Here is a 72,089-nt window from a genome sequence, read left to right as displayed (position 1 = left end):
GGCCAGCAATTGCATCAACACATTTATGAATAATAAACGGATTTACCGTAGCAAAGGACTGGTCATATTCAATACATGAAACCATGAGGAACCATCATGCAGCTGGGAGGGAATCATTCACCTCATTGTGTTTACATTTAATGGATGTTGACAGTAAAGGTGGTGATTGGCTCATAGCGAGAAAATCCCCCATGGTTGCCAGTGTCTCTGATGGTGCGCTCCTTCCAACTAGTGGTCCCCCTCCAAAGGGGGAGCACCTGTCTTAGATGATTGCTCACACCTCCCAAACACCTGACAGAGGGACCGATCGGCAGTTTGGGAAGGTAGCAACTCAGGTAATCACCTCTCCCTGGGCCTGGCCTGTATGAGGGTGTACATGCGAGCCTACCTGTCAACCCAGGGCCAGGGAATATGTGTTACCCAATCATCTGTTGTGTGTCAGGCGCATGGCCTGGCCTTCAGGAGTGCACAGGAAGAAAGAAGAAAAAGAGGAACTTCAAACACCAAAGTGGAGGAAAGACAGGAACAGGGGAATGAAGAAAGAAAAAGGAATGAAAACAGTGGAGAGACTGTTCTGGTATTGGCTACTGAAAATGCGGAACGCCTTTCCAAAAACATCCCAGACATGTTCCTCAATGGATAGGAAAAGGAATAGCAAGTGGACAGACATGCAGCACAGAATGGAAAAGATGCTGCAGATGCTGGGGCCAAGCATGAATCCCCCAAAGAGTGGCAAGCTGCCTGGAGGTAGACTAAACAGTGTTGGGACTGGATAAATCGACCAAGGCCTCAATGTTATCATCCCACCATCCACCTTAAGCGATGTAGGAAAACCTAAATAAGGATGAGTATAGAGGGATTTGAAATACCCTCCTTTCAAATCTAGGCCTGTGCCCTCAGCATGTATGGAATGTATAGAAGTGCTGAATAAATTACGTTGACAGCTACAATGAAACACATATTTCACCTTCAATAACTACAACCACTACTTACACTCAACTTTGTTCACAAATATCACGTTTTGCATCTCACTTCAGGAAGAAGCTGCATATCTGATGTACCTGAAACAGAAAAACAGCAGAAGTAATCTTGATAGAACCACAGAAAGCTTTTCACAATGTTGATTGGAATACTCTCTGAAATTCTGAAGGTAGCATGTGTAAAATATAGGGAGCAAAAGGCTATATACAACTCTTAAAGAAACCAGAGGGCAATTGAAAGTGTCTAAGGGCATGAAAGGAAAGCAATGGCTGAGAAGGGTGAGACAAGATTGTAGCCTACCCCTAATGTTATTCAATCTGTGCATTGAGCAAGCTGTTAAGGAAACCAAAGAAAAGTTTGGAGTAGGTATTAAAGTTAAGGGAGGAGAAATAAAAAGTTGGGTTTTCTGATGACATTGTAATTTTGTCATTGACACAAAGGGCCTTGAAGATCAGCAGAATGGAATGGCCAGAGTCTTGTAAGGAGTATATGAAATGAACATCAACAAAAGCAAAACAATGGTAATGGAATGTAATTGAATTAAACCAAGCAAGGGGATTAGATTAGGACAAGAGACACAAAAAGTAGTAGATGAGTTCACAATGTGGACAGTAAAGGAATTAATGATGGCCAAAGTATAGAGGTTATAAAATACAGACTAGCAATGGCAGGAAAACCATTTCCGAGGAAGAGAAATTTGTTAACTTCAAATACAGATTTAAATGTTAGGAAGTCTTTTCCAAAGGTCTTTATCTGTAGTGTAGCCACGTAATGAAGTGAAACATGGACATAAACAATTTAGACAAGAAAAGAATAGCTTTTGAAATGTGACACTACAGAAAAATGTGAAAGATTAGATGGGTAGATTGCCTAACTAATGAGGAGTTACTGTGTAGAAATGGAGAGAAAAGAAATTTATGGCACAGCTTGACTAAAAGAAGTACCATCATGAGACATCAAGGGATTACCAGTTTAGTATGGAAGGGACGGTTTGGTGGTAAAAAGTGTTTACAGAAACCAAAAGATGTATACAGTAAGCAGATTCAAAAGGATGTAGGTTGCAGTATTGTTATTCAGAGATGAGGCTTTCATAGAATATAGTAACATGGAGAACTGTATCAAACCAGTATTCAGACTGTAGACCACAACAAAAAAAAAAAGCACTCAGCAAATAGTTCAAGGAACTGAAAATAGCATGAACCGACATACATACTTAATGTGTGTAAATGGAAACATTCCTCAAGTAGAAATATTGACAAAACCTAAGCACAAGTTCAGGAGCAGTTTCAAAAGTGAGACATGTGATACTACACTGTAGACAAGTGCATTTGTTAGCCGAGACTGTGCTACAGATGAGTGTGCCACAACAATGCACAAAAAAGTAAAATTAAAAAAAATTGTGTTTCATTTTATCTGTGTTCTCTTTTGGATATCTTCTCACAGCGAGAGAAAAGTGTATTGCAAGTAGACTATATATGCTAGTCCATTCATTTTCCAGGAGAGGCACTGTTTCTGTTCCTAGAGTCAGTTACCAATTTTCCTTCATCCTAGACTCATATTGAAGTTTAGGTTTTTTATATGGTGACACAAACATCTGATTGTTCTATTTAAACACTCTACACTGGTCAGATTCGCACAGTATCTCAGGCACTGAAGCTCCAGAAGGAAATTGTTAGATAATATGGGCACTGCACTGCACTGCACAAAGTGGCCAGTTGTTTTAATAACAGTCTTATTGGTTCTGTCACTATATATTTACAAATGTATAATGATCTCTGAGGAAACATTATTTAAGGAGAACCATTTTTGCCAAACACTACTAGACCCACAAATAATTTCATTCTTTTCATGACAGACACACTAAATGACATATTCTCAGACAACACACTTTTTTAACAGATTAATACAAAAAAGAATCAGTATGGGTATACATCCTTCAAAATAAAGGCTACAGGACATTCAATGGGAGAAATGCTATTCTGCGGAAGATTAATACTTTCAGGATCAACTGATGATTTGAGAAGGTGTGAGTAACAGAATATGTGCTAGATTGAGCTGATAGCATGCATGTCTCCCCCTTGAAATCTTGTTTGTGGTGACATATTTACAGTAGCCTGAGGTCTAAGTTTGAATGAAACACGACTTTGATCTGTGGCATGGTTCAAGGTCTATCTTTGTCACTGCAAAGTTTCCTTTGCATTTTCCGTGTCCTTATGAATTTGAACACTGTTTTGTGGTTGAGCTATTTCCAATTTTGGTATAAATCCTCAGGTAACATTCACTCCATATCTAATGCGTACTTCTTTATAAATAACAAATGACAAGGTATGCTCAAACATTAGAAATATTACATAAATCTTGATAAGTCTATGGGGGGAGGGGCAGGCAAAATACAGTAGGAGGCCACCAAGTAAAGGAAGTCATTTAGCTCTCAAACCCCCCCTCCCCCCTGCACACACCCCCACCCCAAAAAAACTTTCTTGTGGTGACAGACTGATCTGCAGTGCAGCTAAAATCTAGGCTAGGGTGAACGGTGATAGTTTGGCAAAGCCAATAAATGTGAATGCCAAATAAAGGTTTGGTAAGAGAGTGATCTATAGTGTACCCTTGTGTTCTCCCCATATTTAAATGCAATTTTCATCCAAAAAGTAAATTCAGAAAATGTACAACAGATAATGAACAAGTCTCTGACAAGTATTTTGGTGCACGCTGTGTACATACACAAGGAAAACTCAATGAAATCCACAATGTAACTTTTACCAAAAAAACTAAATTCTTGCAGCTGAATTGCTCACCTTTTGATGTGATTTTCTGCATAATTTCATTAGCCAAGGGCACTTAGTGAAACCCGTGTAAATAGTTTCAAAGCCGTGAATACAGCAAGTGTAACCAGTCTAAGACAAATCACATTTGCATATAGCTTGTAGACTCACTCACAACATAGTTTCAAATACTTTCCCATAGAAAAAATTTTACAGCAGTGTATGCAAAGAGTACTTCTTATGTTTACAAAAGAGGAAGGGAACTTTCGCATATAAATGTCTAAAACTGTTGGCTAAAACATTTCCTAATGATTCAATATAACTATTTTATAAGTTTTCTTAAATGCAATTGGTAGATGATAACCTCAATACTAATATAATTGGGCTCATGTAAAATGTGTAATCTTTAAACTATTGCTTACTTGCAAAACACTGAACTGTAACATCTCTTTGTTAGCCAACACTCATGGCGAAAAACCACAAATGATTTCACAGCTGCAAATGCTGCCTAAATGTTTACATGCACTCAGAAATGGAACAAATCAAACTACCAGAAGTTCCTGAGTCCACCCCATGAACATGCTTCAAATGCAGTATCAAATACTTTAGCTTTGAGAAAGTTCTGTCATTGCACACAAGACTACCCGAGTTTGCGTCCATGTCACTTCTGCCTGGCTCCTTTTTCGGAGGTGTGGGACAGTAAAGTTCTTGTTTGCTGCTTGGCTGTAAAGGACAGTAAAGTCCTTGTTTGCTGATTGGTTGAAAAGGTTCATTTGAGCAGTTGCCAGTGGGCTGATGAATATGCACAGAGCTGAATATGCATCTACATCTACATTTACATCTGAGCAGTGCCTTCTCCTGCATCTGGCTATCTGAAGTGTGGCTGTTAGCCGTATGAGCAGGAGCAGTAGCAGCAAGCAGCCAGATGTTACCTGGAAAAAATTTTCTGGAACGCCCAAGCTGCTACATTCGAGCATGAGCAGAGCAGTTTGAGTTGTAGTGGGGGTCATTCTTCACGTGATCCGTGTATACGTTTTGTGATATTGCTGTTTCGTCTTCGGTTACAGCTCCCACATCAAATTCTGTGGCTGGGAGCCATCAAGTGAATTAATATACATTTCCATCATCGTTTTCCACATTATTGGGAATCAATCATTAATCATCTTCCAGACTAATAAAGTATTTTTGCCGGTTAGCTAAAAAAATTAGCTTCTATTAATCTTTTCCACCCAGCCAGTTAGTTTATTTTGAAATGAAGTGTTTCATTCCACACTATTGGCTAATTTCAACTGTTATCTCAATTTTAAGTGCACACTTTAATTTTCTGGCACATATGGCATTATACCATAATGAAGAACCAAACATGAGATAATACAGCACTGGTACTCCAAGAAAACTGGCATCCCAAAAACTACACAGAAGAGATTAATGTCAGGTGTCTCAGTGTGTATCTAGGTGCACAAATGTGCTCTTTAAGCTGGCTTATGCCATTTTAGTATGGTTTATGAAATTCTGATGCTCTTGGAGTACATTCTGATATCCAGTTTCTTTTATGACATTGTAAGATCTCTTAATGCTACATACATATGAACATATGTAAATATTCACTTGAAGCTGACTAAGCAGGCAAATATGCTCAGTAGTACTGAATTAAATATTTTGTTTCAAATATACTGACAGCTTTAGCAGAATTTTACAAATCTGCCTTCCATGAAAAACAGTGTTTTTTGATCTCAAGGCTTCATCTAGTACTTCCTCTAGGCTTGATGTTATTTACTAATTTACATTGTTTACCTCATAAATTTATGGAATGCCATTCTACGGTTAATTGTAGACTGGAAACACACTGTTGTTTCATTTTTACTCTAAACATGGCTTTATGTTTATTTCTAGAGTAGAAAATAAACTTCCAGATTACATATAACCTTGTTCATTTATATACAGTTTGGAATAGTCATGAAATAATTCATTGTTTTGGTGTAGGCTACACAAGGAACTGTTTTTTTTTAATCAAGAAATTTGCATTTCTTCTTACTAGCTTTTTGCAGCGATGTGTAGGTGTAAACCTGTTTGCAAATGCTACATAACAGATAACAGTATTGCAGTGTGTGGATAAAAAAAAATCTATGTTAAAATCACCATACAGCAAAATATTAGGGTGCTGTGACATGTAGAGTCTAGTTTTGAAATGAATATTAGTCCAAGAACTGCTTCCTTTCTTTGCATTCCTTATCTGGGTAGGATGTAATAAAACAATTGCTCTAAATACAACTCCATATCACTCCTCTCTAACAACATGCTGCAGTGCTGAACGTGGCTGTGAGATGCCCTACCATGCACAAAATCCCAAACAGAAACGCAACAAAAAGCGTATGAGCAGAGCAAACACCAAACACAGGCTTCGTATGTGATTGCAGTTGCATGTGCGCATTAATGCCTGTTTTCTGGCAACTGCTCAAATGAACCTTAACAATGACATAATATCTGTCAGCCAATCAGGCAACAAGGACTTTACTGAAACTTCCTGGCAGATTAAAACTGTGTGCCCACCAAGACTCGAACTCGGGACCTTTGCCTTTTGCGGGCAAGTGCTCTACCATCTGAGCTACCGAAGCACGACTCACACCTGGTCCTCACAGCTTTACTTCTGCCAGTATCTCATCTCCTACCTTCCAAACTTTACAGAAGCTCTCCTGCGAAACTTGCAGAACTAGCACTCCTGAAAGAAAGGATATTGCGGAGACATGGCTTAGCCACAGCCTGGGGGATGTTTCCAGAATGAAAGGTAGGAGACGAGATTCTGGCAGAAGTAAAGCTGTGCGGTCCGGGCATGAGTCGTGCTTCAGTAGCTCAGATGGTAGAGCACTTACCGGCAAAAGGCAAAGGTCCCGAGTTCGAGTCTCGGTCGGGCACACAGTTTTAATCTGCCACGAAGTTTCATATCAGTGCACACTCCACTGTAGAGTGAAAATTTCATTCTGGAAGGACTTTACTGTACACAATGCTACCTGGTGGACCAGGGTTCCAAGGGATTCCTACAATCGCAAGCAATCATGACAGTGTGACCATAACGATATCTGTCGGTTTGCTCAGTAGTTGAAGGTCACTTACATTACGATGTCTGCAGACGTGTCTGTGCACTGAGTTCCTCATGGATAAACAAGATGTAAAAGACAAGCTTGGTGCAAAGTGAGGGGAACAGGACTTGCATCTTGTGGGCCCCGAGGAATTGCTTCATGATGTTATCAGAAAGGCTGAAAGCAAGACATCGCTGCCTGGTGACTAGACCTATAAGTAGCTCTGTTGACAGAAATGACGTCAGTCACTTCTTTACGAAAGCTTTTATACAGACCTGTCCACAGGTGTCATTTTGGAACGTCAAATCAATATAGATTACATGAATGAAGGTTCTGTTATGAGAATTAAATGTAGAAACAAGGTTCGAATGCAAATAATCTCGATTATGGTGATATACTAATCTGTAATGTAGTCAGAGTTACACATTAGAGTGTTACGTGATTGATTGAAGCCAACTGATGATGAATTATTTGTTGAATGGCAGAGTGATTTATAGCATAACACAATATTATACCTTCAGCACAGTGTCTCTAAATGTTTTGGCACATATTAAGTTCAGCTTACTAATGTAACTATAATTCAGATGTTTGCAATACTTAACTATGAATTTGTCTTTGCATCTGTACCAGCAGTAAGTAGAAAATGCAGAAAAATGGATCAAATATAGGTAAAAGTTACACAGTGGAACGCCCTTTGCATTTTTCAGTTTGTGTACGATATATGTATGTAATATGCATCAAAATACATGTCAGATGCTTGTTCATTGTCTAGTATATGTTTTTGGGCATGACCCAGTTATTTTTATTATAAAAGAGTGTAAAATACAGGAAAGTGCATTTAAATATGGCATAAACAAAATATTAGGCAATGTCACACATCTGTTTGTACCTTTATTTCACATTCGCTTAGTTCACGAGTGTCAACGAAATTATCATCTTTCAACCTACTGTAGACCTCAAATGAGCTGTTTACTCCATCCAAGGTTTCTCGGGAAGGGAGGGGGGAATTCGTATAGTACTTTATCCCAGATAATGTGTTCTTGCTCAATCTGTTACCAATATGCTTAAATTTTGATTGTTGTTGGTCTCTAAACAAACAGCTATAATTCTATCACATCTTGCTGTGTGTGGTTTCTCAAAATCCAGTTCATTTTTATGTGGTATTTTGATAAACAGAGCTGAATCAGGAATTATCAATAGATCTAAGCAATACCCAGATCTCCAAATTTTGAGACTGTTATAGACGCAAATCACCGATTATCAGAGTGCTTCAGGTACTCTTAAATGTGTACCAAAACATTTTAAATATATCACGAAGCTTTAGGTTAGTTTCAACTAATATTTTTAAATGCAGTAGGCAACCACAATTTTCTTCTGTGTTTTAATGTACATACATAATACGTATATCTAAAAACAAAGATGATGTAACTTACCAAACGGAAGCGTTGGTATGTTGATAGACACACAAATAAACACAAACACACACACAAATTTCAAGCTTTCGCAACCCACGGTCGCTTCATCAGGAAAGAGGGAAGGAGAGGGAAAGACGAAAGGATGTGGGTTTTAAGGGAGAGGGTATGGAGTCATTCCAATCCTGGGAGTGGAAAGACTTACCTTAGGGGGAAAAAAGGACAGGTATACACTCGCACGTGGGCGCGCGCGCGCGCGCGCACACACGCACACACACACACACACACACACACACACACACACACACACACACACACACACACATTTTTTTTTTTTTTTTAATTATGAATTTGGCCAGCTATGGACCGCATACAACTTAAGACTTATGGTGTTTCTTTTTCTTCCGTTCTTCCCAGTACTTCTTCATTTTCTCGCCAACTGCTCGTCTCTGCTCATCTGTCCACACTCTCTTGGGTCGAGGTTTTGGCACATCTTCTTCATAGTTTGCGTTTTCTATAAGTAGCCTAAAGTTATTCCTCTCACGTATTATTTCTTCTGTAACACCTATTTTGTTGGCGTCTTTCTTTACTGCTTCTATCCATCCTACGGTGTTTTTCAGCTTACTAACGTAATTAAAAATTTTCTTTGTAATTCGTGTTTCTTCCATTCTTTTTAAATATATATATATATATATATATATATATATATATATATATATATATATATATATATATATATATATATATATATATATATATAAAAAAAGAAAGATGATGAAACTTACCAAACAAAAGCGCTGGCAGGTCGATAGACACACAAACTAACACAAACATACATACAAAATTCAAGCTTTCGCAACCAATGGTTGCCTCGTCAGGAAAGAGGGAAGGAGAAGGAAAGACAAAAGGATATGGGTTTTAAGGGAGAGGGTAAGGAGTCATTCCAATCCCGGGAGCGGAAAGACTTACCTTAGGGGGAAAAAAGGACAGGTATACACTCGCACACACACACATATCCATCCCCACATACACAGACACAAGCAGACATTTGTAAAGGCAAAGAGTTTGGGCAGAGATGTCAGTCGGGGCGGATGTACAGAGGCAAAGATGAAGTTGAAAGACAGGTGAGGTATGAGCGGCGGCAAATTGAAATTAGAAATTAGCGGAGATTGAGGCCTGGCGGATAGCGAGAAGAAAGGATATGCTGAAGGGCAAGTTCCCATCTCCGGAGTTCTGACAGGTTGGTGTTAGTGGGAAGTATCCAGATAACCCGGACAGTGTAACACTGTGCCAAGATGTGCTGGCCGTGCACCAAGGCATGTTTAGCCACAGGGTGATCCTCATTACCAACAAACACTGTCTGCCTGTGTCCATTCATGCGAATGGACAGTTTGTTGCTGGTCATTCCCACATAGAACGCTTCACAGTGTAGGCAGGTCAGTTGGTAAATCACGTGGGTGCTTTCACACGTGGCTCTGCCTTTGATCGTGTACACCTTCCGGGTTACAGGACTGGAATAGGTGGTGGTGGGAGGGTGCATGGGACAGGTTTTACACCGGGGGCGGTTACAGGGGTAGGAGCCAGAGGGTAGGGAAGGTGGTTTGGGGATTTCATAGGGATGAACTAAGAGGTTGCGAAGGTTAGGTGGACGGCGGAAAGACACTCTTGGTGGAGTGGGGAGGATTTCATGAAGGATGGATCTCATTTCAGGGCAGGATTTGAGGAAGTCGTATCCCTGCTGGAGAGCCACATTCAGAATCTGATCCAGTCCCGGAAAGTATCCTGTCACAAGTGGGGCGCTTTTGGGGTTCTTCTGTGGAAGGTTCCGGGTTTGAGGAGATGAGGATGTGGCTCTGGTTATTTGCTTCTGTACCAGGTCGGGAGGGTAGTTACGGGATGCAAAAGCTGTTTTCAGGTTGTTGGTGTAATGGTTCAAGGATTCCGGACTGGAGCAGATTCGTTTGCAACGAAGACCTAGGCTGTAGGGAAGGGACCGTTTGATGTGGAATGGGTGGCAGCTGTCATAATGGAGGTACTGTTGCTTGTTGGTGGGTTTAATGTGGACGGACGTGTGAAGCTGGCCATTGGACAGGTGGAGGTCAACGTCAAGGAAAGTGGCATGGGATTTGGAGTAGGACCAGGTGAATCTGATGGAACCAAAGGAGTTAAGGTTGGAGAGGAAATTCTGGAGTTCTTCTTCACTGTGAGTCCAGATCACGAAAATGTTATCAATAAATCTGTACCAAACTTCGGGTTGGCAGGCCTGGGTAACCAGGAAGGCTTCCTCTAAGCGACCCATGAATAGGTTGGCATACGAGGGGGCCATCCTGGTACCCATGGCTGTTCCCTTTAATTGTTGGTATGTCTGGCCTTCAAAAGTGAAGAAGTTGTGGGTCAGGATGAAGCTGGCTAAGGTAATGAGGAAAGAGGTTTTAGGTAGGGCGGCAGGTGATCGGCGTGAAAGGAAGTGCTCCATCGCAGCGAGGCCCTGGACATGCGGAATATTTGTGTATAAGGAAGTGGCATCAATGGTTACAAGGATGGTTTCCGCGGGTAACAGACTGGGTAGGGATTCCAGGCGTTTGAGAAAGTGGTTGGTGTCTTTGATGAAGGATGGGAGACTGCATGTAATGGGTTGAAGGTGTTGATCTACGTAGGCAGAGATGCGTTCGGTGGGGGCTTGGTAACCAGCTACAATGGGACGGCCGGGATGATTGGGTTTGTGAATTTTGGGAAGAAGGTAGAAGGTAGGGGTGCGGGATGTTGGTGGGGTCAGGAGGTTGATGGAGTCGGGTGAAAGGTTTTGTAGGGGGCCTAAGGTTCTGAGGATTCCTTGAAGCTCCGCCTGGACATCAGGAATGGGATTGCCTTGGCAAACTTTGTAAGTAGTGTTGTCTGAAAGCTGACGCAGTCCCTCAGCCACATACTCCCGACGATCAAGTACCACAGTTGTGGAACCCTTGTCCGCCGGAAGAATGACGATGGATCGGTCAGCCTTCAGATCACGGATAGCCTGGGCTTCAGCAGTGGTGATGTTGGGAGTAGGATTAAGGTTTTTTAAGAAGGATTGAGAGGCAAGGCTGGAAGTCAGAAATTCCTGGAAGGTTAGGAGAGGGTGATTTTGAGGAAGAGGAGGTGGGTCCCGCTGTGACGGAGGACGGAACTGTTCCAGGCATGGTTCAATTTGGATAGTGTCTTGGGGAGTTGGATCATTAGGAGTAGGATTAGGATCATTTTTCTTCGTGGCAAAGTGATATTTCCAGCAGAGAGTACGGGTGTAGGACAGTAAATCTTCGACGAGGGCTGTTTGGTTAAATCTGGGAGTGGGGCTGAAGGTGAGGCCTTTGGATAGGACAGAGGTTTCGGATTGGGAGAGAGGTTTGGAGGAAAGGTTAACTACTGAATTGGGGTGTTGTGGTTCCAGATTGCGTTGATTGGAATTTTGAGGTTTTGGAGGGAGTGGAGCTGGAAGTGGGAGATTGAGTAGATGGGAGAGACTGGGTTTGTGAGCAATGAGAGGAGGTTGAGGTTTGCTGGAAAGGTTGTGAAGGGTGAGTGAGTTGCCTTTCTGGAGGTGGGAAACCAGGAGATTGGATAGTTTTTTAAGGTGGAGGGTGGCATGCTGTTCTAATTTGCGGTTGGCCTGTAGGAGGATGCTCTGAACAACAGGTGTGGATGTGGGAGAGGAATCCTCACCTGTCTTTCAACTTCATCTTTGCCTCTGTACATCCGCCCCGACTGACATCTCTGCCCAAACTCTTTGCCTTTACAAATGTCTGCTTGTGTCTGTGTATGTGTGGATGGATATGTGTGTGTGTGCGAGTGTATACCTGTCCTTTTTTCCCCCTAAGGTAAGTCTTTCCGCTCCCGGGATTGGAATGACTCCTTACCCTCTCCCTTAAAACCCATATCCTTTTGTCTTTCCTTCTCCTTCCCTCTTTCCCGACGAGGCAACCATTGGTTGCGAAAGCTTGAATTTTGTGTGTATGTTTGTGTTTGTTTGTGTGTCTATCGACCTGCCAGCGCTTTTGTTTGGTAAGTTTCATCATCTTTCTTTTTAGATATATTTTTCCCACGTGGAATGTTTCCCTCTATTATATATATATATATATATATATATATATATATATATATATATATATATATATAAAAACAAAGATGAGGTGACTTACCGAACAAAAACGCTGGCAGGTCGATAGACACACAAACAAACACAAACATACACACAAAATTCAAGCTTTCGCAACAAATTGTTGCCTCATCAGGAAAGAGGGAAGGAGAGGGGAAGACGAAAGGAAGTGGGTTTTAAAGGAGAGGGTAAGGAGTCATTCCAATCCCGGGAGCGGAAAGACTTACCTTAGGGGGAAAAAAGGACAGGTATACACTCGCACACGCGAGTTTTTGTTCGGTAAGTCACCTCATCTTTGTTTTTATATATAATTTTTCCCACGTGGAATGTTTCCTTCCATTATATATATATATATATATATATATATATATATATATATATATATATATATATATATATATATACCTTGAATTTTGTGTGTATGTTTGTGTTCGTTTGTGTGTCTGTCGACCTGCCAGCACTTTCATTTATATATATATATATATATATACCTAAAAACAAAGATGATGTGACTTACCAAATGAAAGTGCTGGCAGGTCGACAGACACACAAACGAACACAAACATACACACAAAATTCAAGCTTTCGCAACAAACTGTTGCCTCATCAGGAAAGAGGGAAGGAGAGGGAAAGACGAAAGGATGTGGGTTTTAAGGGAGAGGGTAAGGAGTCATTCCAGTCCCAGGAGCAGAAAGACTTACCTTAGGGGGAAAAAAGGACGGGTATACACTAGCACACACACACATATCCATCCACACATATACAGACACAAGCAGACATATTTAAAGACAAAGAGTTTGGGCAAACTCTTTGTCTTTAAATATGTCTGCTTGTGTCTGTATATGTGTGGATGGATATGTGTGTGTGTGACAGTTTGTTGCGAAAGCTTGAATTTTGTGTGTATGTTTGTGTTTGTTTGTGTGTCTATCGACCTGCCAGCACTTTTATTTGGTAAGTCACATCATCTTTGTTTTTAGGTGTATATATATATATATATATATATATATATATATATATATATATATATATATATATATATATATATATACACACACACAAGCAGACAATGTCTGTTGTTTTTAGATATATTTTTCCTACGTGGAATGTTTCCCTCTATTATATACATACATACATACTACACAAGCAACCAAAAGGTGCATTGTGGAGGTTACCTTGTGCCACTAGAAATCTTTTCTTTCCTGCTTCACTCAAAAATACCTTCATGGTCCTTAAGCGAAATATACATTGGTGGTGGTAGAATTGTTCCGCAATCAGCTTCCAATGGCAGTTTCCTAAAATTTCTCAATCGTGTTCCACAAAATGAATATTGTTTTCCCTCCAGGGATTCTCATATAAGTTTGCCAAGCATATTGATAATGCTCACACATTGTTTGAACCTACTGGTAACCCATCTAGCAGCCCACTTGTGAGTCAATTAAATGTGTTGCTTTAATCTGACATGGTGGGTATCCAAACATTGGAGCAGTACTCATGAATAGGTCACATAAGTGTTCTACACAGGTGGTCTAAGTGATCTCCCCCTCATTCCCAATCTTGCAAAACATATCCATCTTCCCAGAGGAAGGAACTAATGGTCCTGAAAACTAGAAGTAGTTTTTTATTCAAGTGCTGCTTTTCTCTCAAACTTCATACAGAGCATTTCATAATTTTACGAAGAGTACTGTCAGCCACTTAGTACAAACCGTAGTGTTAACCAGAAAATGCATCCTTGAGTCCAAACATTATGCTTAATTACAATTAATTATAGAAGGAGAGACTAATAAAATAATCTTTTACTTTGTATTTTTTTTAATATCTTGGGATTTCCAGTTTTCTGCGTGACATCTAGCAGCAACCTGTTAACTTTTGTATCAGAATGTAAAACTCCCATTCTGAAGCGTAGGCAGTGATGCACAGAATACATAGACATTATTTTTACTACCAGTATTTTGTAACTTCACTTCACTGAATACAGGGTGGTCCATTGATAGTGACCAGGCCAAATATCTCACAAAATAAGCATCAAACGAAAAAAAACTACAAAGAACGAAACTCGCCTAGCTTGAAGGGGGAAACCAGATGGCGCTATGGTTGGCCCGCTAGATGGTGCTGCCTTAGGTCAAATGTATATCAACTGCTTTTTTTTAAATAGGAATCCCCATTTTTTATTACATATTCATGTAGTACGTAAATAAATTTGAATGTTTTAGTTGGACAACTTTTTTTGCTTTGTGATAAAATGGCACTGTAATAGTCACAAATGTATAAGTACGTGATATCACGTAACATTCTGCCAGTATTTGGTTCGTGATACATTACCTATGTTAAAATGGACCGTTTACCAATTACAGAAAAGGTCAATATCGTGTTGATGTATGGCTGTTGTGATCAAAATGTCCAACGGGTGTGTGCTATGTATGCTGCTGGGTATCCTGGATGACATCATCCACATGTCCGGACCGTTTGCCGGATAGTTACATTATTTAAGGAAACATGAAGTGTTCAGCCACATGTGAAACATCAACCACAACCTGCAACAAATGATGATGCCCAAGTAGGTGTTTTAGCTGCTGTCATGGCTAATCCGCACATCAGTGGTGGACAAATTGAGTGAGAATCGGGAATCTCAAAAACGTTGGTGCTGAGAATGCTACATCAATGTCACTTGCACCCGTACCATATTTCTATGCACCAAGAATTGCATGGCGATGACTTTGAACGTAATGTACAGTTCTGCCACTGTGCACAAGAGAAATTACGGGTTGATGACAGATTTTTTTGCACGTATTCTATTTAGTGATGAAGTGTCATTCACCAACAGCGGTAACGTAAACCAGCATAATATGTACTATTGGGCAATGGAAAATCCACAATGGCTAAGTGGAACATCAGCGACCTTGGCGGGTTAATGTATGGTGCGGCATTATGGGAGGAAGGATAATTGGCCCCCATTTTATAGATGGCGATCTAAATGGTGCAATGTATGCTGATTTCCTACGTAATGTTCTACTGATGTTACTACAAGATCCTTCACTGCATGACAGAATGGCGATGTACTTCCAACATGATGGATGTCTGGCACATAGCACGCGTGCAGTTGAAGCGGTATTGAATAGTATATTTCATGACAGGTGGATTGGTCGTCAAAGCGCCATACCATGGCCTGCACATTCACAGATCTGACGTCCCTGGATTTCTTTCTGTGGGGAAAGTTTTGCTATTGTGATCCACCAATTTTCCCCCACAACATGCATCAGTGCTTTGTCAATGTATGTGCGAACATTACAGAAGGTGAACTACTCGCTGTTGAGAGGAATGTTGGTATACATTTTGCCAATTGCATTGAGGTTGAAGGACATCATTTTGAGCATTTTTTGCATTAATATGATTTTTACAGGTAATCACGCTGTAACAGCATGTGTTCTCAGAAATGATTATTTCACAAAGGTGCATGTATCACATTGGAACAACCGAAATAAAATGTTCAAACGTAGCTACGTTTTGTATTTTAATTTAATTTAAAAAACCTACATGTTACCAACTGTTTGTCTAAAACTGTGGGCCATATGTTTGTGACTATTACATCGCCATCATTTTGAAAATGTCTGCTTGTGCCTGTATATGTGTGGATGGATATGTGTGTGTGTGCGAGTGTATACCTGTCCTTTTTTCCCCCTAAGGTAAGTCTTTCCCCTCCCGGGATTGGAATGACTCCTGACCCTCTCCCTTAAAACCCAAATCCTTTCGTCTTTCCCTCTCCTTCCCTCTTTCCTGATGAGGCAACCGTTGGTTGCGAAAGCTAGAATTTTGTGCAGAAGAAAAATAAAAAATAGAAGGAAACATTCCACGTGGGAAAAATATATCTAAAAACAAAGATGATTAGACTTACCAAACGAAAGCGCTGGCACGTCGATAGACACACAAGCATACACACAAAATTCTAGCTTTCGCAACCAACGGTTGCCTCGTCAGGAAAGAGGGATGGAGAGGGAAAGATGAAAGGATGTGGGTTTTAAGGGAGAGGGTAATGAGTCATTCCAGTCCCGGGAGCGGAAAGACTTACCTTAGGGGGAAAAAGGGAGCGGTATACACTCGCACACACACACACATATCCATCCACACATATACAGACACAAGCAGACATATTTAAAGAGAAAGAGTTTGGGCAGAGATGTCAGTCGAGGCAGAAGTGCAGAGGCAAAGATGTTGTTGAATGACAGGTGAGGTATGAGTGGCGGCAACTTGAAATTAGCGGAGATTGAGGCCTGGTGGGTAACGGGAAGAGAGGATATATTGAAGAGCAAGTTCCCATCTCCGGAGTTCGGATAGGTTGGTGTTAGTGGGAAGTATCCAGATAACCCGGACGGTGTAACACTGCGCCAAGATGTGCTGGCCATGCACCAAGGCATGTTTAGCCACAGGGTGATCCTCGTTACCAACAAACACTGTCTGCCTGTGTCCATTCATGCGAATGGACAGTTTGTTGCTGGTCATTCCCACATAGAATGCATCACAGTGTAGGCAGGTCAGTTGGTAGATCACGTGGGTGCTTTCACACGTGGCTCTGCCTTTGATTGTGTACACCTTCCGGGTTACAGGACTGGAGTAGGTGGTGGTTGGAGGGTGCATGGGACAGGTTTTACACCAGGGGCAGTTACAAGGGTAGGAGCCAGAGGGTAGGGAAGGTGGTTTGGGGATTTCATAGGGATGAACTAAGAGGTTACGAAGGTTAGGTGGATGGCGGAAAGACACTCTTGGTGGAGTGGGGAGGATTTCGTGAAGGATGGATCTCATTTCAGGGCAGGATTTGAGGAAGTCGTATCCCTGCTGGAGAGCCACATTCAGAATCTGATCCAGTCCCGGAAAGTATCCTGTCACAAGTGGGGCACTTTTGTGGTTCTTCTGTGGGAGGTTCTCCTTCCCTCTTTCCTGATGAGGCAACAGTTTGTTGCGAAAGCTTGAATTTTGTGTGTATGTTTGTGTTCGTTTGTGTGTCTGTCGACCTGCCAGCACTTTCATTTGGTAAGTCACATCATCTTTGTTTTTAGGTGTGTGTGTGTATATATATATATATATATATATATATATATATATATATATATATATATATATATATATATATATATATATATATATATATGGTTACAATGTTACAATAGAGGGAAACATTCCACGTAGGAAAAATATATCTAAAAACAAAGATGATGTGACTTACCAAATGAAAGTGCTGGCAGGTCGACAGACACACAAACGAACACAAACATACACACAAAATTCAAGCTTTCGCAACAAACTGTTGCCTCATCAGGAAAGAGGGAAGGAGAGGGAAAGACGAAAGGATGTGGGTTTTAAGGCAGAGGGTAAGGAGTTCCCTTAAAACCCACATCCTTTCGTCTTTCCCTCTCCTTCCCTCTTTCCTGATGAGGCAACAGTTTGTTGCGAAAGCTTGAATTTTGTGTGTATGTTTGTGGTCGTTTGTGTGTTGTCTGTTGACCTGCCAGCACTTTCATTTGGTAAGTCACATCATCTTGAGGGAAACACTCCACGTGGGAAAAATATATTTAAAAAGAAAGATGATGAGACTTACCAAACAAAAGCGCTGGCAGGTCGATAGACACACAAACAAACACAAACATACACACAAAATTCTAGCTTTCGCAACCAACGGTTGCCTCGTCAGGAAAGAGGGAAGGAGAAGGAAAGACAAAAGGATATATATATATAAAAACAAAGATGATGTGACTTACCAAATGAAAGTGCTGGCAGGTCAACAGACAACACACAAAAGGATATGGGTTTTAAGGGAGAGGGTAAGGAGTCATTCCAATCCCGGGAGCGGAAAGACTTACCTTAGGGGTAACCTCTGCCCTATCCAAAGGCCTCACCTTCAGCCCCACTCCCAGATTTAACCAAACAGCCCCTGTCAAAGATTTACTGTCCTACACCCGTACTCTCTGCTGGAAATATCACTTTGCCACGAAGAAAAATGATCCTAATCCTACTCCTAATGATCCAACTCCCCAAGATACTATCCAAATTGAACCATGACTGGAACAGTTCCGTCCTCCGTCACAGCGGGACCCACCTCCTCTTCCTCAAAATCACCCTCTCCTAACCTTCCAGGAATTTCTGACTTCCAGCCTTGCCTCTCAATCCTTCTTAAAAAACCTTAATCCTACTCCCAACATCACCACTGCTGAAGCCCAGGCTATCCGTGATCTGAAGGCTGACCAATCCATCGTCATTCTTCCGGCGGACAAGGGTTCCACGACTGTGGTACTTGATCGTCGGGAGTATGTGGCTGAGGGACTGCGTCAGCTTTCAGACAACACTACTTACAAAGTTTGCCATGGTAATCCCATTCCTGATGTCCAGGCGGAGCTTCGAGGAATCCTCAGAACCTTAGGCCCCCTACAAAACCTTTCACCTGACTCCATCAACCTCCTGACCCCACCAACACCCCACACCCCTACCTTCTACCTTCTTCCCAAAATTCACAAACCCCCTCATCCCGGCCGTCCCATTGTAGCTGGTTACCAAGCCCCCACAGAACGCATCTCTGCCTACATAGATCAACACCTTCAACCCATTACATGCAGTCTCCCATCCTTCATCAAAGACACCAACCACTTTCTCGAACGCCTGGAATCCCTACCTAGTCTGTTACCCCCGGAAACCATCCTTGTAACCATTGATGCCACTTCCTTATACACAAATATTCCGCATGTCCAGGGCCTCGCTGCGATGGAGCACTTCCTTTCACGCCGATCACCTGCTGCCCTACCTAAAACCTCTTTCCTCATTACCTTAGCCAGCTTCATCCTGACCCACAACTTCTTCACTTTTGAAGGCCAGACATACCAACAATTAAAGGGAACAGCCATGGGTACCAGGATGGCCCCCTCGTACGCCAACCTATTCATGGGTCGCTTAGAGGAAGCCTTCTTGGTTACCCAGGCCTGCCAACCCAAAGTTTGGTACAGATTTATTGATGACATTTTCATGATCTGGACTCACAGTGAAGAAGAACTCCAGAATTTCCTCTCCAACCTCAACTCCTTTGGTTCCATCAGATTCACCTGGTCCTACTCTAAATCCCATGCCACTTTCCTTGACGTTGACCTCCACCTGTCCAATGGCCAGCTTCACACGTCCGTCCACATCAAACCCACCAACAAGCAACAGTACCTCCATTATGACAGCTGCCACCCATTCCACATCAAACGGTCCCTTCCCTACAGCCTAGGTCTTCGTGGCAAACGAATCTGCTCCAGTTCGGAATCCTTGAACCATTACACCAACAACCTGAAAACAGCTTTTGCATCCCGTAACTACCCTCCCGACCTGGTACAGAAGCAAATAACCAGAGCCACTTCCTCATCTCCTCAAACCCGGAACCTTCCACAGAAGAACCCCAAAAGTGTCCCACTTGTGACAGGATACTTTCCGGGACTGGATCAGATTCTGAATGTGGCTCTCCAGCAGGGATACGACTTCCTCAAATCCTGCCCTGAAATGGGATCCATCCTTCATGAAATCCTCCCCACTCCACCAAGAGTGTCTTTCCGCCGTCCACCTAACCTTCGTAACCTCTTAGTTCATCCCTATGAAATCCCCAAACCACCTTCCCTACCCTCTGGCTCCTACCCCTGTAACCGCCCCCGGTGTAAAACCTGTCCCATGCACCCTCCCACCACCACCTTTTCCAGTCCTGTAACCCGGAAGGTGTACACGATCAAAGGCAGAGCCACGTGTGAAAGCACCCACGTGATTTACCAACTGACCTGCCTACACTGTGAAGCGTTCTATGTGGGAATGACCAGCAACAAACTGTCCATTCGCATGAATGGACACAGGCAGACAGTGTTTGTTGGTAATGAGGATCACCCAGTGGCTAAACATGCCTTGGTGCACGGCCAGCACATCTTGGCACAGTGTTACACCGTCCGGGTTATCTGGATACTTCCCACTAACACCAACCTGTCAGAACTCTGGAGATGGGAACTTGCCCTTCAGCATATCCTCTGTTCTCGCTATCCGCCAAGCCTCAATTTCCGCTAATTTCTAATTTCAATCTGCCACCGCTCTTACCTCACCTGTCTTTCAACATCATCTTTGCCTCTGTACTTCCGTCCCGACTGACATCTCTGCCCAAACTCTTTGCCTTTACAAATGTCTGCTTATGTCTGTGTATATGCGGATGGATATGTGTGTGTGTGCGAGTGTATACCTGTCCTTTTTTCCCCCTAAGGTAAGTCTTTCTGCTCCCGGGATTGGAATGACTCCTTAGCCTCTGCCTTAAAACCCATATCCTTTTGTCTTTCCTTCTCCTTCCCTCTTTCCTGACGAGGCAACCGTTGGTTGCGAAAGCTAGAATTTTGTGTGTATGTTTGTGTTTGTTTGTGTGTCTATCGACCTGCCAGCACTTTTGTTTGGTAAGTCTCATCATCTTTCTTTTTATATATATATATTAAATATGTCTGCTTGTGTCTGTATATGTGTGGATGGATATGTGTGTGTGTGTGCGAGTGTATACCCGTCCTTTTTTCCCCCTAAGGTAAGTCTTTCCGCTCCTGGGACTGGAATGACTCCTTACCCTCTCCCTTAAAACCCACATCCTTTCGTCTTTCCCCTCTCCTTCCCTCTTTCCTGATGAGGCAACAGTTTGTTGCGAAAGCTTGAATTTTGTGTGTATGTTTGTGTTAGTTTGTGTGTCTGTCGACCTGCCAGCACTTTCATTTGGTAAGTCACATCATCTTTGTTTTTAGGTATATTTTTCCTTCGTGGAATGTTTCCTTCTATTATAACCATATCATTAATTTGAACCCAACAATTACGTTTGTTATTGTCGCCTTTGCATTTCGAAATCTTTCCTGTCGTCTTATTTCTCTTTTTTCTCTGGTCTTTAAATATGTCTCCTTGTGTCTGTATATGTGTGGATGGATATGTGTGTGTGTGCGAGTGTATACCCGTCCTTTTTTCCCCCTGAGGTAAGTCTTTCCGCTCCCGGGACTGGAATGACTCCTTACCCTCTCCCTTAAAACCCACATACTTTCGTCTTTCCCTCTCCTTCCCTCTTTCCTGATGAGGCAACAGTTTGTTGCGAAAGCTTGAATTTTGTGTGTATGTTTGTGTTAGTTTGTGTGTCTGTCGACCTGCCAGCACTTTCATTTGGTAAGTCACATCATCTTTGTTTTTAGGTATATTTTTCCTTCATGGAATGTTTCCTTCTATTATAACTATATATATATATTTGTTTATTTCATTACATCAGCTGGCCTTTTAAAGCTGCAACTTTGTTTTCTCACCATTTCTTACTGTTCTGGTGTGAGACTACTTAGTTACTACAAACAGGTGTTCACACATTTTAAAAACTCAGGGAAATAAAAGATAGTCCAGTTATTATGTGCTATTCAGTACTCTACAGTTTCTTAACATTTTTTGTCAGAAGCATGTATGTAACGTACCAAGTATAATACAGCTATTTACTAACTAAGGAAATTAAGAAAATTTAGAGAACTGGCTTTTGAAGCTGACTGCTGAAGATTCTACTGCCACCAATGTGCATTGTGCGTAATGTCATTTTTTCCCTTGCTCTGGCTCTGAGCACTATGGGACGTAACTTCTGATATCATCAGTCCCCTTTCCCTTGCTCTGTTTGTGAGCAGAACAGGAAAGGAAATGACAAGTAGTGTTGCAGGGTACCCTCCACCAAGCACTGGATGTAGATGTAGATGTAGATGCAGGTTCAACGAAATACTTGGGGACTACCACTATGAACAGATTCAAGTAGTACCACCATGTAGAAGATCTTGTGGGGTAGGCAAATCATTCACTGCATTTTTCTGGAAGAAAATTTAGAAGATGCAACAAATCTACTAAAGGTACTGTGTACACTATGCATGTCCATCTTGTTCTGGTGAATTACTGTGCTGTACAGGATCCTTACCAGATACAATTGACAAAGAAGTGCTGGCCATTCTGTAATATTGTTAAATAGGGGAGAGGATGTCATGGCTATAACAAGGAAGCTGAGGTGGCAGTCATTGAAAACAAAAATATTTTTTATTGAAATGTGATATTTTCCTTTCCTCTGACTGCCAAAACAGAGAGAATACGGAGAAATTACCATTGTGAGCAGAATGGTCGATAAACAGACTGAAAGTGATTCTATGAACCTGCCGCAAAACTCTGAAGTATGAACAGCTGAGTAATTGTATAGACATAGAGAAGCAATCTTATTTTGATAGAGAGGACACCAAACACAGCTTCACAGCTTTTGGGAGTAAGGTCCTGATGTCTTATGAAATGAATCAAAGTACTTCTGAGTTAGAAGCCTTGGCCACTATGTTTTTTAATTTGAGTCATGCTTGCAAGCACATAAGGCAGTAGTGTTCACAGAGTATAATGTTTCAGGCATCTTTGATAAGCTGTAAATCAGCTACCTAGTAAGGTATTCACATATTTACAACTGAATATGGAATTTTATATTTGTACATCTACATCAACACAGATACTCCACAAGCAACCATACAGTGCTTGGCAGAGGGTACCTCATGTCACTACTACTCATTTTCTTTCCCTGTTCCACATGCAAATAGATCGAGGGAAAAAATGGACTGTTTATATGCCTCTGTATTAGTGCTAATTTCTCATATCTTATTTTCGCAGTCCTTACACACAATTTATATTGGCAACAGTAGAATCATTCAGTAGCCAGCTTCAAATGCCACTTTTTTAAATTTTCTAAAAAAGAACATCACTTTCCTTTCAGGGATTCTCATTTGAATTTCCAGTGCATCTCTGTAACACTTACATGTTGTTCAAACCTGCCGGTAACAAATCTAGCAGCCCGCCTCTGAATTGCTTTGATGTCTTCCTTCAATCTGACTTGGTACAGATCCCAAACACTCAAACACTACTCAAGAACAGATCACACTACAAAAAATTCGTAAATCATTTCCTAAGGCCATTTTCATACCAGCTGACAGCTCTGTTATGAGAGAATATTACACCTCACAGTTTGCACTGAAATAACAAGGGTAAAGAAGCCATGGGAGCTGAAATAATAAAAACATAAATGATTTACCTTTAAGCATTGATGTTCACTTCATTTTATTCGCAGATGATATCTCGGTTTTAATTGAAAATGACAATTTAGAACAAATGCATGATACTGTGAAAAATCTAGAATTATGGTTTCAGCAAAATGGATTAAAACTCACTGTCACAAAAGCACAATTAGTGCAGTTCAGTGTTAAAACATCAGCATCTCCCACAAAAACAGAGCATGGTGATCAGGAAATGACTGAAGCAAGTTATGTAAAATTTCTTGGTCTAAATCTTGATAAAAATTTAAATTGAAGGCACATGTAGACTTCTTATCAAACAAACTAAACAGCCTAGCTTATGCGATGAATGTCATCTGGTTCCACCCGTATCGACACCAGGAAGATAGCCTACCACAGCTACTTTGAAACTATAATTCAATATGGAATAATTTTCTGGGGAAACTCTACAAACAGCCCAAGATTACTTACACTTCCAAAGAAAATCATAAGAAACATGTGTCTAGTCCAAAAAAGAACATCATTTCGCCCATTATTTAAAAAAGTAAAAATACTAACCATTCTTCTCTCTACTTATACAAAATTTTTGATTTTCATAAATAAAAATCAAAACTCACTTGACAATTTTCATTTGAACAACAATTACAGTACTCGTCACAGACACAGTTTCAAACTTCCCTCTCATAATTTAAAACTTTACATTCAAACACCATTGTTGCTTGAGATTAAATATTTACAATAAATTACATAATGCATATCTGTTAAATATGGAGCTTGACCCACTAAAAAGGCTGTTACTTAATACACTAGTGAAAAAAAGTTATTATTCAATTGAAGAATTCATGCAGGACAGTTTGGCAATTTGAAAAGAAAACAAACAATAAAGATTATGTATTGTATAATAAATTGTTAATACAAAGGATGTTCCAAAAGTTTTTCACAGTCGTCTCTAATTTTTTTTATTTTTTGCAGGAGGAGAATGAAATTTTTTGTGAACATGCTTGGAACATTTAGCTATACATTCAGCCTTTTCAATGTAGCATCCATCAGCTGTGATGCATCTGGCCCAACGTTCTTTCCAATTTTGGTAAAATTCTGGGGATTGACTTTTACACAATCGCTTGACACAGGAAATAAAGTCTTTCTTGCTATCAAATGTTTTAGCATACAGGTGGGCCTTCAGATGACCAAAGAGGTAAAAATCAGATGGAGCCAAGTCAGGACTGTAGGGAAGATGAGGAACAATTTTCCAACCTATTTTCCTGATTTTCTCCTGCGTCATAAAGGCTGTATGGGGTTTGGCATAGTCATGGTGTAGACTGATGAACTTAATTGTGGGAACCATGTTCCAAAAAGTCAATGACACTGACACCACACTGATCCCAGAATAAGAAGGCCTTCACCTTTTGGCCTGCTGTTCATAAAAGTCTTGGCTGCTTCTTCCGAGAGGAACCCAGATGACACCTCTCTGTGGATTGGGTTTTGCTTTCAGGTTTGTATAAAAACAACCATGTTTCATCCTAGGTAATGATGCCATCAAAACACTGTCTTCATGAGACCCTCGCACACATTCTTCCTCATTGTTTTCATTTCTCTTGTCAATAATCTAGGCACCCAACGTGCACATATTTTTCTGTACCCTAGTGACTGTACCAGTGATACCACACTAACCGATGACAAATGAGTCATTTCAGCAAGCTGTCATCTCATCACACATATGTCATTTTGGATGATTTGATCAATTGTCTCCTTATTCACATCACTCACTGCCGTCGATGTTCTACTGCATCGTGGATTGTCCGATAGAGAGAAATCACCTTCTTTAAACCTCTGCAACTACCGCTGGGTACAGCTGCAATCCACTGTGTCCTCCCCATAAACAGGGAGCAACTTCCTGTGAACTGATGTGGCAGAGTCATTGCTGGTCTTGAAGAGGAACTCCATCACCAATTGCTGTCGCAACCTGACATCTACTTCACAGTCCATTATGACTCACCTGTACATAAAAGAAAATACTTTTATATACGAACTTATAGCTAAATGTTCCAAGTGTGTTCACAAAAAATTTCATTCTCTTCCTGCAAAAAATAAAAAAATTAGAGACGACTGTGCAAAACTTTCTGAACGCCCTTTGTATATTGGATAAACTTATTGCAAACTACAAAATGACCATAAGTGTTATATACGTTCTTGTTAAATTGTTCATGTTTAAAAATTCAGAAATGCCTGCTTAGACATGTTAATTATAATAACCTCATTTTTTAAAAGTAATTTGACTTGTCTCCAGCACAAAAATCTTTGATTTGTTACTATATGTTATGAGACGAATAAACTACATGCTACATTCTACATTCTGTTCTTTCAATGAGTAATGTAAACAACATCCCAATTCCCCTGCCAGCAGTGGCAAGCTTAGAAGACCAAACCATGACTGTGCAGACAGTAGAAGTATCACCAGATTCACTACCACAAACTTCAGGTGCAGCAACAGTTATCTTGGAATCTCAAAACATAGCCGTCAAACCTACAACTGCTGTTTCTCTGTGTTCACCAGCAGCAGTGGTAGAAATTTCAACTACTGTTGACCCTCCATCAGTGGCTCAAGACGCTTCATCAGTCTTAATCCCTCCACAATCTACAGCAGTGCAAGACCCTGCTCCAGCTGATGTGTCTCCACCATCATCAGCAGTAACAGAGGCAAGCAGAAGAAGCACAATAACCAGGAAATGCACAACTCTACATGATTTTTGGTGCCTAGCCTCAGTTCCAGGGGCAACTTCAGTCAAAAATCTGCAGGTACACTGCCTATAATCTCTGATTTCAATTTACAACTAAATAGTGACATCAGAACAGAGAGTTTAGATAATGACAATCTGTATTTTTTCACCAGAATAAAGTGGGTCTAAGAAACAAAGTGGGCCAACTGTCTGTTTTGCATTAATGACACTGATGCAATAAACAATGCACATAAATACATTTTACTGAACATCATTTGGTGGAAAGGATTGAAATGGTGCAGCTATATAAGTACAACATAGCAGCTTATTATACTAGAAATACAATGGATAAAGGTGGAGTAATAATGCATGTTAAAAATAATATAGTGTACAAGTCTGTATATGTAAAAAATTATTGTGTTGATCAACATTTTGGGGCATGTTGCGTTGAACTCCACATTAATACTCTGCCTGATTATGTGATTACTGTTGACAGAGCACCCTCATGAAAGCTTAGTATGTTCTCAGACAAATAGAATCACTTTTAACTCGCCTGTTCTCAAAAAACAAAGAAATAATCATGCTTGTTGATTTTAATGTAAATTTTCTTACTTGTAATAATGAAAGAACAGTTTTTGAGAATGTAATGAGCTCTTTTAATCAGAGTGTAGTTGTTGACTTTCCCACAAGGGTGACTAAGAACTCCACAAGTCTGATTGACAATATTTTTGTAGACACTAACAGAATTGATAATATATGTGTAAAACCAATTTCAAATGGCCTTTCAGACTATGATGGGCAGTTGTTAAAAATGCATGATGTAAGCCTGGGTAACAAGAGTAGTTTCATTGAGAGGTCATTTAGACTAATCAACAGCGAGACTCTAGAAATCTTCAGCAGACATTTTCAACAGTTAGAATGGCCCACAGTATATAAAGCTAAAAATGCCAATAATGAATTTAACCTATTCCTGAATGAATTTGTTACTCCTTTTGAAGCTGTATTTCCTAAGAGAATTTCAAAAAGTACCAAGTGATTACAGGAAACAGTGGCTCACTAAGGGAATCAAGACGTTCTGTAAAACAAAGCAAATGCTTTATGTTTCACTCAGATATTCTAACAAACCTAAGGATATGGAGGACTACAAATTATACTATATGATCCTAAAGAATGTAATTAAAAAATCGTGAAAGAGAAAGCTCAAATAATAAAATAAAAACTATTTGGAATGAAATGGGAAGCAGGAGACAGGAAAAATTTCAGAAGATACAATATAGAAGATAGTATAATGGAAGTATGGTAAAGGAAGGTGATATAATTGCCAGATCTTCAACAACTGTTTCTGAAAGCAGCTGATCAAGTTAGTTGTAAAGGGTCTAGAATTAAAGCCATGAGTCCTCTGCAAAAGGCAGTGGGTTGTTATTGAAGCCACGAACCTTCTTTAAAAAGCAGCACAGAACAAAATTAATCAGATGCATGTACCCTATATAACAACCGAAGAGACTGAGAAGGTAATACGACAATAGAAAAATAAAAATTCCATTGGCGTAGATAATATATCCATCAAAGTACTGAAGCACTGCTGCAGATTTATTCTTGAAGTTCTCCATCACATACTTAATGAGTCCACAAATCAAGGCACTGTCCCTAATTGAATCTAATATTCAATTGTGAAACCACTGTTCAAAAAAAGTGATAAAGCTGATGTTTCCAATTACCAGCATACTTCATTGTTAAAAAGCCTCTCTAAAATCTTAGCGATATTAATGTTCAACAGAATCATGGATCATCTTAATAAAAATAAAATCCTTAATAATAATCAGTTTGGATTGCAAAAGAGAACTTAACCTGAACACACCATTTTCTCATTTTTCAACCAACTCTTTGAATCCATAAACAATAAAAAATCACCATTATACAATGTGAGCTTTCATGGTCGGTACTGTCTTCACTTAAAACTTCCGGGCTGATAGGCCGTGGTCGAAGTATAAAAGTGTCTCCTGACGTTTCGTCTCCAACTGCGGGAGACATCCTCGGAGGTAAAATGGCGAACTGCGAAAAGAACTCGAGGAAGCGCTGATTATATAAGCTGTACAGAGGGCGCCACAGTTGATCACGTGGTGTCGGCTATGAGATTGTCTCTGGTGATACCAACATTCTCGATTGAAAGTAATCGATCGTCACGCTTGCGTTGCAATGCTGACATCCAAATTTTATCCAGTTTAACACCTTTGTCTTTCCTGTTAAAATTATTACGATGTTCATCAATCTCGATAGCCTCTCTATACAAGCGTGCATAATAATGCGAGGTTTTTGATATGACGTTCGTCTCGCTGAATTTTATTTCGTGATCACCTTCCTGGTAAACATGTTCCGCTACGGCCGATTTATCTGTGTGACCCAGGCGGCAATTCCTCTTATGTTCAACAAGACGGGTGTTCACACTTCTCTTTGTGGTACCGATGTAAACCTGTCCACAACTACAAGGAATTTTATATACCCCCGGTGTAGCCAAAGGGTGTCGTGCATCTTTTGCCGACCTTAAAAATTCTTTTATTTTCCTAGTGGGTCTGAAAGTAGTTTCCACCCCATACTTGCCTAAAACTTTCCCAATGTGATCTGTGACTTTACTAATGAATGGAAGAAAAACTTTGCCCTTGGGCGACTGTTGCTCATCGTTGCTCCTGATTCTCTGCCTCGAGCGAAGTGTTCGATCTATATCCTTGCTGGAATAGCCATTCTTCACGAAAGTTGACCGTAGATGTTCAATCTCATCTTTTAAATAAACAGGTTCACAAAGTTTGTACGTCCTGTCTATCAAAGTTTTCATTACACCTCTTTTTTGTCTAGGTTGGTGATTTGAATCTTTATGTAGGTAACGATCAGTATGTGTGGGCTTTCTATACACCTTATGGCCCAACATTCCGTCCCGTCGTTTAATCACAGACACATCCAGGAAATTCAATTGCCCATTCCTTTCCGTCTCCATAGTGAACTGGATTTTTGGGTTAATGCTATTTAAATGTGTCAGGAAGGCATCCAACTCCACTGCTCCGTGTGTCCATACTACGAACGTGTCATCGACATAGCAATACCATCTGGCTGGTCTCTTACTGGCACTCTGCAACGCCCGTTGTTCAAAAGTCTCCATAAATAAATTAGCCACAGCAGGACTGCGAGGACTGCCCATAGCCACCCTGTCAATCTCTTCATAAAAGTCATTATTGTATTGAAAGTAAGTTGTGGTGAGGCAGTGTCGGAATAATGCCACAATATCGGTAGGAAAAATATCCGCTAAGCGTAAGATAGCTTCGTTTACCGGAATCATGGTAAATAACGACACAACATTGAAACTGACGAGGATATCATCCGGGCCCACGCTCGTTTCCTTTAACTTGTCAATGAAATGAGCTGAATTTTTAATATGACTGTCCGTCCTACCGACATAAGGCTGAAGCATTGAGGCATAATAATGCACGCTTGTATTGAGAGGCTATCGAGATTGATAAACATCGTAATAATTTTAACAGGAAAGACGAAGGTGTCAAACTGGATAAAATTTGGATGTCAGCGTTGCACCGCAAGCGTGACGATCGATTACTTTCAATCGAGAATGTTGGCATCACCAGAGACAATCTCATAGCCGACGCCATGTGATCGACTGTGGCGCCCTCTGTACTGCTTATATAATCAGCGCTTCCTCGAGTTCTCTTCGCAGTTCGCCGTTTTACCTCCGAGGATGTCTCCCGCAGTTGGAGACGAAATGTCAGGAGACAGTTTTATACTTCGACCACGGCCTATCAGCCTGCAAGTTTTAAGTGAAGAAAATGTCACCAGTTGGAATCTTCTGTAATCTGTCTAAAGCATTTGACTGTGTAGATCACAAAATTCTACTTATGAAGGCTGAGCAGTATGGGTTAAATGGTAAAGTAAGGGTGTGGCTCAGGTCATATCTAGACAACAGAAGGCAGAAGATAGTATTGACCAACTCTGCAATGGCACCTGCTGACTCTGACTGGGGCACAGAAAAATGTGAACAGCCACAGGACTCGAATGCTTTGGTCCCTTACTTCTCCTCATCTTTATCAATGATCTGCCATGCTGTATAACTCAAAATGCACACTTCACCCTGTTTGCCCATGACACAACGATTATCGTTGACAAAACTCCCAACTGCTCCCTAGAAAACACTGCAACCACTGTACTCAAAGAACGTCTACATTCATTCACTTCCAATGGTCTGTCAGTCGATGTCAACAAGACTCAATTCATTCCGTTTCAAACAGCAAGTAAAAAAAAAGAAAAATTATTGGTATAAAATATGGTGACAAAGAAATATTGAGAGTCCAGTCTTCCAAATTCCTATGATTACGCATTAACAACATTCTAAACTGGTCAGTTCACATCGATGACCTGCGTAAAAGACAAATTCAGCAGCATCTGCCATTTGCTCAGTTTCATCAGTTTGTGACTTGGAAACAATTAAAACTGCATGTTGTTGTTGTTGTGGTCTTCAGTCCTGAGACTGGTTTGATGCAGCTCTCCATGCTACTCTATCCTGTGCAAGCTTCTTCATCTCCCAGTACCTACTGCAACCTACATCCTTCTGAATCTGCTTAGTGTATTCATCTCTTGGTCTCCCCCTATGATTTTTACCCTCCACACTGCCCTCCAATATTAAATTGGTGATCCCTTGATGCCTCAGAACATGTCCTACCAACCGATCCCTTCTTCTGGTCAAGTTGTGCCACAAACTTCTCTTCTCCCCAATCCTATTCAAACTGCATATCTAGGATATTTCCATTCACTTGTGACATATGGCATTATATTTTGGGGTAACCAGTCATAAGCAAACAGTCTTTATTGCAAAGAAAAGTCATCTGAATCACAGCTAGAGTGCACCCATATGCTCTTGCAGAAACTTATTTCAAACAGCTCAGGATCCTAACCATGCCATTTCAGTACGTCTTTTACCTAATGTGCTTTGTGAATAATGATCATACAATTTACAAAACAAGCAGTGAATATCATGATCATGATACAAGAACTAAAAATGATCTTCACAAAGATATTAAAAAAATCTCAGGATGGTGCAGAAAGAGTACATTATTCAAGCATAAAAGTAGACAATCAACTTCCATTTCATGTTAAATCAATCATTCGGGATATGACTAAATTTAAAAACCAGCTGAAACGTTGTCTTTTGAATAGTTCTTTCTATTCTTTACAGGAATTTTTTTGACAGTGTGTAACAATTAGCACAATGTGTTTAATTTTAAGCATTCCTATAAGAACTGACTATGTAGCACTGGCATATCAATTGTTGACAGAATGCTTTTTATATGTATTAGAATGTAATCAATATAATGGAAGGAAATATTCCACGTGGGAAAAATTATATATAAAACCAAAGATGAGGTGACTTACCGAACAAAAGCGCTGGCAGGTCGATAAACACACAAACAAACACAAACATACACACAAAATTCAAGCTTTCGCAACAAACTGTTGCCTCATCAGGAAAGAGGGAAGGAGAGGGGAAGACGAAAGGAAGTGGGTTTTAAGGGAGAGGGTAAGGAGTCATTCCAATCCCGGGAGCGGAAAGACTTACCTTAGGGGGAAAAAAGGACAGGTATACACTCGCACACACGCACATATCCATCCACACATACAGACACAAGCAGACATATTTAAAGACAAAGAGTTTGGGCAGAGATGTCAAGGCAGAAGTGTAGAGGCAAAGAAGTTGTTGAAAGACAGGTGAGGTATGAGTGACGGCAACTTGAAATTAGCGGAGATTGAGGCCTGGCGACTTGAAATTAGCGGAGATTGAGGCCTGGCGCCAGGCCTCAATCTCCGCTAATTTCAAGTTGCCGCCACTCATACCTCACCTGTCTTTCAACAACTTCTTTGCCTCTACACTTCTGCCTTGACTGACATCTCTGCCCAAACTCTTTGTCTTTAAATATGTCTGCTTGTGTCTGTATGTGTGGATGGATATGTGCGTGTGTGCGAGTGTATACCTGTCCTTTTTTCCCCCTAAGGTAAGTCTTTCCGCTCCCGGGATTGGAATGACTCCTTACCCTCTCCCTTAAAACCCACTTCCTTTCGTCTTCCCCTCTCCTTCCCTCTTTCCTGATGAGGCAACAGTTTGTTGCGAAAGCTTGAATTTTGTGTGTATGTTTGTGTTTGTTTGTGTGTCTATCGACCTGCCAGCGCTTTTGTTCGGTAAGTCACCTCATCTTTGGTTTTATATATAGTATTAGAATGTAAGACTTATAATTTGTGTGTGTAATAATTACTACTACTTTAATATGCATTGATGCTTAAACACTTAAACTTCATGTATCTGTTTATATATAATTTAGTTCGTAAGCCTGAAGACCATTTAGATATGGTTATTACTATAATAATCTGACACGTTGTAAATCCTAGTGATACACTCACATCAAGCATCTATGGAGCACCAAAATAAATTTAAAAAAATAATAAAATAAAAATAAGACCACATCTCATCTGCTTCGATTCTCTTGTTTCAGTTTTTGCACAGTCCATGTTTCATTACCATATGACACTGTGCTCCAAATGTTCGTTCTCAGGAATTTCTTCCTCAAATTAAGGCCTATATTTGATACTAGTAGACTTCTCTTGGCCAGGAATGCCCTTTTTGCCAGTGCCTGTCTACTTTTGATGTCCTTCTTGCTCCATCTGTAACTGGCTGTTTTGCTGCCTAGGTAGTAGGATTCCTTAACTTCATCTACTTCATGACCATTAATCTGATGTTTGACCATTAATCTGATGTTAAGTTTCTTGCTGTTCTCATTTCTTCTATTTCTCATTACTTTCATGTTTATTTGATTCGCTCTCAACCCATATTCTCTAGTCATTAGAGCGTTCATTCCATTCAGCAGATCCTGTAGTTATTCTTCACTCTCAATGAGGATAGCAATGCCTTCATCCAATCATATCATTGATAGCCTTTCACCTTTAATTATAGTTCCACTACTGGACCTTTCTTTTATTTTCACCATTGATTCTTCAACGTACAGACTGAACAGCTGGGGGGAAAGACTACATCCATGTCTTGCACCATTTTTAATCTGAGCACTTCATACTTGGTCCTCCACTCTTACATATTATTCCATCTTGGCTCTTGTACATGTATATTGCCTGTCTCTCCCTATAGCTTACACCTACTTTCCTCAGAATTTCGAACATCAAACATTTTTTCCAGGTCAACAAATCCTATGAACGTGTCTTGATTTTTCTTTAGTTTCACTTCCATTACCAGCCACAACATAAGAATTGCCTCTTTGGTGCTTTTACCTTTCCTAAAGCCAAACTGATTGTCACCAAACTGATTGTCAGTGTAGCGGCAGCTGCCAAGCCGAGACAACACACAGCAGAGCAGCAGCAGCACTTGTGTGATAAACTGTACATTAATATAGTCAACTTTTAGGGTTACTTTGTTCTCCTTTGGTATATTTTCAAACTCTGTAGTGCCACTTGAGACCTTACATCCATTATATACCGTATTTACTCAAATCCAAGCTGCACTTTTTTTCCGGCTTAGAATCGAGTGCAAAGTAAGCGGAAGTTCTGAAAAATGTAGATGCCGCCACAACTAACTTCTAGCATTGAATATGTGTAGCGCTAAACAGGCATGCTTTCCAGGCACAAAGATAAATACTGGCGCCAAAACTTCTGCGACAGTAAATGAATTTTAAAAAAAGGTGGAAGACGAGCTTTTTTCTCCGCCCCAAGTTTTGACCACTGCGTTTTCATACATTATCCAACGAAGTAAAAACAAATTTTGTTTTGTTCATCTTCGAATGTAGCAGCATTTCAATGTACTAAAAAATCCGACTGGCAAGACTGTTTGGGATGTTTGTCAATACGGCCAACTCTACGTTCTGAATTTTTTCCTACCTGTGAGAAGAGATGGTTGCTAATAGGAACTTTTATGAATTGTGAATCACGTGCAGTATTCTGTTCACCATAAGAATAATATGAATATAAACATTTTGTCATGTATTCTTTCATGTTTGCTGCTATCTCATTTAAATCGTCTACCTAATAAACCACGAAAATTGAGACAACAACAAATGCGGAAGAATATACATATCATGGCATGTTTATATTCGTGTTATTCTTATGCCTAATAGTGATACAGTCAGAAATGAAGTACGGCAATTGACTAGATTTTTTAATCTAAGATGAATCTAATTTCTGTGCAGAATGCAATGTACTGAAGAGGCATCTGCAAAGATTTTCAAACAGAGAAAGGTTTTCGCTAAAGTCTCGTTCAGAACATCTTCTATCATACGCAGTGTATTATTTGGTTCTTGTCGATCATTATCAAAAAAAAGCAGCAGTGTAAGTAACAACAAATAGGAGTCTCTTGCCATTGTTTCACTAATGAGACAATTCCCCCCCCCCCCCCCCCTCTCTCTCCCTCCCTCTCTCTCTCTCTCTCTCTCTCTCTCTCTCTCTCTCTCTCTCTCTCTCTCTTTTTTTTTTGTAAGCGGCGGTAGCATGCACAAAAGCAAGCCATGCCACGAGTGGCGACAGGCCGTAAGCACTCACTATCAGAATGCGACAAACAATGCATGACACAGTACAGTAATGCATTTTTAGCTTAGAGTGACGTAAGCACCTAGCAGTGACACTTAGCAGATCAAAGAAAAATAAGCAATCAATTCAAACCAGAAGAAGCACAAGAAAAAGGAAGGGTACCTGTATAAATATGGATGGAGTGCCTGATGCATAGCAATGGCTACCTGGTAAAACGTAACTGCTAAGCTTACGACTCGAACCAAACTACTGTAGCTGTATCATCATTCATTTGACCTAAATTGTGCCTCATATTACAATGGACAAACTTTGTTTCGATTTGGAGGTGTGGCCTAAAACTTTTCTCTCCCCTTGAATTCCGAGTCTCAAATTTCAGGTGTGGCTTAGATACGAGGATTTTTTTTCCCTTGATTTCGAGTCTCATTTTTCAGGTGCAGCTTAGATTTGAGTGTGGTTTAGATTCGAGTAAATACGATACACAGTACAATATGGCTAGGGATTGTACTTGTTGTGAGTGGACACAAGGAGAGTTGGCTGCTGTCCATAAACAGCTGGAAGGTGCGTTAGCTACCGTCGACAAACTTCTAGCTAATGCTTGAAGTTGTTGTGATGTCAGGGCGCCAGTGACAAGATGTGCGACACCTTTGTTGCCTCTGGAATCCCCTGGTGACCCAGATGTCACTGCGGCTTCTGATACACAACATCTGACCGGTCCGTCCTCAATCCAGAGTGGGTGACTGACAGTGGTGGGTTCGCACGTCACTGGGCGGAAGACGAAAGGGGGAGCAGGCAACGCGACTGGCTCCTTACATCTTAGCAACAGGTACGAGGTACTACCCAGTGCTGATGATAACTCTGAGCCAGCACGGGATGCCTCTCCTGTTGGGCCAGTGGTCGATTTTCCTGCCCAGTCTGGAAAAGTACACAGGTTTGGTATGCTAGTCATTGGGAGCTCCAATGTTAGGCAGGTGATGGAGCCCCTCAGGGAGATAGCAGGCAAGGCAGGAAAGAGTTCCAGTGTGCAGTCAGTATGTTTGTTGGGAGGTCTCATCCGTGATCTGGAGGGGGTCCTGCCAGCGGCTATTGAGCGCACTGGGTGCAACCGGCTGCACGTAGTGGCACATATCGGCATGAATGATGCCTGCCGCTTGGATTCTGAGGCCATCCTCAGTGGCTGGTCTGAAGGTAACTAGCAATGCATGCAAGGTGCAGGCTAAGCTGTCTATTTATAGCATCATTGCAGTACTCTGGTTTGGAGCAATGTGGAAGGTCTAAACAAGAGGCTCAGATGACTCTATGATGCATCGGATGCAAATTTCTCGACTTCCATCTTCTATTGGGTGCAGCACTGTAGGGTTCCCCTTAATAGGTCAGGAGTGCACTACACACAGGAAGTGGCTACTAGGTTAGCGGAGTGTGTGTGGCATGCACATGGGCTTTTTTAGGTTAGAGAACCCCTCCCTTGGGACCAAAGATGATTTGCCTGTAAAATCAGCCACAGTGACAGAGAATCTTGGTCCTCACAGATCAGAGATAGAAAAGATTAATATGATTTTAGTAAACTGTAGGAGCATCCAAGGAAAGGTCCCAGAATTAGTATTGCTTAGTGAAGGTTACAATGCACAGATAGTATTGGGAACAGAAAGCTGGCTGAAACCAGACATCAATGACAACAAAATCCTAAGTTCAGGTTGAAATGTTTATCATATGGCTAGATTAGTCGTCAATGGTGGTGGCATGTTTATTGCAGTAAAATATTCACTTGAATCTAGGGAGGCTATCACGGATTCCAAATGTGAATTAATCTGGGTGAAATTAAGTATCAAAGAACAGTCAAAAATGGTGATTGGATGCTTTTATCTCAATATCTGCCATTTCAATGTTCGTTCAGAATTATAAAAGAACAGTAGCAGCAAGAAGGTTCAACACATACAATATAGAAACATTCAATTCCCTAATATATAGAGAGAAGTGAGAAGTTTCACAAACAGATGACATCAACAAAAAGATTGAGAAGCTGGCACCTTCAGTGATTACTCTGAAACTACTTCCCCTCTCAAAACACAAGTAATAAGTGTCACAATTCTAAAAACGAAGAGACAGATAACAACAGATACCAAAATCTCAAGGGCAAGGAAATAATAACTGCTCTAATACAGAAATTAACAATAATATACCCCTCTCCTCAACTGTTACATTCAGAAATACATTCAAATCTACACAAACAAAAGCCAAGTTCATAACACAGTTGGCAAATAAAAGCCAAGCAGTATGGAAACTAATAAAGAAGGAAGCAAATAAAGTGTCACATAAACTGGAAAACAGCGCTCTTAACCATAAGAACAAGTCTTTTACTGATTCCCAGTATATTGCAAATCTTTTGTGGCATTACTTTCTAGATATAAGAAATAATTTAATAGTCAGTGACAAAAGAGACAGTAGAAACAAACAGGAAAACAGAATACACTATTGTTCCACTTCAGTACATAGTTGTGAAACAATTCCGGGTAAAATCATCTGTGTTGCAACACTTACAAAAATGTTATAAGGACTTCATGGTATTCCAGATTACATGATAAAGTAATGTATTGCAAACATCTCACTGCATCTTGTAGTTATAAACAATTCATCCTTTTTGACAGTCACATTTCCGGACTGTCGAAATAAAGAAGGCAAATCAAATATAGAAAACTCTAGGTCAGTTGTCTTATTATCTGGTTTTAGTAAAATAGAAAAAGTAGACTGTAATAGATTAATGAAATTTTTAGATAAAAATAAAATTCTCGCTGATACTCAGTATGGATTCAGGAAACAAAGTGACACTGTTTAAGTAAAGCATTTAGCATTCTGGACCACAACATACTTCTGAAAAAGCAGCAAACATATGGCATCGGAGACACTGCACAATAGTAGTTCACATCATACTTGACAAACAGGAAACAGAAAATACAAATAAAACAAGAACTAAAGAGAGATAGAAAAATACTAGGACGTTTTTTCTCTGATGCAGAAAAAAAGTAGAGAGAGAGAGAGAGAGAGAGAGAGAGAGAGAGTGTGGCTGTGTGAGTTTGAGTGTGAGTGAGTGTTCATTATTATAACCGATTTAGGCTAAACATGAGTCACAAACAAATACCTTCATTGCTGATGACAGGAGCACCCTTATTACAGAAAACATCCCAAGATAACTGCAAGCAGCTGTAAATAAAACTACTGCAAAACTAAACAGACAGTTTGAAGGGAACAAGCTACCGACAAACATAAAAAAATTCATCTTCCTTAATTTCTATTTAAAAGATGTTGCATGCAACATCAGTTTGACAGTAAACTCCAAAACAAAGTTGCATCTTTCTTGGAGACAAAGTTTTTAGGCATATGACTTCAAATGGCATACAGTACACATTTAAACAAAGGAATGCAAAATAAAATATGTTATAGTTTATGTTCACTATTACAACTTTTCACACTGGTCAAATTGCCTACCTTGTCCAATTCCACAGCATCCTTTTGTACGGAACTATATTCTGAGCCTGGCATAATACACCCCCTAGTAGAGTTATTTTCTTAACTCAGAAAAGAACTGCTCAACAAACAGATTCTTGCAAACACCTCTTTCAAATGTTGTCAATGCTCCCACTTCCTGGAATGAATATACTATAAATTTGTAAATATGTTGGAAAGAATTTAAAAGACATAAATAAAACTTTAATGTCTATGAGCATCATACAAGGCAAAACAAACAGCTTCATATCTAATCAGTGAGGACATTAGCTAACAAACTCTCTGCTACAAATAGTGTTACACAAATTTACAACAGTTTTCTACCTAATGTAATAATTACATCATCCTTTCTTTCCCCCCCCCCCCCCCCTCCCCCCCAAACGGCAAGGGGCAAGGGCACTCTTATTGGAACATTGCTAGTATTAAGTAGCAGATTCTTTAGAAGTTTAGAAATACAAGAGACTAGAAACAAGACTGTACAGCTACTGCAAATAGTGCAAGTTCTTTTATACAAGAAAAAGAGATATGCTATGTTCAAACACTTTTGTTTTTGTACATTACGTAAGTATATGTGTTTTTATGTGACAGTATTTTTTTACTGTATTCCACAATCTGGAAATATTTTTGGATGAGTAAATAATAATAAATGAGAGATATGTTTACAGTGTATTACTTGTCATGCACCTTTACCTTTGATATGTAGCTAACAGGAATTTTCAATCCTTGAATCTAGATTACCATGTAACTTGTAGGAGTGGCTAATGAAATATGTTTGCTTATTTTATTTTGAATTGGGAGGAAGTTCCCATATCTACATCTATACTCAGCAACCCACCATGAGGTGCATGGCAGTGAGGTCGTCCCATCGTACCACTTATTATGGTTTCTTCCATTCATGTATGGAGCACAGGAAGAAAGATTGTTTGAATGCCTCTGTGCATGCAGTAATTATTGTAATCTTATCCTAATGGTCCATATGTGAGCAAAACATAAGGGATTGTAGTATATTCCTAGAATCAATATTTAAAGCTGGTAACTTTGTTAACAGACTTTCTCAGGATAGTTTACATCTATCTTCAAGTGTCTACCAGTTCAGTTCCTTCAATATATCTGTGACACCATCCCATCAATTAAGCAAACTGTGACCATTCCTGCTGCCCTTCTCTGTATACGTTTGATATTCACTGTTAGTCCTGTTTGGTACGGGCCCCACAGACTTGAGCAATATTACAGAACCGATCACATGAGTGATTTGTAAGCAATCTCCTGTGTAGAGTGATTGCACTTCCCCAGTATCCTACCAATAAACTGCAGTCTACCATCTGCTTTACCCATGGCTGAACCTGTGTGTTCACTCCATTTCATATCCCTCCAAAGTGCTACACCCAGGTATTTGCTGGAGTTGGCTGATACAAACAGGGACTCATAGATATTACTGTCATAGGATACTACATTTTTCCATTCTTGAAGTGAACAATTTTAAATTTCTGAAAATTTATGGCAAGCTGACAATCTGTGCACCACTTGGAAATCTTATCAAGATCTTACTGAATATTTATGCAGCTTCTTTCAGACAGTACTTCATTATAGACAATTGCATCATCTGCAAAAGGTCTCAGGTTACTATTAATATTGTCTGCAAGGTCGTTAATATACAAAATGAACAGCAAGGGTCCCGACACACTTCCACAGGGCCCACCGAATTGACTTCTACATCTGAGGATGGCTTTCCATCCAAGATAACATGCTGTGTTCCTTCTACCAAAAAGTCCTCATTCCAGTCATGCATTTCACTTGATATCCTATATGATTGTACTTTTGACATAAACCCATAAAAAGAAGTCTAATGGGTTATGTCAGGAGAGCGTGGAGGCCAAACCGTTGGCCCATCATGACCAATTCATCACCCACGAAAGGTCATATCGAGATAGGCACGGACAACAAATGCTTTTGGAAATAAAAAAATACTGCATCTGACCGACTGCCTTGATACATAGCTTTCAGTATGTCATGTGAGGAGAGTGCAAGTTGGGTTTCACATGACTAACGTTTTCAGAATCCATGCTAGTTTCACTGAGGAGGTCATTCTGTTTAAGGTACCTCTTTACTTTTGAGCTCAGAATATGTTCTCAGAATTTGTAACAAATCGATGTCAAGGATATTGGATGGTAGTGTTGCAGATCACTTTCTGCTACCATTCTTTTAGACAGGTGTGACCTGTGCTTTTTGTTCGAATGATCTACACTCCTGGAAATTGAAATAAGAACACCGTGAATTCATTGTCCCAGGAAGGGGAAACTTTATTGACACATTCCTGGGGTCAGATACATCACATGATCACACTGACAGAAGCACAGGCACATAGACACAGGCAACAGAGCATGCACAATGTCGGCACTAGTACAGTGTATATCCACCTTTCGCAGCAATGCAGGCTGCTATTCTCCCATGGAGATGATCGTAGAGATGCTGGATGTAGTCCTGTGGAATGGCTTGCCATGCCATTTCCACCTGGCGCCTCTGTTGGACCAGCGTTCGTGCTGGACGTGCAGACCGCATGAGACGACGCTTCATCCAGTCCCAAACATGCTCAATGGGGGACAGATCGGGAGATCTTGCTGGCCAGGGTAGTTGACTTACACCTTCTAGAGCACGTTGGGTGGTACGGGATACATGCGGACGTGCATTGTCCTGTTGGAACAGCAAGTTCCCTTGCCGGTCTAGGAATGGTAGAACGATGGGTTCGATGACGGTTTGGATGTACCGTGCACTATTCAGTGTCCCCTCGACGATCACCAGTGGTGTACGGCCAGTGTAAAAGATCGCTCCCCACACCATGATGCCGGGTGTTGGCCCTGTGTGCCTTGGTCGTATGCAGTCCTGATTGTGGCGCTCACCTGCACGGCGCCAAACACGCATACGACCATCATTGGCACCAAGGCAGAAGCGACTCTCATCGCTGAAGACGACACGTCTCCATTCGTCCCTCCATTCACGCCTGTCGCGACACCACTGGAGGCGGGCTGCACGATGTTGGGGCGTGAGCGGAAGATGGCCTAACGGTGTGCGGGACCGTAGCCCAGCTTCATGGAGATGGTTGCGAATGGTCCTCGCCGATACCCCAGGAGCAACAGTGTCCCTAATTTGCTGGGAAGTGGTGGTGCGGTCCCCTACGGCACTGCGTAGGATCCTACGGTCTTGTTGTGCATCTGTGCGTCGCTGCGGTCCGGTCCCAGGTCGACGGGCACGTGCGCCTTCCGCCGACCACTGGCGACAACATCGATGTACTGTGGAGACCTCACGCCCCATGTGTTGAGCAATTCGGCGGTACGTCCACCCGGCCTCCCGCATGCCCACTATACGCCCTCGCTCAAAGTCCGTCAACTGCACATACGGTTCACGTCCACACTGTCGCGGCATGCTACCAGTGTTAAAGACTGCGATGGAGCTCCGTATGCCACGGCAAACTGGCTGACACTGACGGCGGCGGTGCACAAATGCTGCGCAGCTAGCGCCATTCGACGGCCAACACCGCGGTTCCTGGTGTGTCCGCTGTGCCATGCGTGTGATCATTGCTTGTACAGCCCTCTCGCAGTGTCCGGAGCAAGTATGGTGAGTCTGACACACCGGTGTCAATGTGTTCTTTTTTCCATTTCCAGGAGTGTATGATTGATTACAGTCAGAAGAGTGGCTAACTCAGCTGCACATTCATATAGAATCTGATAGGGATTCCATCGGGCCCTGGACCTTTGGTCAATTTTAATGATTTCCGCTGTTTCTCAACACCACTGATGTCAATGGTGATTTCCTGCATCGTTTCAGTGGTAGAGAATTAAATTGGGGCAATTATCCTGGACTTTTCTTTGTAAAGAAACATTTGAAAACAGAGTTAAGCATTTCAGCTTTTGTTTTGCTACCCTCAATTTCAGTTCCTGCCTCATTTGCTAGAGACTGTACATTAGCTTTGGTGCCACTATACATATTATATATGAGTGAGGTTTCTACGGCTGCCGCTGCCTCTCACATCCCAGTCTCCATCATTCACAGTCATTCGAGTCTCCTTCATTAAGACCTATCTCGCTGCCATTGCTTCATTGACGTCGTCTTTCCAGCATCTCGCAGGTCTACCGTGCTTTCTTCTTTGATGTGGAGTCCATTGCCGTACCCGTTTTGGCCATCTTGTGTCTGTCATATGCTGTAAGTGACCATACCAGAGTAGGCACTTCCTTTCTGTGTAGGCCAGGATTGTGCTTTTGACATTCATAACCCCTCTGATCCTATCATTTCTAATATGGTCAAGTCTGGAGTATCCACAACTCCATCTCCAGAAATCCATCTCGACAGCCAGCAGGCGATCTTTCTGCTTCTGAGTTAGTTCCCATAACTCTGCACCATATGTTGTGATACTTTCAATAATTGTGTGGTAGATGGTATGTTTTGTTCTGCGCGTTATGTTTTTGTTCCAGACAATACCATTTAGTTGTTTTATGGCTCACTTGCCCTGGCCTATTTTATTGTTTACATCATCCATACTTCTACCATTGGATGACAGTGTCACTCCAAAGTACTTAAAATTATGACACCCTTTAACAGTATCAGAACCGAGCTGTAAGTCGTTAACAGTATTTTCTCGCATTTTCAGATATTCTGTTTTAGATACGTTTATGACAAGACCCCATTTTTCATATTCTTCTATTAATTTGCAGAGCATGTAATTTGCATCTTTCTCATCTCCAGCTACTAACACTTGGTTGTCAGCAAAAAATAGAGTGAACAAGATCTCGTCATCTATAGGGAAACCTATTCCTCCGCATTTCCTTTTCCATGATTTTAGTGCCTCCTCTAGGTAGACCTCAAAGAATGTAGGGGCAAGTGTGCATCCCTGGCATAGTCCCTTTGTCACCTCAAACTCTTGAGATAGTTGATTTCTCATTTTTACCATTGCCATACAACCTTGATAGAGAAGTCTGACAGCTTTCACATAGCTCGGTGACACACCATTATCAATTAGACTTGTCCATAGCTTGTTCTGTGGAACTGTATCGTAAGCTTCCTGGAGGTCTACAAAGACAAGGTGGGTCGTAAGGCCCCTTGCTGTCCTTTTCTCCACTAGGTTTTTGAGGGTAAATACTCCATCAGTACAGGAGCGACCAGATCTGAATCCATTTTGTTCTTCAGATTCAGTTATTTCTTCTTCTATCCTCTTTTTTAGGATATGGCCATAGACTCTTGCCATGGATGGCATCACACTAATACCACGATAGTTTGCACAATGCCTCCTGTCGCCCTTCTTAAATATTGATGTAACTGTTGCCTTTTTCCACTCCTTTGGCGCTTCGTCACCTGTAAGACATTTGTCAAAAATCACTGCCAATATCTCAAAGAGTTTTGTCGGTGCTGCTTTAACCAGTTCTATATAAATTAATCCTTGACCTGGCGACTTTCTGTTTTTCATGGCATTCATTGCATTTTGGACTTCCTTTGGGATTATCGGTGGTGTATTATCATTACTGATTTCAATGCCTGGTGGGTTCTCAGGAATGAAGCTCTGTTCTCAGTTAGTAGTCCTTGGTAGTGTTGTACCCATTCCTGCATGCTAATGAGGTTTATATTTGCTTTATCTTTATTCTGTGTTCTCATTGTTTTTAATACCTTCCAGGCTTTATTTGCTCATGTATTCCCCATGCTTTTTTCTATATCTTCACCAGTTTTCTGCCAGGCTTCTTTTTTTTGCCTTAATTATTGTTTTCTGCGCATCTCTTCTCCGCTCTCTGTATTCCAGCCAGTCATTGTCTGATCTTGAGTTCAACCATTTAGTATAAGCTTTCTTCTTACTTTCTACCTTCTCTTGTGCCGAGTGGTTCCATCACTCATCACATATTCTATTACTCTTTCGGATTTCTTTTTTTCCCAGTGCTTCATAAGCTGCATTATGGATGGCTTCTTTAACCATCTCATACATCTTATCTGCAGAGGTTTCTTCAATGGCAGCAAGTTTTTCTGCTAACCTTTTCTGGTACAAGAAGCAGGTAGAACTATGGTTAAGGCTTTGTAAATTATATTGAATATTATTGGCTTTCTCTGGTTTGGCTTCCACTAACAGCCTTCATATAGGACCAGAATTTCATTGGGTTTTGTGGAAGATAATTTGACAGTATTCTGCTCTGGTAGTCATTGAAGACATCACACATTACTCTCTTGATAGCCAAATGCATTTCATTCAGCATCTCTCCATCTATGGCCCTAATGCTTTGTTTTACGCCTATTATGCAGTAATATTTGTTTCTTTAGAAGTTTCTTTACACTTACTGTATACAATGGAGGTTCCCTCTCATTATAAACAGTCCTACTGGATACGTATCTATCCAATGCAGGGCCAAATATTCTTTTAAACTGGAGCCATAGTTCTTCTACATGCTCCTACCCTGTGCTGAAATCTTCAGGTTCCTCATTGAGATATGACAGTAACAATTTCTTATCTAGTTTACTGAACACGCATATCTTTCTGCTTGTTTTAGCTCTCCTTTGTACTTTGGTAATCATTGTTGCCAGAATCAGATCATGGTCACTGACACCAGTTTCACTGTGAACGTCCCAAAGATGTCTGGTCTATTTGTTGCCATTAGATCCAACATATTTTCATTGTTTGCAGGGTTTGTAGCCATCTGCTCTAGGTAGTTTTCAGAGAAAGCTTTTAGTAATGTTTCACAGGATGTCTTATGACATGCACGACTAATAAAACTATAATTTTCTCTGCAATAATGATGAAGTTGAAGAAATTAACTTAAAAAATTTGGCACAGCCCAGACTTGAACCTGGACCTATGCCTGAAGCACAGGCAGAACTTCCCCATTCTGTCCAAAGCTGAGTGCTTTCCAATACTGGAGAGCCTCTGCAATAGTGATGATTTAAGAAAGGAAAAATAAGCTGAGCAGGTGAATTGAAATTTGTGACACAGAGAGTACTGGACCAGGTTTGACCAGCAGCTGTGTTACCTTCACTGCTACGGTGGAGTAGTGGCTAGCATACATGCCTAGTAAGCATAGCTCAGCGTGTTCAGTCAGAGGGTTAGCTGCCCTCTGTAATAGAAAATCTGAGTTAATGGCTCAACAACCAACTTAAACCGATGTCTTATGACGTCTGCCCCGAGCACATGCAATGAACACAAGTGAACAAAATGAGATTAATAAAAAAAGTAAGCAAGGTAACATGGCTTCAAGTCCTGGCTATGGTACAAATTTTAGTTCATTTCTTCAGCTTCCATCATTATTATAGATAAAGTTGAGACTCATATGTCTCAAGGAAAATTTAATTATATCAGATCAGTAGTTTTCCCAATTAATTATTAGATGTATCTTCTGGTGAACCTTCCGGGATGTAAGGTCGTGGTCCATGAAACTCTTCAGCTCCTAATGTTTCATCCAGAGCTGCGCTGGACATCTTCAGAGGGGTGCTTCTCCTCCAGTGAGTCTTGCTGACTGACTCACCGGAGGAGAAACACCCCTCTGAAGATGTCCAGTGCAGCTCTGGACGAAACGTTAGGAGCTGAAGAGTTTCATCGACCACGACCTTACATCCCGGAAGGTTCACCAGAAGATATGTCATCCGGTCGTGAAAGCCTTCATACAATTATTAGATGATTGAAGTCTCCACTGATGTTCACAGTATGATAGGGGAATGTACAAGTGAACTGAGATATTCTGTAAAGTTTTTGGTTATGTCAGGAATGAGTCTTGTGGGTGATAGAAGGACCCAATTATAATTTTATACCCACCCCTGATAATAAATCTTGCCCAAACAATCTCATGTGCAGCTTGAATTTCTGTCTTGGTGGATTTGAGTTTCCTATTACTGCAACAAATATGCCACCTCAATTTCCCATTTGCCTATCCTTGTACTTAAACTTTCCCAAAAAATCTTACTGCTATCAGGTTTCAACCAGCTTCCTTTATGTTAGCTGAGAGCTTGCTGAATACTTTTCCACCAGCTTAAGTAATGCCAACCTGAACTGTAGATGTAAGCATAAGGATTCCAACATCCTTAAGAGGATTCTACAAGATGTGCAGGTATCTGATTTACACAATATTACTGCTACTTGCTTCTAATGAATATTTACTTGAGGTGTATGGCTCAGAAGATAACTCCATGAAACAACAGAGAATGAAATATGCAAAATAAACCAACACCTGAGCAAATTTCATTGTCTCGGTGGCTGGTTCTGCTCCAATGTCTTCTGACTTGATAAATGTACAAAAATTTAATCCCCTTTGTGAGATGTATTTTTATTGAAAGAGAGGCTGAAACATTCACACTGCTCACGTTACTCTTGCTCTTTCTCTAGCACAGAGAGAGGTGAAGTATGTAGCCATGAAAATATTTGACCATCTCCATTGTAAATTAAAGCTGTTGGCGAACAGGGAAAGTTAAAAAACCTGTTGCAGTGATTTCTCCTGACAGCTCCTTCTACTACTCACATGACTTCCTGAGTAGTTAGTATGTAGGGCCTATGTGACTGGGTTACATTTATAATATTTTGTTGCAGATTAAAACAAAGTATCCAGTTATTTAAATGGTCAGCATGCAGCCATGTTGTCACAGAGAAAATCTACCATACTTGTGAATTATTGACACATTCCATATGATGACAAGTTGTCGCGAATATGAGCTGTGGAACAGGCAAATGAACTAACCTACACTAAACTGGCCTCCTGTCGTGTATTACACAAAGTATTCTCACCCTACTTCAAAGAACAAAACCTCAGCTTGTGCTCCAGAACTCTCAATGTCATGTCAAAACAACTTTCACTAGCTTTCTTTGTATTAGGTTCACAATGATATTTTTGCTGATTTTAAGAATAACTTAGAAATGATTTTCACTTTTCCAGCTTCCAATGCAGGTTTCACAATTGTGTCTGTTAACATTCTTGACTTTAGTATAGGCCTACCTTTTTGGGTTTCCTTTCTCCGCTGTGCTTTAGGTAAAGTCAAACATCTGACAGCATCAAATATATGATTATTTGATTTAAAAAATTAATTTCAATGTAACTTGCTGAACAAACATTTTTTGTGGCAGAGAGTGATGTAAATTTGCTTCTCCAACAACATAGGTTTTATTAAGCATAACTTATCACAGAAAGTAATACTTTCTGACTCTTCTGGAAATACAATAAACAAAAGACTTCTGAAGGTGGATACTTCACGATCTATACAGTCCAGTGAAACTTTGTCAAAGAACTTACACAGTGAGCAAAGACAGTATCACTTTAGGCATTCGGACAAGTCTGTGCACTAGCCAAATGTTGACGGTAGGCTCGACAGTGTCCAATGAACAGTCCAGAAGGAAAACCACAGAGCACAGGCTCATTGTCAATAAGCACATTGCAGAGCTTGCTGTAAACATCAGCTAGTTGTGATAGGTGAGACCTTAGCAGTCTGCAGCAGCTCTTAGAACTGCCCAGCTATTTTTCTGTGTGACCTGGCATGAACACATGTAGGTTTCTGCGCTGCATCTAGTGACTTTATTGGACATACATGTAATTACATCATCTGTCGATATATCTGGTGGGATTACGAGAGAAGGAGCTTCTTTGCTTACTTCCAATCCTTCCGTTATTAGTGCTTTGATAACAAATGATACAAGGAACATACCTTGTGTAGAGATATTTTCACTTACGGTACTGCTGCACTGAAATCCTTCAATTTTGTGTTTGATGAAGCATATGAATCACTCACAAATTGTGACACATCATGGACTTACCTGCATTACTGAAGCCTCACAGTGTCAGGAAGGAGACAGCAACCTTAAAATAATTTACTGAATAAAAAAAATTTAACATAAAAAATTTTTACTGCTTAGGCTGCAAATTGTATTATACAATTAAGCCATGATGACTAGTTTTGGTTGCTTTCAATGACCATTTTCAGGTTCTGGCTCACAAAGCAATGATCCATCGTGTTGCATAAATTAGTCATCCTTACAAAATGTGCACAAGACAAAGATTAAAAGTAAAATCCCACAAGGCCAGCCAGCCTGGAAAAACACATCAAAACTAAGAGCAGCCTTAAGAATTGCCAGCTCCAGTTAATCCTCTACATGCTCCATTCAGCTTAGGATGCATGAAAATAGCTCTGGGAAAATTAAACAGATGTGAGATATTGTTGCCAGCAGCATTCGTGGCACAAATCTCTCCCATCAGAGACAGTTCCTCAAACCTTTCGGTACCAGAACTTTTGAGGGCTTGTGGATGGAGCGTAATAAAGTTTCATCACAGTTCCATATATGTCATTTTGTTTCAAAGGAGTGTAATCGAGGTTCTTTTTGTAGTTATTAAAGATATCTGCAACAATTTCTTTATTGAATGTAATAGCATGAGCAAAATTTGTCATCTGAGGTCTCCAAAGGGGCAGCTTATTGTGATATTTATACTAGTAAACTCTAGACCATTAGTTTCCTGTCCTTTTATTATGTATCCAAGTGGGCTCCATGACTTTGTTAGTACATTAGTTAGTTAGATAGCTAACTGCTTGTTCTCTACATCAAATTCATGATAAGCATTATGGTCTTTGATATATCAACAGAACTAACATTGGGTTAGTGCATAAGTTCATAGCATTCTTCTACAACTTTAATAAACACAACAAATACATGTAACAGAAAGTTTATAGTCATCAATAATATATTCTCATTCACCATTTACAACAGTCTGCCAATTTTGGGGTAACTTTTTGATTCTACAACTGTAGAAATCATGTGGTTTTGAGGCGAAGATCTCATTGAGCCACATTCTCGGAACATATTTTCATCTGGAAAGAAAGTTCCTTGAAGGTTGTTTGACAGAGAGCAGAAAGGGTGAAAATCTGAGAGTGCAGGATGAGGTGAATAATATCCCAGCTAGCACTCAAGCTTATTTCGAGGTGGATATTGAGTTTAGGTTCAGTTGAAAATTCAAGATTGAAAAATCAACCTGTTACACAGCTTATTTCAAGATGGATATGAGTTTAGGTTCAGTTGAAAATTCAAGATTGAAAAATCAACCTGTTACACAGTTTACATCAAGCTGTAAAAATTTAGCTTGAATTAAAATAAATTTCCCAAGCTTGAAATAAACTGTAATTTCTCTGGGAGGCTGTACAGCAGATGCGCGCGCAGCGTAGCTTCCATAGACGTCCACGGGAAGCGCCACAAGCGTTTATAAGCCTTGCAGTCGCTCTGACTCTGTCCCCCACCTTCTCCTTTTCCTTGAACACATCCGCACACTATATATTGTTCGCCGCCTCGATCCCCCTCACCCCCTGGTGTCTCCCTTCCTCTCCACTCCCAACCAGTTGCTGCGCCTTTACCGTTGTGTCCCTCCCTCTCTCCATCTCCACACCCTCCATCTCCTTTCCCAACACAACTTCCACCATCTACCACTCCCGGATGATGAGCTTGTGTCTGTATGTGTGGATGGATATGTGCGTGTGTGCGAGTGTATACCTGTCCTTTTTTCCCCCTAAGGTAAGTCTTTCCACTCGCGGGATTGGAATGACTCCTTACCCTCTCCCTTAAAACCCACTTCCTTTCGTCTTCCCCCCTCCTTCCCTCTTTCCTGATGAGGCAACAGTTTGTTACGAAAGCTTGAATTTTGTGTGTATGTTTGTGTGTCTATCGACCTGCCAGCGCTTTCGTTCGGTAAGTCACCTCATCTTTGTTTTTATATATGAAAAGAAATATCATATTCTTTTACGTAGAAAAATTGAACCTGGATGAAAGTGAAATGGATTACCAGCTAAGAAAACATATTACAAGTTGTTCAGCAAAAAGAGGTCATTTTAAACTAGCTCTCTAGTACGTGGCACTAATAACTTAAAACTTACTGTTATTTTACCTTTTTAAAATCTCGCCTTTTTATATATATTGCCCTATTACATTTGTTTACTTGTAAATACTCGCGCGTGTCACACCATGAATGAATAATCGTGAAGTGTGAAAAGTTTCTTTGCTAATACAAATAGTAATGACATGGTGAACGGGAAAAGTGCATCAAGAACCAGTCACTACATAGGTGTCAGTATTTTTTATTTACTTAGCTTTGACTGGTCTTCAATTGCTCTTAATTTTGTTGTTCCCTAGGTGAAATAATACTGCAAGGCCTACTGATACTTTTTACTTTTATTGTTATTTGTAATGTGGCTGAAATCTAATAAAAAGCAATATTAAAATATGACAAGGAGAACATTTTTTGTTCTTTTACATTTCAGTTCCACTGAACTGGTAATTTCTTAAATTCATTTCGATTTCATCTTTTATTTCATTTTGATTCAGTTTTACTCACCAAAATATAATTGTGGATAGAATAAACCGTCTACATTTTTCTAAACGGTAGTTTCCTTATAAGCTTACAGTATGAGGTGTATATGATTTCAAGTAATTGTTTCTTTATAATTCAGATTAAATGGCCCTGAAACTGTTAGAAATAGTGATGTGTGGCTTCTTCATGAAGTCACCGCAAAATTACCCAAATGTCATCTTTACTTTCAAAATTTCAAACAAAAAGTTATTTCAAATTACTTTAAAAACCCTTTGGAATGAAGTCACCAGAAGCAGCTGCTTACTCAGTGGCGTTTATACTAGTTAATGATTCTTACTACATCAGTGAGTTTGAAGTTATTTTGCTAATCTGGGGCATAAATTATATTTAGGTTGATCAGTTTCAACTTTTTACATTTTTTATGTTTAGGTATGGCTAACATTTTCTTTTACCTGTTACAGGATCATTATACCAGCAGAAGTCAGCGATATTTGATCCTGCTCTGGTCTGTGTGCTGGGGCCGGAGGGGCTTCAGAATAATTAAATTTTAAAATAAAACAATTTTAAACACTTTGAAAATAAAAATTTTTAAACATACATGTCTTGATAATTTTTTTCACACCATTTCCATTCTGATATTTATTTAATTAATTAGGTTCAATAAATTCAGATTAATAATTATATAGCTTAAAACAAGCTGTAAATACCAGGCTGTATTCCACGTGTGTAGATACAGCTGGAGCCAAACTTGATAAGTCAAGCTTGAAATATAGCTTGAACTCCGCCAACTTTGATGTTTGTTTCAAGTTTGAATCCAACTAACAGGCTTGAATATTCCAGCTTTGATCAAGCTTATATACTTGAACTTTACATCTGGAAACAAGTTTGAAACCGGCTCACTGTGCTATCTGGGTATGGGTGGGAAAAGAATTTCCAACGTAACTCCCCTACAGTGGTTTTTGTCAGTGTAGCAGGAAGTGGGCGGGTATGGCTACCTCAAATAACATAAGCAAATCAGTATGGAACTGTGTAAATGAGAGAATCAGCAGAAAACCAAAGCCTAGTGTCAACAATATCCAACTAATGACTGATAATGTAAATATTTCAGGTCCTTATATGATCAGTAATGTTATTAATACCCACTGTATAAATTCAGGTGATATGTGTGTGACCTCTGACACTGATGACTACAGAACTCCTTACCAGGTGCAAAAATCAGTGTTTATGTATGAAACAGATACAACTGAAGTAGAGGGAATAATAAATAAAATGCAAAACAAATTCTCTAAGGGATGGGATGAAATCTCCTCCATTATATTAAAACGATGCAAACAGTCACTCATACCTGTTCTGGTCCACCTCTTCAATGAAAGTTTGAATAAAGTTGTGTTTCCATCTGAATTAAAATATACCATAGTCAATCCATTGCACAAAAAATGTAGTATCAAAAAAGTCGAAAACTACCGACCCATTAGCTTAATTCCAGTCCTAAGCAAAGTATCAGAAAAGATTATTTCACTTCAGTTAGAAAACTTTCTCGTCGAAGAAAAAGTGCTATGAGAAACCCAACATGGTTTTAGGAAAGGTTATTCAACATCATCTTCCCAGGTTTGTTTTGCTAACTATTGGATAAAAATATTACCCTTTTCTGGGTAGAAGTGCCTTTTATTTTCACACTTGTACTTAACCACCTCAGGTACAGAAGAATTTATGCATGTTAGTAGTGTGTTGTGGTCTGAAAGACTTAAGTTTACATTTTGTGCCTCAGCAACATCATTTTCGATGAAACTTTCCTGGCAGATTAAAACTGTGTTCCGGACCGAGACTCGAACTAGGGACCTTTGCCTTTCGCGGGCAAGTGCTCTACCAACTGAGCTACCCAAGCACGACTCACGCCCTGTCCTCACAGCTTCACTTCTGCCAGCACCTCGTCTCCTACCTTCCAAACTTTACAGAAGCTCTCCTACGAACCTTGCAGAACTAGCACTCCTAAAAGAAAGGATATTGCGGAGACATGGCTTAGCCACAGCCTGGGGGATGTTCCCAGAATGAGATTGCCCGAGTTCGAGTCTCGGTCCGGCACACAGTTTTAATCTGCCAGGAAAGTTTCATATCAGCGCACACTTCGCTGCAGAGTGAAACTCTCATCATTTCCGATATTTGTAAAGATATTATCTAATAGGGATGAAGATGACTGTTATTCTAGTGGGGTCTGTGAAGAGTGGTGTCATGTGAAAGCTGTTTATGATACTCAAAAGCTGTCTTTTTCTTCATTTTCAATTAACAGGTTGATGTTAAAATCCCCACGTAGTAATAAGTTCACTTCATTGTTATACAAAATGTTTAGCACTGCTTCCAAATTTTTAAAAAATATGCTTTTGTCACGTAGTGGTGACCTGTACATTGATATGACAATTAGATTTTTATGCTTCCCATCAGATTTTAGCTCTATGGCACATGATTCAAAAAGTTTCTCGATAGTTAGATGGTATGTTTCAGATCTAACTTCATGCTCCAGCCCAGCCCTAGTATATATGCATAATCCACCACTTTTACAAACACTGCAGCAATAATGACATGCTAATTCAAAATTGCCTATATTTATAAGACTTAATTCACTGACCCTGCACCAATGTTGTGATAGACACATACAAGAGATATCTACAAAATTGTTTATGGCGACTTCTAATTCTAACACTTTATTCTTGAGACACTCAATGTTTTGACTCATTATCTTGAAAGTTTTGCAAGTATTTGTTATTTTGCCAATACCTGGGCAAGCGCTGCTTTGTTGTGGATTTTTGACACTTATCTGCAACATTTCAGGCGGATTTGTCACAATCTCTTCCTTTTCTTCGTTTGATGCCATAAAAAATCATCACTAACTGAAGCAGCTGTACCTAGCCTTTGGCTCCTCCTCAGGCAGTGTTGATCAGCTGCTACTGTCATTGGAAGTTCAGTGGCCGCTGCTGTTGGTGCCGTCGGTGACATGCTTTCTCGTGCAGTGACTGTATTTGCTTTTTTTACTGACACTGTTTCTACCGGAGGTGGGGCTGCTGCTGCTGTAACTGATGTGGGTTTTTCTTCGGCTAGTGATGGTTCTTCTGCTGTTGATGTAGGGTTAGTTGTTATTGCTGTTTCTTCTGTTGTCATTGTTTTTGTTGATGTCATCATTGGCAGTGGCGGTGGTACTGTTGCTTCTTTTTCTTCTGCAGGTGACATTATGCCTAAAAATTTCTTTGTGTGTTTGTTGAGTATGGCTTCTGCTTCTTTGTGACAATCAAGTGGTGAAGTTATTTTTGGAACTTGCAAAATTTGTGGTTCATTCACCACCATCCTTTTTGGCTTGAACCATTTCGTAATTTGAGGCTGTTTTACGGTTTGATTGTTCGTTTCTGGCCTACTGGGTTTAAACCACTTTGTAATTTGCAACTGACTTGGGGCTTTACTGTTTGCTGCTCGCCAAAAACTGCTTGTAAATTCCAGCTAACAGTTTTTATTAAGTATATTGTTCTTGATCTTTTAACATCAGTGATGTTTATTTCATTTCACAACTGGTGTAGAAAAAATTATTTATGTATATTGAACTTTCCAAAAACTTTGAGCCTTAAACTGATTTAATAGAACAGTACAGTATTGGACTTCTGTTTTCCAGCAAATTAATACATATTTTTAATTTTTTATAATGTAATCACTCCTGTTCTATTTAATAAATAAGTTACTTTTGTGACTATAGGTTTCATTAGACTCCTTTTTTAAAAAAATGCCCTTGATAATATGACATCAACAGATCCCTGAGCATTCTGGATTATTGAGGTCCTACTATATTATGTAAACTTAAGCACAGGTTTACAACTTGAAAACTGAAGCAAAGTTGACAACTGGCAAATAAATCTATGGTATATATGACGGTAGTATCTGTTCCCGAAAGAACAGTTACCGTGGATGACCATGCAGCTTTGCTAGAAATGAAATGATAATTAAATGGACACCCTAGCTGCAAACAGGCGTTGATGTACTTCATTGGGGACATGCTGAAAATGTGTGCCCCGACCGGGACTCGAACCCGGGATCTCCTGCTTACATGGCAGACGCTCTATCCATCTGAGCCACCGCGGGCACAGAGGATAGTGCGTCTGCAGGGACTTATCCCTTGCACGCCCCCTGTGAGATCCACATTCCCTACATGTCCACACTACTTCATTCGTAGTGCGCCTAATAGATGTTTGCCCATCACACTCATTACTCGTGGCAGATTAATCTACCAAGTCCCGTACGAGTTCGGGCATAGAGTGCGCATTCGCGTAGAGTGTGCATTCGCACCTTCTTGTGCGAATGCACACTCTATGCCCGAACTCATATAGGACTTGGTAGATTAATCTGCCACGAATAAAGAGTATGATGGGCAAACATCTATTAGGCGCACTACGAATGTAGTAGTGTGGACATGCTGGGAATGTGGATCTCACGGGGGGCGTGCAAGGGATAAGTCCCTGCAGACGCACTATCCTCTGTGCCCGCAGTGGCTCAGATGGATAGAGTGTCTGCCATGTAAGCAGGAGATCCCGGGTTCGAGCCCCGGTCGGGGCACACATTTTCAACATGTCCCCAATGAAGTACATCAACGCCTGTTTGCAGCTAGGGTGTCCATTTAATTATCATTTAAATCTATGGTATCTGAGGTACCAACATGCAAAATCAAAACTTATATGTTGTACAAGCTGTATCCTAATCACCAATATAAGTTGGATACATGTCATATGGAATGTTTTAATTAAATTAGTCTTTAAATTTCATAGTCCTACTGACACTTTGTATATCACTGCTACAATGGGGACCAGATTTTGAAATATGGGTCAACAACAACTGGAATACAAATATTTCTGAAAATGTTTCTTTGCCTTGTTTTCAAAAGGAAGATTGAACTTGTATGGTATGAACACTAAAGACACTTTTGTTGTTGACTACATACAATCCCAATATCCCATTTGGAACCTGTTGGAACACAGTATGTCAAATATAACGTAGAAAACAGGGGCAACAATAAACATAACCAACCAGCTCAAGGACAGCTATTTAGAATGTCAATGCTGGGCAGCATCCATCATCAAAATGGACACAGAATATAGGGTTACGGAACACTCAGTCCATCCAAAACCCTATCAGTACTGGTCAGTCATCCAAAGAATTCCTACCCTCTTTAATCCGAAATGGGGCAAATACAAATTTCTCTCCTCTAGGCTGAGAACGTAGCTACATTTTGGAAGAAGGTATCAGTATCTCTCCATTTCCAACAAAAATATAAAAATCTCTTTCCTTTCGACTTGAAAAAGAAACTTGTACAAATGCAAGCAACAGAAGGGCTTTTCCTAGGAGCAAATAAGGAAGGCAAAGGAGATTGTGAGACTAACTCCAGCTGTATGGAGGACAACAACTGCCAATGACAGCACTGGACAAGGAGTGTTACAATCAGTTGGAGGAGGACTCTGTTGAATAGCGGATCATTAATGGCTGTAACAGAACAATGACAACAATAACAGCTTCCAGTCATTAGACATACAGCCAACATCAGCATTCCTTTGATGTCCTGCAACTCCTAAGAAAGCAAAATAAAGCTTTCTGGAGGAAATGTGAAGAGAAGTAGAAGATATGCAATCTAGAAAAACTTATAGCGTACAAAACAACAAACAAAATTTTCATCAAATGCAAAATAACAGTCCCAGGTACAGTACAAGACAAACATGGAAAAATGCTCTGTGGTGAATTTGTGGTGAGGAGACAGAAATAATACACTGAGAATTGTATGATAGAGCACTTCCATCAAAGGATGTACTAGGAAAACAAGATGGAGCAGACAAACACAATAAAATAGACATCATTCTGCAAGAAGATTTGCCGGAAGCTCTTGAAACGTGTGGGACAAAATAGCAATGGATACTGATGACATGACAGAGCTAACCGAGAATGTTGGCAACAGCGTGAATGTGACACTGCTGAAACTGATTAGGTCCATCTACACATATCAAAAAAAGTTTTGCATCACCTTGGTTCTGAGAGTTCTGGAACCTGTACAGAAAATTGGAATAGAGATCCACATAAACATCATTTCCGCACTTTTTATTGCTCATGAAAGCCACACATTGCATGTTGTACCACCATACAGTGAGACCTTCAGAGGTGGGGATCCAAATTGCTGCACGCACTGGTACCTCTAATACCCAGCAGCACATCCTTTTGCATTTATGCATGCCTGTATTCGTCGTGACATACTATCCACAAGTTCATCAAGGCACTGTTGGTCCAGATTGTCCCACTCCTCAACAGCAATTTGGCATAGATCCCACAGAGTGGTTGGTGGCTCATGTCGTCCATAAACAGCCCTTTCCAATCTATGTCAGGCATGTTCAATAGGTTCATATCTGGTGTATGCGCTGGCCACTCTAGTCGAGCGATGTCGTTATCCTGAAGTAAATCATTCACAAGATGTGCACAATGGGGGTGCAAATTGTCATCCATAAAGATGAATGCCTTGACAATATGCTGCGGGTATGGTTGCAGTATCGGTCAGAGGATGGCATTCACGTATAGTGCAGCCATTACAGTGCCTTCCATGACCACCAGCGGCGTACATCAGCCCCACATAATGCCACCCCAAAACAGCGGGGAACCTCCACCTTGCTGCACTTGCTGGACAGTGTGTCTAAGGCGTTCAGCCTGACTGGATTGCCTCCAAACGCATCTCTCCAACAACTGTCTGATTGAAGGCATATGCGACACTCAGCAGTGAAGAAAACGTGATGCCAATCCTGAGCAGTCCATTCGGCATGTTTTTGGGCCCATCTGTACCATGCTGCATGTTGTTGTGGTTGCAAAGATGGATCTTGCCATGGACGTCGGGCGTGAAGTTGTGCACCATGCAGCCTATTGTGTACAGTTTGAGTCGTAACACGATGTCCTGTGGCTGCAGGAAAAGCATTATTCAAGATGGTGGTGTTGCTGTCATGGTTCCTCAGAGCGATAATCCGTAGGTAGCGGTCATCCACTGCAGTAGTAGCCCTTGGGTGGCCTGAGGGAGGCATGTCATCGACAGTTCCTTTCTATCTGTATCTCCTCCATGTCCGAACAACATCGCTTTGCTTCACTCCGAGATGCCTGGACACTTGCCTTGTTAAGGCCCTTCCTGGCACAAAGTAACAATGTGGACACAATCGAATTGTGGTATTGACCACCTAGGCATGGTTGAACTACAGGTGACACGAGCCATGTACCTCCTTCCTTATGGAATGACGAATTGATCGGCTGTCAGACCCCTTCCATCTAATAGGCGCTGCCCAGGCATGGTTGTTCACATCTTTGACCAGGTTTGGTGACATCTCTGAACAGTTAAAGGGACTGTGTCTGTGTATGTGATACACTATCCACAGTCATCATCTGTCTTCAGGAGTTCTAGGAACCAGGGTGATGCAAAACTTTTTTGATTTATGTATAACACAGGAGACATACCAACTGATTTCCAGAAATGAATCACAGCTCCTATTATAAAGAAGGCATAAACTATGAAATGTGGAAAGTACTGAGCTTTAATGCTTACATCACATGCATCAAAAACGTTCATAAGGATAAGTCTGAGGAGTGTTGAAAAGAAGTTGGAAGACATATGGAGCGCAGGTCAGTTTGGATTCGAGGGGGGGGGGGGGGGGGGGACAAGAGAGGTGATTCTGGCACTGACACTGTGGCTTCTTATAGAAAAGCAATAAGAGACAAATAAACCAACTTATGTTGCCTTTGTAGAACTGGAAAAGACAACTGATGACATTATCTGGCAAGAGATGTTCAGAGTGTTAAAGAAAGTAGGTCTAAAGTATAAAAATACACAGGTGACACCCACCTTCATTAAGAACAAAGCAGCTGTGATTGGGGATTTTCATAAGGAATGAGAAGCAATACTTAGAAAAAATTTGCGGCAAGGATGTGCTCCCTCCCCTCTTCTATGCAATGCTTACCTCCGGGAAGCCTTACACCAAGTTTGTGAAACAACTGAAGCGGGAATCAAAATTATTGGAGAGAAGATACACATGCTGTGATATGTAGATGATGTAACAGTGGCCACAGAGACAAAAGAAGATTTACAGATGATCTTCAGTTCAATGGAAAGGACTTCCTATAACCAGTGTGGTATGGAAGCAGAATCTCAAGGGATGGTAGGAGTTGGAAAGAACTTGTGAGCCAAAATTGCATTTAACTTGAGAAATAACATACCAGAGAGAAAATCAGTTTGGTAATAAGGAACTGGATCAAGAAAGTATTTATTTGGACTGTGGACCAATAAGAGTGTGAATCCTGTACAGTAAGAAAAGCAGAAGATGGCTAGAAGCCCTGGAGATTTGATGATACAGAAAGATGTTGAAAACCAGCTGGAGGGAGACTTACCAATCAAAAAGCACGGAGAAGAACACAGGAGACCAGATCTCCAAGGATTCACATCCAAAAAAGAAGAGACAAACTAGTAAAACACATTTTGAGACACAACAGCATCAGAAGGAATTGCCAAGGATGACTGAGGATGTGATACATGCAGCAGATTATGAGTGATGTCGGTAGTGGCCTATTCACAGAAATGAAGAGGATAGCTGACAGAAGAGTAGAATGATGTACTGATGTGAACTGACCTTAGTGTTGGACACTAAAGAAGAACACAAAAATGAACAGTCGTTTGGCGACTGCTTATTCCCTACATCACAATTATTGTTCCTAACAGGCATAGTGTCTTCCGAGTGATCACCTAGTTTTCTTTAGTCCAAGTTCCACGAATAAAAAAATGAGCTTCTCTCAACTAATTTTTTAATCGTGTAAGGTTAGATTCATAGTTCTATAATGAACAATGGTACTTGCTATGCAGTTTACAGTATCATCCCTCTATGAGGGCTATTTCAAAAATTTCGCATAAAATGCATGGGCGTCCGTAACAGTGGAATAATTCCACATGCAAAGCATAAGTTGTGAGCCTGACTTTCAGCTATCACCATGTGCTTTTTGTTTTATAATCATTTGCCTTCTAAGTGAGGTATTCTGATTTGAAATGGAAGGAGAAAATGACTTGGGTCAAATCCCATGTCTGTGGGGTGGGGTTTGTGTTGAGTGTAGTGGATAGAGGCAAAACTAGAGCCAGGAGGAAAGAAGACGGGTCGGGTGGCTAGCTAGAGGATGGATGGATATGTCAGTATGGTTGCACGACAGCAAGGTCTTCAGCACCTGCATGAAAACGGTTGGAGATGAGTGTCGGTAAAATACACTAAGCAGGAGTATAAAACAGCACATAAAATAAAGATAACAGAAGTTGGAAAACTATGTGTGTACCTATACAGTAGCACAGAACGAAGTATCACATCAATATTAAAATATTAACTTTATGGGAAGAAAGTGATATAAGGAACTAAAACAACAGAGCAGACGGGTGTGGCTGGCTGACCACAAAAATAAAAAAGAAGGTGCCGGTCACTCTGCAGCACACTAAAACCTACAGCCTAAGAGTTTAGGCCAGATTCCAGACACATCACAAAACTTTAAAATATTAGTCACACTTCTCTCATCATCAGTTAAAATAGAGGGCAGATCCCCACCAATATTTGCTTCTGCGCTAGCATCATGGTATAAAATGCACTCTGTTGAAATAGGGTAGCCAGAGGCTTTGAGATAGACAGCAGGTTCGCTGGCTGGGAATGCAGTAGGGAGGGGTGGCAGGTGCATAGGTTAGGCATGTGCTGCATTTGAAATGAAGAGAGAAAAGGACTCACATCAAATCTCATTTAGTGACCATAGGTCTTACATCAAAATTGAAAGTTGAGGGGGGGGGGGGGTTGACACATTGAAATTCACAGTATGGATTGAAGCACAATGTGCCATTAAGACTAGACAAGTACTGAAGACAAAAGAAGGCAGTAGCCAGTAACTGCAACAAACTACACTTCCGCTGTCATTACTGACAACATCTGCAAGGAGAGCAACACCAAAAAAATGAAGAAATTGCAAGTGGAGCAAACATATCTGTCTGTTCAGTGTTCAGAACCACAAGCTAGAAACAACAGAAGAGAAAAGTAGCTGCAAAATGCCTTCTTCATCATATAGATGAAGAGAAAAAAGCAAACCACACATTTGAGTCAATGCTATTAGACAGAGGAAGCTCAGTTTTTAAATAGTCTCGTCACCACAGACGGAAGATTCAAGATTTTGAGCCAGGATTGGAATCTCTAGTCTCTCAGTGGAAACACCCTGACTCGCCTTGACCAAAAAAATGGCATCCAGTCCAAAGTCAAGCTGTAGATGATTGTGGCTTATGACAAGAATGGAATACTAGCAACAAAAATTGCCCCAGGAAACCACTGTAACAGGGTGACACCACACAGACTTCCTGGAAAGTGTTTTCCAGCCAAAGATTGGCCAAACAAGGTCCAACACTTCCACAGGTGGAATGCTCATTCTGGATAACAGCTGACCAGATATTACCAGACTGGTGCACAGAGTTTTGGAGAATTATTGATGGATTCCTCATCCATCTTACAGTCCTGAAACTGAACCGACCAAACTGATTTTGTTTCTGAAAGTCAAGAAACCATTCAGAGGGAAGCATTTTCAAACCGGTTAGTAGGTTTTTCATGCAGTGACCTGAATAATCAGGTAAATCAACAAAGATGGCATCCTAACCAGAATATGAGAATTGCTGAAAAGCTGGATCTATGTTATTGACAAGAATGGTGATTACATCAAGACCTGTAAAGGCATTTTGTGGAACATATGAGTGATGTTCAATAAGTAATGCAACCTTTTTTTCTCAGCCAGTTTCCATTGAAAAAATGTGGCATTTGTTGTGGGACATTGTGGAATATTCCCTCTTCAGGCCCTACAGTTTCGTGAAGCTCCAATAGGTAGTGGCAAAATATGTGGCCTTCAAAATGCCATCTGTAACGGAAGTGCCTTCCGAGCAGAGAGTTGTCATCGAGTTTCTTTTGGCAGAGAACCAGAGCATTGCAGCTGTTAATAGGCGCTCAAAGAATGTCTACAGAGATCTCACATGTAACAAAAACAAGGTGAGTTGTTGGGTGAGGCATTTGACATCATCACAACAATGTCGCGCAAACCTGTCCGATCTCCAGCGTGCCTGCCGGCCGCAAATGACTGTGACTCCTGCAAAGTTGGAACGTGCGGACAATCTCATTTGAGGTGATCGACAGATCAAACCCAAACATCTCACTCCATGACTGAATGTCTCTGTTGGTAGTGTTGACATACTCATCCACCAGTTGGGGTACTCAAAGGTGTGTGCCCATAGGTTTTCTCGTCCCCTAATAGAAGATCATAAAGAGCAACTGAGGACCATCTGTGTGGAATTGTTTGCACGTTACAAGGCTGATCGTCACAATTTTTGTCAAACAACATCACAGGCAGTGAAATAAGGGTTCATCATTACTTCAGCATGTTCATCATCACAAAAACGCAAACGAACTTCTCCTTCTCCATGATAACCCACGGCCTCACACAAGCCTGCACACCTGAGAGAAACTCACAAAATTTTAATGGACTATTCTTCCTCATCCATCCTACTGCCCAGATCTCACACCTGATTTCGATCTGTTTGGCCAAATGAAGGATACACACTGCCCGAAGCAGTTGGTAAAGGGCATCTAAAATTAGAACTGCATTTGCTGATAAGCATACAAAAAAAATCTCTTAATGAAAACCAGTATAACTTCCAAAACTACTAGAAACATTGAGTTACTCTTTGATTTATCATTGTTTTATAAACTTATATTTCACAATGTGGCATTTTGTAATACAACAATGTGATCTTGCAGGGCCCAGAATTAAATGAAATGTAAAGTTGATGTAAACTGTCAAAGCATCTGACGATGAGCCCCCAGGACTCAAAATGCATCGCGCATTTTAATAAAATCATGATTTGTGGCTGAAGGTGGTTGTCTTTATCATCACAAAATTCTACTCAATCAACTCAAATGTTATGGTATTAATGACATCATTCTTGCACAGACTGAGTTTTATCTTCATAACAGGAAACAGACTAGCTGTCAGGCATGAAGCTAAGGTCATACTGGGGGATCATAATATGTGGAGTGCGCCAAGGATTGGTACTGGGCCCACACTTGCTTCTTTCCTACATAAATCATCTTCCATTGACTTGAAAATGTTTTGAAAACTGTATTAGCTGATGACACAAGCATACTAATCAACGGTCTCAACTCAGCTTCACCATATACAGCTCAGATGATAGATGAACAGGCCTACAAGTCGATCACGGCAGACAGTAAGTCTTAATTTCACAAATACTCATACTACATTATTTTAAACAAGCAAAAACGACATGCTATCACCAGAAGTATACATAAGTCATGCGCTAAATGAAATATACTGTCTAAATTTCTGGGGTCCATCTAAAATGGAGTGAACACATAGATAAAATAATCAACATACTCAGTTTAGTGTGTTATGCCCTTAGAAGCATCCCTCATTATGTTGACGTAAACACTAGTGCGTTGGCTTATTTTGCATATTGTCACTTGTATTCTAGGGCAGTACATATAAAGTAAACAAGCAGCTTGTTCAGCAGGTAGGAGCAATAAGAATATTGTGTAAAGTAGATAACTGTGCAACTAGCAGAAGTCCTTTTTAGAATCTTGGAAATTCTTACACTCACTTCTCAATGTATTTACTCCTTAATGGTTTTTGTTGCTAATGATAAAAGTCAGTTTCAGCTCAACTGTGGTTCAATCACAATGCAAGACACAAAATTAATTCTTTTGTAGTCTTTGTCTCATTGTCTAGAGTTCAAAATAGAGCTACATACTCTGGTGGAGAGATATCCAACAAGTTCCCCTCTGACATAAAGCAAGAAATTAGGAATCCCTACTAACCGAAAAAACCTAACCCATACCCCATTACCCACTCTCTTTATAAATTATCCAGATATCTAGATCCAGGGACTGAAAAGTCATTTTAGCTATATGAAAAGTAGCAGCGATTGTTGTAAAGCTGCACGGCAGCTCAACAATACTGTAAAACAGGACTCTGTATTTACAAATGTAAGTAAATATTTTCTCTGGAAAAGCCAATGTAATCAAGCAAGTATTTAAGCCACCAAAAGGAAATGAAATGGCAGTCATTAAGTATAACTGATAGGGTAACAGTGTTTTAGAAAATCACAGTACAGATTTCTTTTTTTTTATTTTTATTTTTTTTTTTTTAATTTACTCAATTACATTTAGACTGCGTAACAAGGCCGATTTGTTGACAAAGTATAATGCTGTTGGAGGCACAAACATTTCTGAGCATCCTATTCAGTGCATATTGTTGAACAAGCAGCTCCGCAACAATGATTGCAGCGGGCACTTGATCACTGAGATTGGACTGTGGATCCATGGATATGTGTTGCCCAGTTGGATCAGTCACATTTCTAGTAACACCAGTTCGGCAGTTGTGACGGAATACACTGTCATGTAAGCAGGCAGCTGCTCGAAACACATACTGCACCAGTAGTAGTATTAGGCTATAGCAGACATTCATCTGGACTTTCAAGCGATCTGTGGTGGTAATCGAAAGCACTGTGGCAGCTGTGGACTACATGAACATTGCAATAATTGCGATGAATAGGGTGCTCAGAAATGTTTGTGCCTCACAATATATATAAATGACCTAGTAGATAGTGTCGGAAGTTCCATGCAGCTGTTCGCGCATGATGCTGTAGTATACATAGAAGTTGCAGCATTAGAAAACTGCAGCGAAATGCAGGAAGATCTGCAGCGAATAGGCACTTGGTACAGGGGGTGGCAACTGACCCTTAACATAGACAAATGTAATGTATTGCGAATACATAGAAAGAAGGATCCTTCATTGCATGAGTATATGATAGCGGAACAAACACTGGTAGCAGTTACATCTGTAAAATATCTGGGAGTATGCGTGTGGAACGATTTGAAGTGGAATAATCATATAAAATTAATTGTTGGTGAGGTGGGTGCCAGGTTGAGATTCACTGGGAGAGTCATTAGTAAATGTAGTCCATCAACAAAGGAGGTGGCTTACAAAACACTCGTTCGACCTATACTTGAGTACTGCTCATCAGTGTGGGATCCGTACTACACGGATCCGGGGGTTGACGGAGGAGATAGAGAAGATCCAAAGAAGAGTGGCGCGTTTCGTCACAGGGTTATTTGGTAAGTGTGATAGCGTTACGGAGATGTTTAGCAAACTCAAGTGGCAGACTCTGCAAGAGAGGCGCTCTGCATCGCGGTGTAGCTTGCTGTCCAGGTTTCGAGAGGGTGCGTTTCTGGACGAGGTATCGAATATATTGCTTCCCCCTACTTATACCTCCCGAGGAGATCACGAAAGTAAAATTAGAGAGATTCGAGCGCGCACGGAGGCTTTCCAGCAGTCGTTCTTTCCGTGAACCATATGCGACTGGAACAGGAAACGGAGGTAATGACAGTGGCATGTAAAGCGCCCTCCGCCACACACCGTTGGGTGGCTTGTGTAGTAGAAATGTAGATGCAGAATGTTCACTGCAGACCACCAGCATCCCTTCTCGCTCAATGCCTCTCCCGACAATGATTGCATCTTCCACACAGAAGCCAAACTTGTGCTACAGAGATTTGAGGAGCAGGATAATGAACTCACATTGACTTCTTGGGAACCACACGTACCCGATGGAGCACATCTGGGATGCTGTTGGGCAACCGATCCGTGCCCACAAAGCACCAACCTCTAATTTACAGGAACTGTGTAACCTGTATGCAAGACATTTGGTGCCACATATCTCCAGGAACTACCAAGGAGTTGCCGAATCCATGCCAAGCATTCAAAAGGTGACAGCTATTAACTAGGTAGTCACACGGTTTTAGAAGCCACCAAAGTGGTGTCCAATTGAAAGATTTGCCCCAGGCCCTTGAGCCACACAAAATTATTATTATAGTTCATCAATTTATTTTACCACATCAGTACTTCACTGGCCCACTTAGGATGGCTGTGGCCAGACACATTAAGTGACTATCACTCACTGCTTCTTCTCCAGAGACTTCTTAGTGTGCAAGCATGCCAATGCCTCACATTACAGATTAAGTACCCGACACACATCACATTTCCAACACTAGGTCTCACTCATCTAGCATCCTAACTGTGACCATTTATAAAATACAAAAATTTCCAAATTTTTACTGTGTTGCTGCTGTTTGCCCTTAGAAAGGGCTACCCCGTACTCTGCAGTGGAGTGTGTGCTGTGTGACTATAGGTGTATACAAGATGACTTAGGCAGAACTTCTGGTTGTTGTGACAAATGGCAGCTCTCTCTAAATATAGAAAAATGTAAGTTAATGTGGACAAGTAAGAAAAACAATTCTGTAATGTTTGAATATATCATTAGTTAAACATCACTGGAAACAGACACACTGATTAAACATGTAATTGTTATGTTGCACAGCAATGCCAAATGGAATGAGAATGCGATTGGTAATAGGAAAGGCAAATGCTCATCTTCGATTTATTGGGAGATGTTTCAGAAAGGGTAGCTCACCCATATAGGAGACAGCATATAGAATGCTAGTGAGACTCATTCTCATTGTTCAAGTGTTTTGGATCCCCACCAAGTCTGATCAAAGGAAGATATTGAAGCAATTCAGAGGCATATTGCTAGATTTGTTACTAGTAGGCTCAATCGGCATGCAAGTATTACGGAGATGCTTTGTGAACTCAAATGGGAATCCCTGGAGAACTGACGATGCTCTTTGTGCACAGCACTACTGTGGAAATTTGAGAGAACCAGCATCTGAAGCCAACTACAGAACAATTCTACTGCTGCCCATGTCAGGAGCACAAAGATAAGATGTGAGAAATTAGAAGTCACACACAGGCTTTATGCAGTTGTTTTTCTCTCAGTCTGCGAGTGGTACCCTCCGTCAAGCACCACATATTGGCTTGTAGAGTATGTATGATGTAGATATGAAACATCCAGGCAGATGAAAACTATGTACTAGACCTTTGCCCACAAATGCTCTATCAACTGAGCTACGTGAGCACGATCTGTCCTCACAGCCTTACCTTCCGCCAGTACCTCATCTCCTTTCTTCCAGGAGTGCTAGTGCTGCAAGTCAGGCACGAGAACTTCTGTTATGTTTGGAAAGTAGGAGATGAGATATTAGCAGAAGTAAAGCTGTGACCTCAAAAGTCGTACTCAGATAGCTCAGTCGGTGGAGCACTTGCCCACGAAAGGCAAAGGTCTTGTGTTAAGTGAGTCCCAGTCAGGCATACAGTTTCAATCTGCCAGGAAGTTTTGAGCTACCTTATACGCTGTAAACAATTCAATGCCCTGTCGTATTTAAGAACAAGCTGAAGCGCTTCCTTCTGTCAGTCTCACAGCTTTCCTCCAAAATTTAAAGTAAATGGACTGTCAGACAGTATAGCAAATATTCCCACTTTCTCCCAGTTACACTTCTTCCTCTTTTCATTTTTCAGTCAGTCATGTCACTCACTTTTTCCCATTGTTATTACTTGTGCTTCATCATTTTTCCCTTTCTCTGACCTCTTCCGCCCCTTGCTTTGTGTCCGCTGCAGATAGTGAAAATAATTTAAATCTACCTGCCTATAATTGTTTTTATTGTTGTTCTGCTCAACAATGAGCATTGTTAGTCCATCTCCTCCAGCCTTTCTCCCTATCCACTCGCTCCTCTCTCTGTCTATCTAATCCCCCCTCCCTCTGTCCATCACTCTTCACCCTCTCTACATCAATTTCCTCATCCCCATTCTCTCTGTCCATCTCCTCCTCTTCCCTCCCTTAGCCATTTCTTCCTCCCCCTCTCTCTGTCCAGCTCCCGTTTCCTCCTATGTGTGTCTATCTCATCTTCCCTTGCCTCCTGTCTGTTTATCTCTTCCTTCATCTAATGCTCCCCCTCTGTCTTTGGCAAGTTAGCTTTCCCATCCTAGTGGCAGACTGTTTGTTCTTGTCCCCACAGTACTTCTTTTCAGATAGTAAGTAATATGTGAACTAAGTTTGGTTGAAATTGATCCAGAGGTATAGGAGGAGCTTTCTACCCGCAGCTTTGTCAGAGTACACAAATCACATATATATAATATACATCACCTATATCTGCAGTGAATTCCAACCTGTAGTTTCATTTTCATGCATCTCAATCTTCATGACATCAAATCTCAAGCACTGTGTGTTGTACAATGATATCATTTTGTAGGTACATTCTGTGGCATATGTGGGTACTGTCTGCAAAATATCTTGCGAACAGAGATTGTAGCTTAGAAGTAATTAATTTAACTGTAAACCAAAATGTGGAAGTTTTTTGTTCATCTCTGTGTTTATGGAATCATATCTCCCGAACTATGGGTAATACAATGATATGAACATGAACAATGAAAATGTAGTATGTGATAAACATTTTTCATTCATAATTTTGTGGAGATTGAAGAAAAGCTTTTGTAAAGGTTTGAAATTGCGTGTAAAGTTTGTAGCAAATCACAAATGCTCTTATTCTCAAATACTGTTTGAATAAAGTCTGAGTATTCTTGTATCTTGAGCCACACTTCTTTTTCACCCCCCTCCCAAAGGACATTAAGTGATGTGTGTGCCAAGTCTGGTTGACATCAGTCCAGTTGTTTAGTAGGAAATGTGGAACATACATACTTTTTTTTTTATAATATATATGAATTTATCAGGAATTCCACACTGAATGTAGCTTGTAATATGCTTGTCACTATGAATGTAATGTCAAATACATAGAAAATCTTGCAATACATAAGAGACGGCATGATGGCTCTAATCTTGCCAGGTTAAATAAACCAATAAGTACATAGAATTGTACACAATGAAATTTAAGATACTTAATACCATCTGAACAGCCACATGAGACTAATTCACACTGTATCATGAGGCGGCCTTCAATTTACAGCCGCTGTTACACTTTGATAGCAATAGGACACTATACAACTGAATTATGGCATTTAAATGAGAGTGAATGATTTAGCTGGTATGACGGATGAGGTCCACAACATCACACCTAAATATGGACCACATGCATGATAAATGCAGCATCAAGGAAAAACATTACTGCAGAAACTTCGACAACATCCATTCATCTACAAGAACAGTAAATAATTTTGTAATAGTATCAGCAATATCTCTGAATAAAAGTTGGTTTAAAAATCTAATAATTAAAAAGAAAAAAATAACCCTGCTATTATCAGTCTCAAGCCTGGGGCCCCATCTAGCAAGTGACAGGGAAAGAGGAGCGGGAATGCAACCTCATTAAAAAACCTATGACCATCTGGCCCTTTGAGGGCCCCTGCCAAGGGTTACAAGTGAAACCCAGCCAATGCTCTCTAAGGTGGAAGAAAATGTAGTAGATACGTGTAACTACAGAATCTTCAAAGGTAAACCAGTAATCAAAATTATGAATCAGATGCCATTATTGGATACAGCTTTCTATGTTCATAAAGGTATAATAGGAAATGTAACAGAATTTAAATCCATCTCAGGGAGAATATAATTCCCATCCATTAAATGCAAAAGCAAGATATACACATTTGTTAATTGCCATGCACCAAACAATGAGGACAACAGAAAAATCCACAAAAAAGAGGAATTCTGGGATCTTTTAGAAACTGAAATATCCAAAATTCCAAAGATGAACACTGTATTACTATTAGGCGACTTCAGTGCACAAACCAGCAATTTACAGATGCAGTAGGACAATACCCAGCACACAGTAGAACCAACGTAAATGGTAATCAGTTTGTAGAAAAGCTCTCACCTGAAACTAACATCAACTTTCTTTGGGAAATTCCCAAGAAAAACTAAAATGTGGTTATCTCCCAATGCAATGTTAGGAGAATTTCAGTTAGATGATGTGGCTATTTTGCAAAAATGTAAAATTGAAATTATGAATGTAAAAGTGGTAAGGAATGGTGAAGCAGATTCTGATCATTAGCTCATCAAAATTAAAGTGAAACTCCTATCTAATAAAGAACAAAGGAAGTCACAAGGGCTAATAAAAATGTAATACGGACAGACTTACTATAACAAAAGAATCATTTAAAATCTATCAAGATGAAATTAAAGTGGCTAAACATTGCAACTGGCAAGGAATATACAAAGCAACTAATAATGCTGCGAAAAAAACATTTGGGTTAGTAAAAAATAAAAGGAAAATAAGGTGATATGAAATATGCAAAGAAGACATATCAGAGAGGGCTAAAAATGGGGAAAATGGAAATGCTGAAAGAAAATTGAAGATTATGACCAATTCAAACAACAAAGAAAGCAAACAGCCAGCTTAATCTGAAACACCAAGTGAGCCTCTGAAAAGGGGAAACTTTTGGAAGTAGACACAGACTTCATAAAAAATAATACCCGTGACCTTTATCAAACTTTTAACAACAAATTAAAGGGGTACATAACTTCAAACGTCTGCTTAAAAAATGAAAACAGCAGAATTGGGTTAAGCAATACTGAAAATTGTGAAATACTAGCAAGATATTTTCATCAGCTTCTGAATTGTCCTGGACCAAATTTTAAATTGAAATTCTCAGATATCGATGAAAATGTGGAAGATGATTTACAACCAATTATACAAGAAATTGGAGTAGTAATTAAAACCCTCAAAAACAACAAAGCTAGTGAAGAAGACTCTGTTACAGTTCAACTTTTGAAGTGTTCCTTACCAAATATAGAAAATGGACTAAATCAACTCTTCGAAGAAATTTGGAAAACAGAAAAAATCCCAGAGGAATGGAAAGCTGCCTTGATACAACCACACCCACAAAAAAGGTAATTAACAGTCTGTTAACAGCTACTCTCAGTAGCATGTAAAGTACTTTCCAAGATTTTATTAAACAGAACAGAAACAAAACTAGACAGTCATTTAGGTGAATATCAAGGTGGTATTAGGAAGGGACGGCCATGCTCAGAATAAATATTTAATCTCAAGTCAGAAATTTGACACAGATTACTTAATTCACAGGACATCGTGGTTACGATTCCAAAAATGTGGCATCTGCTATAACACAAATAAATCTCCTGGAAGAAACATCCAGCACAACTGAATTCAGAATTTCTGCAGAAAAAAGCAATTTTTTTAACAAACATTAAGGATGCTCAAAAATTTCTGAAAACAAATATTAGCCAAATAGTGAAGAAAAAAATTCAAATATCTAAAGGAGATAATCCAAGAAAATGCTTTGAAAAAAAATCTGCAATTGAGGAAAGGTTGTATAAAATGGGCACAGCATATGGATCACCAATGTCCTCTACAATAAAAAGTGCCTATCCAAAAATGCAAAAATAAGGCATCACAATAAATGCCTGGCATTAAACTATAATTTATATAAATTAGAATACTAGGAAGGCAAATTATAAGGAAAAATTAGGACCACAAAACACAGCAGCAGGGTGGAAATTAAGAAGTAATGCTTAAATATACAAAAATATATAAAATATTTGAAACATAATGGGAAAGAGAAGATTCCTGTCTTTTGGGCATTTGTTTTGAATGCAAGACAGTAGATTAACTAATAAGATTCTCAAACGTTTTGTGTGGTAAAATATCTACAAAAATCTGGGTCAATGAAGTAAAAAAGGATTTAGAAAGAAACAATACAAAAACAGCAGATATAAACAACAGAGAAGCCTTTCAGGAAAAAGTGATGAAAATGGAAGGATTCCAAGGCAGGGTAGCTAAAAACACTGGTTCAAAATGGTCTGAAGACAGAAAGAAGAAACATAGTGAACAGATGACTGCACACTGGAATGGCAGGGCTATTTGCAACTTAAAAAACTCCAGTCATACTTCACATGGGTAAAATAATGAACCTGGCAAGTCTTTACATAAATAAAGCTACCATGTTCTCATGTGTGTAGCCTATATTTAAACAGAACTAGGTAAAAGGTACACAGTGGAACACTGCATTTTTCATCAGGTATGTACGGCGTATGTGACTAATATGCATCAAAGTATCTGTCCATTATATAACCTAAGTGTACTGAACTCATCTTGGAGTTTTCGCTTTTACTATGAAAAGCAGTAAAATACAACAATTGCATTAAATATGGCACTACCAAAAACAGGCTACACTACAGATCAATCAATTACCACAGCAGTGTGGTGGTTTATGTTCATCATCATACTCTACCCATAACTGGGAAACAGTGATAAAATAAACATGTGCATAGCCACTGCTCAAGAAGCTCCACCAACATTCTCATGTCTGACTCTAGAGCAATATTTTAACAAAGAATAATTTCATTCATAACAGGAAATGGATGACAATTCACTTAAAAATAACTAAGTCATTTCTGATGGGACAGTGGTCCTATTCAGAATTCTTTGATCACAAAACAGATTTTGTGAATTTAAATTCATAAAGGATAACACACAACAAGTAAATTGTGTTGTTGATTATCTATAATTTCTGTTAATGATTGTAACTTGTAAACTGAATTTTGTCAGTTTTTCTCTCTCTAATTTGACTGACTATATCCAATTTAGTAGTAAGTATATAACAGCTCAGACTGGAATAG

The 72,089-nt window shown here is 40.2% G+C and overlaps 1 non-coding gene across 1 annotated transcript; it reads right to left on the bottom strand.

The window, feature by feature from the left end:
• Positions 1–54,554: 54,554 nt before the first annotated feature.
• On the bottom strand, positions 54,555–54,629 carry Trnat-ugu. The gene has a single exon. It is a non-coding gene; the product is annotated as a tRNA-Thr (tRNA).
• Positions 54,630–72,089: the final 17,460 nt, after the last annotated feature.

The sequence above is a fragment of the Schistocerca piceifrons genome, chromosome 11 (genome assembly GCF_021461385.2).
Source record: "Schistocerca piceifrons isolate TAMUIC-IGC-003096 chromosome 11, iqSchPice1.1, whole genome shotgun sequence".
Taxonomy (NCBI): domain Eukaryota; kingdom Metazoa; phylum Arthropoda; class Insecta; order Orthoptera; family Acrididae; genus Schistocerca; species Schistocerca piceifrons.
This window is presented reverse-complemented; position numbering and strand designations above follow the sequence as displayed.